This window comes from Crocodylus siamensis, chromosome 6 (assembly GCF_052110815.1).
Source record: "Crocodylus siamensis isolate JL-2025a chromosome 6, ASM5211081v1, whole genome shotgun sequence".
Lineage (NCBI taxonomy): Eukaryota > Metazoa > Chordata > Crocodylia > Crocodylidae > Crocodylus > Crocodylus siamensis.
In genome coordinates this window covers 60,238,631-60,310,100 of record NC_143400.1, presented here as the reverse complement: position 1 = coordinate 60,310,100, position 71,470 = coordinate 60,238,631, and the positions used below count along the sequence as shown (strand labels likewise).

Here is a 71,470-nt window from a genome sequence, read left to right as displayed (position 1 = left end):
GTTCTTACAACATACCACAAATTAATCTTCAGTAGACAGGAAATAAAGACAAAAAAACCACAATTTAGCTTGAAGCAATTAGAAAGCTTTCTGAAAGAAATGGATTTGCATCATAAGTTATGTAGTATGTTTATGCTGCAATCCAAGGGATTCAAAAGCAGCCCAGATTCCAGGCCTGATAATAAAATCCTTTCCTTGTTTTTTTTAAAATGAAAGCAATATATCTACCACTTGCTTGACTCTTAAAGGGGAGAACACTAAGAACCAATTATCTATATCATTCCAGCTGCTGCAGCACAAAGTGGCACAAGGATATGTCAAGATTAAACTAGAGGCAAAAAAGATCAAACAGTTCTATGAGGCAGGAAAAAACACATTCCACTCCTCCAAGAAAGTGAATAGTAGAATGCAGAGAATGGAAGCCTGTACTGGTACATGGAACACTCACATCAGACCATATGGAGATAGCTGAAGGAAAAATATATCAGTACAACAACAACAAAAAGAAAACAAATTCTGTCAAATTCAAGAAGGGTCATGCAGAACATGAGAGAATTGATGGGGGCAGAAGCGGCTTGGCAGATTGCTCCCATAATAGAAGTCCATTTAAAAGAAAGCAAAGACATGTATTGAACCTTAAAAACAGGTTAGATAAGGCACCTACTTGCATGCTTATTTTAAAAGACAGAATGGTCAAAACAGATGTTAAAATATGGATATGAAAATAAAAGTACTGGAAAGAAAATAAAAGAGATCCTTGAAAGAAATAAGAAAGACTGAAAGGCAGTCAGTTTAAAAAATGTGAAGTTTTCTACAGTGAATAAAGATACGAAAAAGAGTAAAAGGGTTTTCAGAGAAAGAGCCAAGTTAGCTGCTAATTAGTTGGCAGAGAAGAACTATTTTATGTGAACAGTGGAAAAGGTTTTTCTCGTGAGAAATATATGATCTACCCATGTCCTGCATCATGATGGCAAAGTAAGGAACCAAATGGATTTTGTTGTCACATCACAGAGAACATGGACAGCCAATGGGCACAGATTCTTGGTAGCAACACCAGTCCAGAATGAAGTTGAACTGAGTTATTAAAATCCTTTCTAGTAAAGGGTTAAGTAAAGATTAACTAAACTGTATGACTACCACTAGGTCCTATCAATTTCAAAATTGTATGGGAACAAGTATAAAGCCAGTGAAGCCATTTTCTATGCTGGCTACTGCTTCCTGCCTGGATTAATGTGGGAAGGGAGCCTTGGAGGAAGGCTGGGCCATGTCAGGGCAAAAGGAGTGAGGATGGAGTAGAAAACCATTTCAGTAGAGCTTATTAGCATAACACCAGTAGTACAACACCAGTAATGTCAGTGGAAGTAAGAATAGCCCACTACTGCTCTAACTTATATCAGACCAGAAGAGCAGGTGATCACCTCCTGCCACCATTGGCCAGTACTTCAGACAGTGGTATGGATTGTGAATAATAAGAGCCCCATAGCATTTACTGGGATATTCACATTATTGATTTTTGTCCTTCAGAAACATTTGCTACTAACTGAATAAAATGTACTACTTGGGAAAATATTAGGGGCCTATTTGAGCCAATAGAAAGCTCTTCTAGCAACCTCTGTGGGTTGAAATCAAAACATTGAGGTTTGGTACTCTGTGCATACCTCCAAAAAGGCATATTCGTTTTACTGGATTTGATTTTCTTGGAGTGAGTATTATTTTGTCTTTAGATCTTGCCCTTACAGGAAAAATAGTTCTTAATAGCTTCAAAAGTCATTCTTTAGTATAATGGGGAAAAAATTTCTAGTAGATAAATATCTGGGGCCTTAGCAATCAAAATCTCAGAGGAGAACCTTAACTTTTATTACTATTTTTGCCAGTAAAAGGCAGAAAATACTACATATTGTCACATTTATACAACTAGGTAGAAAACACAAGTACAGTACACTCATTTATGTACAAAACAGGTAAATGCATAATTTCCTTAACAGTATAACCCAATGTCTGTCCCAATTTATTACTTACTGCAATATCATATTGTTTAAGCAAATACACTAAACAACTTAAGTGCATAACATATTTTAGCCTCATTGCCTATTTTGTAAGCTAATATTATGCTATTTAATTTAATAATTGGTGAAATTGATTAGAAGTCGTCATTTCTGAAGTTTCTAAAGCAAGCCCAAAATTACTACCAGTAGGTCCTTATCAATTTTAAAATTGCTATTAGTGAGATAAAAGGATCTCCAAAATAAGGTAATACACCTTAATGAGGTATTAAATGTTTAGGCCAGCCTGTTTCTATACTTCATGAGTTCTATTTACATAGATTTCAGGTAAGAATATATTCTGGGTCAGTATGTAGGAGCATATGGCTGGATGGGGATCCCCTAGGCCACCCTGCTTTTTCAGTCCTGAGGCTATGCACTCAAATAGGCTACAGTGTATATCATGACAGTCAGAAGTGTATGTTCAGAATCTAGTCTCTTGTGATCATTACAATTTCACTCAATGGAATTAGCAGTATATGAGAATCAAAACTCAAAACCCAAAGCACTGTACTATGCAATTTTTCTGTCACTTACTAGTAGCTTACTTTATACAATTTAAATCTTAAAGCATATTTTTGTGTGTAAGTTTTTTCCCCAGCAGCCATTATAATCAAGAAGTAAAACATAATGAAGTATCAAAACTGTAGAGTCCCTTTCATGAAGGGACTCCTCCTGGGTTTTTTGTTTTGCTCACTTTACTTTGCTGCTTATTTAAGTTGCTGGGTATTAGAAACAAAATTGCTCTGCCTCCTGTGATTCTAATAACTGATGGGCTTTGCATCAAAACTAAATGATGAAATACAATTTGGCTTATTTATGGCAAACGGCAAAAAATACTTTCCCAAATTTGAAAATATTTCTGAAAAGAATAAAAGCACAACTGGCTTCAGCCAAAATGCCTACCTTGATTTGAATCACATGTAAAAGTGCTTTGTTAAATGGGTTTTTCTGTTCCTTTTCACCAACTACTTTCCTTTACATTCCTTCTCTCTGTTTTGGGAGGAGGGTGGTTTTGTGGGTAAGGCACTGTGCTGGGACTCATAAAACTGACTCCAGCTCTGCCATGAACTCCCAAAGTGACCTTGGGTCAGTCCCTTCATTTCTTCTTACCTAGTTCCTCATGTGTAAAATGGGGATAAGACTGCCTTCCTTCACAAGGAGGTCTTATCCCCACTTGTATTGTCACTAGACTTTCTAGCTGGGATAGCTTTACTTCATGCCATGCTCTAGATCGCTTAGAATTACTCTTTCAGCGTGAAGGTTCGTACATTATACAGTTCAGCTCCAGAGTAGATGTCACCACCTGTAAATTCACCAGAGTCCATCCCTTTTTCTTTAACCACAGTCTTGTTGTGTGTTCCTTTTCTCATTTAGGCTGGCTTGTTGCAATTTACTCCACATTCAGTTTCCATGGAAATGATCAAGAAGGGTGGAACAGTTATAGAGTGTGTTTGCCTGTATGTTTGTTAGCATGGCAGTGCGGGAATTGTACACACATTTTCTGTGACTTATGCTAACCACCAGTAAATGAAAAGATTCAAATCAAGGATTTGCAGATGTATTAAATTCCTTAATACAACTGAGAACAAAAATACTACAGTGACTATTCTCTCTATAGAATATTTTACCTTCAAAGCAACACAATAAGCATTCACTAATTGAGTTGGGCAATGCCTCTGAAATACAATTAAGTTATCTCCACTGTGCACATGGAGAAAACGGAACATACTGAGACTATGTGGCTTTCTTACGTGACCTGATGCACACAATATATTTTTACCTGTATAGCTATCCATTGATGTTTTCTGGGAAGGTGGTGTAACTAGTCTGACAGAAAAAACCTTATATGCCAGAATATGTCTCAGGGGCCTATGCTGAAATAGCTAAACCAAGATTGATAGAGCTAGGAGTCTCTGCAGTATCAACAAGCCCTTAGAATCATCTAGGACTCTTGTAGCGAGCTGAGAGCACAGGGCAGGAATTCTTAATTGTTCAGACAGTTAGTCTCTTCCCTGCTTTGTTCCCTTTACCTATATAAGACACTTAAGCATGGTTAGAGTTCCTTACATTCTTCCCAGCACCAGGTCTGTCTGAACTGAGCCAGGGACAAAACCTCCATGCTATAGTAACTTGGCCATAGATTTCTGAAGACATTGAGGCTTATGGTCTACTTAGCATTTCAAGTCCTAATTGATTTAGACAGCTAACTCCCATTTTCAGAATGACTTGGGCACTTAGAAGCCTAAATTTCAGTGAAAGCCAGTTAGATTTGGATGCCCAGGTAGAAAATAGATTAATGAAATCTCCTGAGTAAGTATGTCCCTGTGTGTTTCACTTCATGATGAAGTACAAAACTTTTCTGCAGGTCAGAATGACCTTATTTTGGTTTCTTTAATCTTTACTTTTATATTTGAATTTGTTCTGCCCACTTCAATTGATTGAGTATAATTTAAAACTGAATAAAAGATTATGATAGTTTAAGCAACCCACACAGTGAGAATAGGGTGTGACCCCAGTGTAATCATCTGCCTGCATTTTTCTAGAGCTAAATTACAGGCAACCTAAAGTGAATTTCAAGTCACCTGGATGATATGCATTTAAAAGGAGTTAAGAGTAAATAGCACATTCTTGGGTGTGTCTACATGAGATGCTTTACTGTGCAGTAGCATAGTTTACTGCACCGTGTGTGCAGCTACACGTGCGCATGTGTACTGCACAGTAAGCTTGGCTAATCATGATAAATTTGCTACCTGCAAATACAAGTAGCAAATTTACTTGTGATTAGTTACTGCACAGTAGTGCTTGTGTAGACACCTGACCAGGAGCAAATCTGCTCTACACTGTGCTACTGCACAGTAACTAATCCAAATCTGCTCCCAGTCAGCCGGCCACCAGGGGGAAGAGATTGCTCCCTGCCCTCGAGAGCTGTTTTCTGCTGGGACAGGCTCTGCCACCAGATCCCCCTGCTCTGAAATCATGATCAGGAAGTGGGGGCTGGGAGATTCTTATCTTCCAGCACCAGCTCTGCAGTCACGGGGCTAGCACTGGAAGATCCTTCTAAGGCGCTGGTGCTGGGAACTCCCTGCTGGCAGAGTTTGGGGAGCCTGTTCCCTGTCCAGCTCCACAATCATGTAGCTGAGCAAGAAACAGGCTCTCCAGCCCCTGCCCCATGATCACAGAGCAGGTGGTGAGAACTGTTCTGGTCAAGAGGAGGTCCCAGCCCTGTGCCTCAATCAGGTGATTGAAGTGCAGGGCTTGAAAAGAGCTGTAGAGGTGGGGCAGGTCCCAGACCCCTTTCCCATCCCCACTGGGACAGCTAGTAGTAAGCCCCCAGCTGGGCAAGGAATCCTCACCCAGCCAGGGGCTCACTGCTAGCTGCCCCACCAGTGGATCATGGCAGGGGACTAGGACCTGCCCATCCCCTGCAGCAATTTCCAAGACCCCTGTCCCAATTGGGGAGCTGGGGCCAGGAGCTCCTTGGTGCTGGGGCAGGGGGACATTGTCTCCACCTTGGCAGCAGGCAGCCCCCCAGGGACAGAGAGCAATGTCTCAGCCCTGGCCAGGAGATGTTGCAGGGACTAGTTCCCTGTCAGCTCCTGGGCTAGCAGCAGGAGCCCATTGCAGGGCCCAAGAAATGGGAGCAGTTTGCCACCATTAGCAGCAAATTTGCTCCCACTTCCCTGCCTGTGTGGGGGAGTTCACTCACAAGTAAACTACCCATGAGCAAACACCTGCCAGGGAGTACTTGTGAGTAAACTGCTCCCGGATCTAATGCATGTGAAGACACACCTCTTGAGTGGGAAACTGTAATATTGCAATGAGGCAGCAGAAATGAGTTTGCATGGAACTACGTCTGATTTCAAACAAGATCATAGTCCTGAGTCCTAAGAAGACCCATGTTTTGAACTAGGATATTGACATAAGCAAATTCTCCCATTCCCAGCTGTAAGTCGCAGAACAATTTCTGCCAATAAAATTGGTAATTTATTCACATAATCCCCTCTGTTGACTTCTTTGTTAGACTCAGCCTTTGTCAACCTTGGGAACCAGCCCACTTCTTGGCTTATGGCTTGGATCTGCCACATAAAGGCAATGGCCAGCCTCAACACTGCCATTCTCCTTGTTTATGCTTAAGGCTGGCTCCACTCACTCTCTTTCACAGAGGCCAGCTTGCTTGCCTATTATTTTTTCCTGATGCCAAGTCTGCTCTTTTTCTTCTTTCAAGCCTGGAGCTGCTCCGCTGCCTGCTCTTTTCCCAGCACTCCAGATGGGCACCACTTACTAAGAAGAGTGCTACTTCCAGCTAGAGAGGCATCATATGTGGTCCAAAACCATTTGGCTTTAAGAAAACAGCTGTAAAACTGTAATCAGCAGGATCCATTTACAGGGATGGAGCCCCTTCAGCTACATATGGACTTTGGGGCTTGTACAAATCTGTAACTTCACAATTATCTTGTGTGAAAGAGCACCCTGGGAGAGTTCCAGTTCCTTTTCTCCTTCTTTCTTAGTACTGTAGTATTTATAAGATCTAAATGAGACTAGGCCCCCAGTGTGCTTGGTATTGTACATATGCATTCAGTCTATATACTGAATGTGTTGCATTAAAATGATGAGGAAGTATTATGGTCCTGCTTTCATGGAGAACAGAAGAGAGAAGCCCAGATCCAAAATGTAACTGAGATGCTGCAATGCTAAGCACAGCAATGCCTGACTTTTAGTATCTATATCCCTGAATTTGGCATTGAGGCCCCATGATAATGCACAAAAAGAATTAAATATGTCAAAATGGGATCCACAAGTCAGTGCACTGCCTCAGGTAGATAATAGGAAATGCGGAGAACAGGGCTCCGCCTTAAAGCCGGTTCCTGCTCTAGTCCTGTAAAAGGACTTTTAGTGCATTTTATTGTGTGGCTGTTTAAGGTAAGAAATTGAAACAATTCTTGAAGCACAGACTGGAGTCATGGTCTCTCTCCCCTGCAGGTGAATTTCCTAATCACTAGGCTACAGAATCATGCTCATGCTTGCTTGCTTTCTGGCTCGATTAATCTTTAATACTTTTATGCAAAATAGAGCTTCACCTGGAGGAAATGAAACTTGCGCAGCCCATAGTTAGAGGGGAGATGTTGTTTTAATGTTGGAATTGAAACCACAGCCTGGGTAAGTACTCTTACTACTGACTTACTGGATAAAAGCAAGGCTTCTCCTTCCATGTTCTGGATGAAAGTGGGAGCTGCTGCTGCATTTGTCAAGAGCCTATTCTGTAAGGCATGCTCTGAGAACACCTCTTGAGTTAATCCCCATAGGTGAGATAAGAAGAGAAATACCTGATTGATGGAATCCAATTAGATTTACCCATGAGCCAGGGGCTAGGCCCTGAGCAGCTTGATTCTATGAAGACTGAGGTGCTTTTGGGCAAGAAGTGAAAGTTTAATGTAGGAGTTTGAGCCACCTATCAAGTTGAGGTATCTCTGTAGTTAGATGACAGCTGACCAAGGAGATTGAGGAACATTATTTTGGACTGAGACACTTAAATCCTGTGCAGATCCTTTGTTGGCTCTGAGCCTGAGTGACTTGCTTAAGGCCATACAGGAAGTCTGCCCTAGGACTAGAAATTGAATTTGAATCTCCTGAGTTCTCCATTGTTTCATCAGTCTTTCTTATTCCCAATTTAAATTGCACCCCACTCACCTTCATCTTCATGATTTGGATGTGGGGGTCTTGTGGGGATGAAGAGCTCACTGAGTTCATGGGTGACACCAAGTTATGGGGGAGTGTGGTGGTCATACTTGAAGATAGGCTACAGATACAGGTGGACTAGACAGGCAAGCAAGTTGGACGGATCAGAACCAGATGAAGTTCAATGTCAAGAAATGTAAAATGCTGCACCTGGGGATGAAGAGCCCCTTGCACACCTACCAAGTTGGCAGTGTCAAACTGACCAGGACCATGAATGAAAGGGAACCGGGGATTATAATAGATAACAGTATGGATATGAGCCAGCAGTGTGATGCTGTAGCCAGCAGAGCAAATTATACACTGGCATCAATAGTTGCATCTCCAGCAAAACCAAGGAAGTGATTCTTCCACTATACTCAGCACTGGTGAGACCGCAGCTGAAGTACTGTGTCCAGTTCTGGGTGCAAAGAGGCAGAGCTGCCCCTTTAGAACCTGGGGCTATGGAAACCCGAAGCACCAGGAGGGTAGGGGTTAATAGCCCAACCACCCAGACCAGTCAGCTGACTGGAAGAAGGCAGGACCCTGGGTATATATAAATCCCAGGGCTGGGGCTAGGGGTTTAGTTCTCTGGCAGTAGCCAAGAGGGAAGGAGCTTTCCTAGAGAAAGCTGACTAGAGCTGCCTGTTCTGCTTCTGGTATGTAAAGGGGATATAGGAGCTCACAGGTACCGGTGCCAGGAGGAGGCCCAGTAAATTGACAGAGAAGCTTGTCTTCTAAAAGGGGTTAGGGTGTGGCTTATAGGATTGCTATTATGTTATAGCCCAGGGGCTCATATTTATGTTATTGTCTGTCTGGTGGAATGGGCTGAAGCTATTTGGTGAGGAGCAAGGTTCCCTCTAAGGGGGTGCGTGTATGTGTGTGTGTGCGCGCGCGCGCACGAGTAAAAGCTTGGCTGCACACAAACACTTTCAGGCCATGCACCCACCAGCTGGGTTGTGGTGTGAGACACTTGGTAAAGGTAAGCTCTTCCCCTAGGTGGAGGCAGAGGCTGGTGCGAGCTTTGCCAGCACTGGAAAACTGCTCTGCTTCCCTGCATCGCCCAGGGGAGTGAGGACACATGGAGTCAGGGTTGGGGAATGTAGCATTTCCCGGAGCCTGTGGAACAGTTCCCTGGAGCTGGAGGAGCCTCACTCAGGGCAGGCAGCAGCTGCTCACTGAGGTGAGGCAAAGCAGGGATGGAGGCTGGGGTGGGGGTTGGTGCAGGCTCCACTGACCCCGAGGAACTGTGGGCTTCAGGAAGTGCTCCACTCCCTGGCCCTGATGCCATGTGCCTCCTCACTCCCCAAGGCAATGCAGGGGAGCAGAGCAGTTTCTGGGAGCCCATGGAGGCCGTGCCAGCCCCCAGCAGAGCCTCACTTGGGGGGGGGGGCCAGGCTTCAGCCCTCCAGCCCCTGCCCCCCAACCTTCGCTGCCTGCCCTGGTGAATAGTGAGGGGTTTACCTTTTTTGTAAGTGTCCCACGCTGCACCAAAAGGAGGCAGGACCAAAGTGGCATGCTCACAGACAGCTACTCCTTAGAAGGAACACTGGTGAGGAGGAGGCCTCAGTGGGACACACTACTGTGCAAAGCCCCAGCACCAGGGGGTGATTGGACCCCAGCATTGGGGAGGGGGCGAGGGGGCAGAGTCAGGTGGCATGGAGACAGGGGGCAGACCCCAGTGCCAAGAGCCACAGCAACAGTGAGCCAGCCCAATGCCCTAGGGCACAAATCAACATTTATATCATCTGCAAGGTGTGGGTCACCATGTATAGGAGGTTTCGAGCAGTGGATAGTGACCCCTAGTGTTGAGGGTATTAAATGGGCAGCCTCCCACCTGAATAACATCATAATTATTGTTCTATCAAGGCATGGCAGGAAAGATAGGTGGGCGGGTAGCCTGGAGACAGAGGGTCAGGCCTCTGTTAGACAAGTGCAGGGATGGACTCCTGTTTCAGTGCTGTACTTTAACAAGGACATGGACAAGCTTGAGAGAGTTGGAGAAGAGCCACCTGTATGATCAGACTTGCATGGCAAGCCATACAAGGAAAGGCTGAGGGACCTGGGACTCTTCAGCCTGAAAAAGAGAAGGCTGAAAGGGGACTTAGTAGCAGCTTACCACTACACTAGGGGAGTACATCAAAGTCTACTGGTGAACAGCTGTTCACCAGGACACCCTGGGGGAGGAAACCAGGAGTAATGGCCACAAGCTCCTGGAAGACCGTTCCAGAATCAACATTGTGAAAAACTTCTTCACAATTGGAGTGTCCAAACTGTAAAGTAAGCTCTCTTCAGAGGTGGTGCAATCACTACTCTGGATACTTTTCAAGAGGATACTAGACAGTTACCTTGCTGGGGTCACTTGTCCCCAGTTGTCTTTCCTTCTTGGTGCAGGGGGCTGGACTTGATGATCTTCTGAGGTCCCTTCCCACCCTATAATCTATGACAATGTTTCCCAACCTCTTTCACCCCACTACACACTTACCTAAATAAAAAAGCACCACAGCACACTGGATGCAAGGGGTGGGGGTGTCTCCAGCCCAACATGCCATGGCACACCTGGTTGGAAAACACTGATTTATAAACCTGCATCTGCTTCAGGGGTGGGCAAAATGGTAAATCTGGCCAGCAGCCAGACTACATTTCCCAGAAGCCCCTGCCCACATGTTTGGGCTGGTCTCCATGGAAACCCAGCTGCACCTGTGCTGTGAATAGTGCAAGGCTGGGGTTGCCATGGAGACCAGCCCCAGTCATGCTGGCAGGGCAGGGGGCTGCTCTGGAGCTGCTGGGATCTTGCAGCAGGGACAGCTTGGTCTTGGTGCTGGGCAGAGCCACTATCTGTAGCCTGCACGCTCCAGACAGACAGGGGCATGAAGGCAGAGAATAGCAGCTCTGCTCTAGCTCCGTTCAGTGGTGACAGCCTGGTCCCAAGCTGGGGTAGAGCTGCAATCTGCTGCCTGCGCACCCCTGCCTGGAGTGTGCATGCTGCAGATCACAGCTCTGCCCTGGCCCCGGACCAGGCTGCCCCTGCTGCAAGATCCCAGTGGCTCCGGAGCAGCCCCCTGCTCTGCCATATGACCTGCCAGTGCAGCTGGGGCCAGTCTCCATGGCAACTCCAGCCTTGCCCCATCACAGTGCAGCTGCAGTTGAGGTGTCTGGAGACTAGCCCCAGCCATGCAGGCAGGGGCTACTGGGAAATGGAATCCATTGCCAGCCAGATCTGGCCCATGGGCCAGACTTTACCTGCTCCAATCTACTTCTTCTCTAGAACAGAAACTCTTAAAGTAGCAGGCCACTGTACAGTCATTAAAATAAACAACAAGGGGGAATGAAGATCCCAGTGCATTATGCCAGTGCATTATACATGGCAGTGAAAAAACAGCCTTATGCCTCCATTAAAATGTATCTTATTCCTTTGTCTGTCTGTCTCTCTCTGCAATCTTTAGTGTGTGCTGGGTGGAGAGTTTCTTCCCTTTGCCTCTTCACTAGGAACAGATGATTATGGATGATAATTATGATGCCTCCTACTGTTTTGTTTTGTGTTTTTTTTTTTACAACGTAAGTATTAGAAAGGCATGCTTATTAACTAAAAAAAGCTTTCATAAATCATATGGTATAGATATACAATGGAGATGTTTCTGTACAGCAATATTCCATTGAAAAGTTAAACACTTACCTGCTGTGTTGCAACATGATAAACATTGACTGTAACATTGATTTTCATTTTCCAAAATGAAAGAAATGCAAAATGTATTTAAGCATCATAAATAGCCTGAACAGCTTCTGTAGACATTATAATGTTCTAATAGGCCATTGATAGAATAGTCTGTTAATTACCCAAAAATTGTCCTCAGAACAGTTTGGAATGGATCTGATTCCATTAGTTTCCAGGGACGGATCAATATGGTACCTGCTTCAGAAATTTATTGTAGAGACCAAGATGGATTTGGTTCATGATCCACAAACAGATGATGTTTAAGTAGGTCATGGTTCGACTTTTGTACAAACTTTTTAAGTTAAAACCTTACATCACCACCAAAGAAGCATGCCCAGAGTAGTGTCATGCACAGAATAGTGTTGTGTGATATACTGACATGGGGCTGCAAGCACAACCTGGATTTAAGACCTGAGAGCGAGCACACAGATGAGGGTGACTGGACAGAGTGAAGAAAGAGAGTGGGTCTGTGCCCTGGTGGTGCATTAAATAGTTATTTGGAGAATGAGGGACAGGATTGGGATAGACTTGGTGCATATGTGTCGACCAATTGATCACTGGTGTGGAACATGAAGTTTCAACCTGGTCACTGTGGACAGAGACATCTCTCATATTGAGATACTTCACTGGGATAGCAAGGGTTGGCTCCTCAGCACTTCCCTGTTGAGTGTATGTGCATTTTAGCAGCGATCCTCTATCTCATAAGGTAAGTATCAGCATTGTTATTCCTACCCTTAATGTGAGGTGTCCTTGAGGTCTGGTGGTACAGGTGAAGTGAGAGAGAGCAGTTAAATAAATATCCCTTTTTTTGTTAGTAAATTGACTCCCTGTTCCCAAGGTTACTGACTTGTATATCGTTAAGGATAAGTGTTTACCTGTTTAACCACAGAACAACTACTTTATTATTTTTTCTATTGTCAAGAAATAAGTGAAAGAGCTGAGGAGTGTCTTGAGCTAAAAGAGTCTGAGTACCACTGGGTGTGTCTACACAAGATGCTATGTTGCCGTAGCTCATTGCTACAGTGACATGGCGTTGGCAGACATGAACCATGATGCCAACACTACTACGTGGTAGCAATGAGCTATTTTTAGCAGCTACTGTGCAGTAGCAATGAGCTATTTTTAGCAGCTACTGTGCAGTAGCAATGAGCTGCTAAAAAGTAGCTGCTAAAAATAGCTATATGGCATCAGGACTGTACTGTAATGCTGTTTACTGTGCTGTCATTTGGTACTTGCTGAAGCAAGTCCCTTAAGCAAGTACAAAAATGACTGTGCATAGTCCGGTGCACATATAGATGTGCTCACTGATATGGATACTACTGCATTTTCTGCTGACTGTTGCAGTTCCCTCAGAAGACCACTTGAGTGCAAGGAGGAGAAAAGGGAATGTCTCAAGATGGTAATATAGTATGAGTTTGTTTAAACTATTCTGCAGTCTTTATTTTTAACCTGATGGTTGTATGTCACAGCAGACTGTGACAAGGGGAAAATCTTTTTTTTCCTTTTCTTTAACAGCAGTAGCAGTCCCAAGCTTAAACCAAGACCTAGAGTGGCCAGCTGGAAAGCATCCAATAAAGTCTCATGGATTTTGTAGTAGCCCTGAAACTACAAATCACCACTTAAGTGATTCCTATGTCCTTTGAAAGCAATTAAGGAAGGAAGCCTAATGACTTCAAAAAGTGACTTAAGAAAAAACTATCAGTACAGGGATGTATGCTGAAGTACAGCTGGGTAACCTATAACCAATCCCAATCTACCTCTGCCCTGGGACTTGCACACTAAATGGGTCCCAACAGGCTTTTTTCTGAAGCTACTTATATCTACAGTAGGCAAATAAAATCCCCAAACAAAGAACTGCATTGTATTTAAGTGTGTCCCAATCACTCACTCATGTATACCTCATGACTTATTAGTAAACTTCAACCTCTTTTAGGACACCTTGTCCAGGAATAAATTGCCCAAACAGAATTCCAAAGCACTTAGAATATATTGCTCATTTCTGGTTTGTACGCAGTACAGGGACTCTGAAAACAGATTCTTATTTCTGCCGGTATCATTCTTATTGTTGTGCTGAGGTGCTTGACATTGGTGATTTTTCATTTATGGGCTTGAAATGACCCATGTTACTAATACTTTCCAGTTAAACTGCCTCAAATAAATGCATCAAAAGCCAACAAATAAATAAGAACTTGGCTGATAAATGAAGTTATAGACTCCCATCACTGAGCAGAAGTACAGCCACCAGCAATACACTGAATTTGGAGGGAAACGAAACCAAAAACTTTAAAATCTAATTTTCAATCCAAAACCCAACTAAAAGAGATATGGCATATTGTGCTTTTACTTACACCAGTATATTCAGAGAAATTTCACCTGAATTAATATAAAATAAGTGATGGTGTTGGCTTTAGATCAATTGCATGCTCTTGGATTTTTATTTATACTTAGTAAATGGCTGTTATTGGTGGCAATGGGGGGTGTATGTATACCCATGCACATTTTTGTTGACAATCTGAAGGGAGCAGGTTATATAAATAAGGGGTTTTTAGCCACTGGCTTGTGATGCCCATGGGGTCATAAAAGGAACTTAAGTGATTGTGAGGTACTGAAAATTTTATTACAATCTAAATCAAAGAAAATCTCATTTTTCCCCAATGCTTATACACTGGTGCTATTTTCCGTCAGCTTCTCAAAACATGTATGTTCCTAAATAAATGATTTAGGCTCCTTGTTGATACATAATTAACTCTTACTTTAATAGGGGGTGTGAAAGTGTTTTTACTTTGAATAGGGGGCTGCCAACACAAAAAGCATCCTCCAAATCTATAGTGATATGCTGAATATGAAAAGAACAACAAAGATGTCAGGCTTTAGACTTAACTGCAGTTGAGTTGGTTTTCCTTTTTTTTTACTTTTTTTCTTTCTGAATTTCCTTTTTAAAACTGAACCATACAAGAAAGCACACCAAAAGTTTGTATTTGCATCCAGAGATTTTTAGCTCTGATATTGCTGATATTTTCTGTATCCTCACTGGTGGCTGTCTATAACGTTAAACCTGTCCTTTCAGGATGAAGAGGCCCCTTCTAAAATAACTGTCTGGTTCCAAGTACAGCTTCTGAGCACATTCAAATTGTAGTCGACATTTTCTATTATCCATACTGGATGTGTCTACATGTACAATTAATGAGAGACAATAAACTCTGGTGCTTATCACGCCAGAGTTTATTGCTCTCAGATGCCACATTTACATGTACACCCAGGACCACAGCACATCAAACCCAGTCAGAGCAGCCCCAGATGGCATGGGGTCTGCGGGGTGGAGCGGCAGGCAGCCTGCCAGCCCAGGGCTGCTCTGACTCAGCTCAACATGCTGCGGAGGCTGGCTGGGGCACAAGTGTGCTCCAGTGAAGGGCTAGTCAACAGGCAGCTGCCACGCTGAAACACCCTCACATCCCAGCCAGCTATGTCAGTGTCTACACATGCACTGCTTTGCTTTAAAGAACACTGCTGCAGGATGGTACTTGTATATACATATACTAACTTATGGCACAGTTAATTAATTTTACTGTGGCCTAATAGGGCCACACATGTAGATGCAGTGACTTTACTGTGGAGCTAATTAGGCAATTCCGTAGTAAATGTCTCATGTAGATGTGCCCATTATTATTTTCTTTTAGCTACTTTTCCCACAAATAAATTCAAATAGTAACAAGGCACATCTAATGCAGTTAGAGCCAAACCATGTAATGCAGTTAGAGCCAAACCTTGTGGTCCTTCCTTACAAAGACAAAACTCCTGCTGAATCCAGTGGGAGTTAGGATCTCTGCATTTGTCTCATTAATTTTAACCTGTCTACAAGTCAGTAAGTATCAATATAAAATAAATAACAGGAGTGATATCTGGGTCTTTCCTGAGTGATATTAATCATTAGCTTTATAATGGATACATGTACAGTGATATTGGACCATTAAAAGTATTGGGAAATAATTGCTTACCTAGGCCAGAGGTGGCTGCCCTCAATTATTTGAGCTTATACTGACTGGGAGCCATGGCAACGTAAATGTTGAAGAAAGAATGCTGCTTCATGGCAGCATAACTCTGAGGCTTAATTTACACTGGGCTGGGAACTGTGCTACCTAAAACTAGTTAAAATAAAATTGGAAATCATTTCAGGATAATTTGAGTGAAACACTGTTCCCCTGGTCAGTGTTTCAGTATTTATATCAGAGAGTGATCTAGCACCTAGCAGTTGGAATCAGATCTGCACATTGGCAAAAATGGCATTTTGCTTTCATGGTTCTTACTTGTGGTTAATACAGAACTGGCTCATCACAAGGTTCTGACTCTTCTACCTCATTCTCAACAGCTGAATTGCATGGTCAAGGCTACTTAAAGTATGCTCCTAATAGTGGTGTTCCATAGAGATCCTAAAATAGTCATGAATAGAAGCTGAAGAGGTTTACATAACAAATTTGGAAGGGTAGAGTAACATCCATGTGATGGTCTATACTGAAATTAATTTGAGAACCAGCATTTATGACTGGAGAGAGTTTTTGTATTTTGTCAGCCTGAGAAATGGATCCTTGTTTTCAGAGGATGCCACTTCTTCATACTGGTTGCTATTGCTAATAAAAGAAAATATCTGTTCCCTAATTCTAGGACCTCATATGAACTTTGTGGTGGAAGCAGCTCTATCCTGCCACCATAAGCAGCTCTATCCTGCAACACTGTCTTGTCTTGGGAGTGAGGGCATTTGCAGAGATGGCAAGAAGAGTCTGTAGCATGCTGCTGCAGGGGTTCTATGTAGCTCTCGGCTGAGGTAAAGCCCACAGGCAGCCTGGCTGGTATTTGGGGTCTTCAGAGCAGTGCAGAATCCTGAGGGCAGAAATGTGGTTTAACGCACCTGGGTCTGACTCCTCAGTGGGTTGTCCCTTCTGTGCTGTGCCTGTAAAACCCCTGCCCAAAAAAAGAACAAAAGCTGTCACTTAAATAGTACTAATATGTAACCAGAGCTGCTGCATTTTGCCAGGCCCACAGGATGTCTGTGTGTACCCAAAAGATGCTTGCTAGCTGGGAGTCCCTCTAGCAGGGCTTCATCAACTTACAAGACACCCCTGAGCTGTCAGTCTGTTAAAATTCATATGCATTTATCCTGTATATGTCCCCCCTTCTCACAGTGCTACAGTTTTAGGAGCAATGTTAAGTGACTACCAGGGAATGGCAAGTCCTCTTCCATCAGAAAATCAGGCAGCTCCAACAGTGCCTGGGACAGGGCACTCCTTGAAGTGACAAACACACCCTGGGTGAGTGCTGTAACTACAACATCTTGATGTGCTTCATCCTACCTTGCTGAACCAAACTGAGAGGAAATGACCAGAGGGGCTGGTTAAGGCAAGATAAGAAATTCCTTCTTGGTGGGAGAGGAGTCCGTGACAAGCTGGTGTCCACTAGGGAAAAGGAGTTTGTTACTGGCGAGCAGATGCAATGGAATTTAAGACAGAGGTGAGTGGCTCCTTACACAGGCAGGAAGTTGAAAAATTGGAACAGGGTTTCCTTAGCAATGAGAGAGGTGTTGGCAAAGGGCGGACAGATGCTCCCTGTCTTCTAAGGGACTGGGGTACCACCGTGTCACGGATGGGGAGAAGAATACAAACCGGTTTAAGGTTCTACCTCCTCACCTCCCTTATTTCGTTACAGATTACTTCCGTAGTTTTCTCACAAGTCTGTGGAGAGGTACTCTGGCAGGACCTTTGGCATAACCCATCCGCTTCCGTCCCTTTGCTCGCTGTGGCTTTGCTTCGGGACTCTGGAGGAAGGCCGTGAGCCGGGCGGCTGGGAGGGAAGCCAGGACTTGGGCTCCGAAGGCTGCGGCTCGGGTGCCCGGAGAAGCCCAGCCTGAAGCCTTCCTCCCGGAAGGAGCCCGCCCAGGGCTGCACGGCTGGCACAAGACCGCTTTCGACTGGCCCGGGCGCGTAGGACGGTCGGGTCGGCTCGCGGGCGCGGAAAGCCCCTTCTGGCGGCGCCGCGGACGGCCCCAGCGACAGACTTGGGCGCGGGGCGGGGCAGAGCGAGGTGGGGCTCCGCGGGGGCGGGGCTTGCCGGAGAAGCGGGGGCGGGGCGGGGCGCTGGCCGTGGCTATAAAGGGCGGGCGGCGGCCGCGGCGCGGTTCTTCTGGGCTGAGGGTTTAAACGCGGCGGAGGCGGCCCGGAGCTGAGGTGAGCGCGGGAGTGGGGACGGGCGCTAGGGAGGCCCCGTGCCGGGGCGCGGGGGAGCGCGGCCGCCCCGCTCTGAGTTCCCCGGCGGGGCGGGGGCAGCCCTAGTGTCGACGCGGAACCCGCGGTGCCGGGAGCCGAGTCGCTGGGCGCTATCCCGCTGCCGCCGGGAGGGCGGGGCGGCCTCTCCTTTGCGCCCGGCCTCGTCCTGCCCTGCCCTGCCCTGCTCTGCTCTCCGCGGACTGGGCGGCATGCTTGGGGCGAGCTCGGTCCCCGCGGCTCCCGGCGCTGCCACAAGCGGAGGTCCCTACGCCCCCGCGCCTTGGGGGTCCCGCACTTGCTCTGGGTGCTGCTTCCTGCGGGTCCCGTGGGCGCCCTGGGCGGCTCTAGGGCGGCTTTTCTCTCCTGCTGTTACTGGCACGGGTCCAGCCTCGCATCACCTCGGCCCCGGACCGCCTGAGGCGCCCGTGCCTCGCCTCGGCCGCGGCTTTGAAAAAGAAAGAAAACTTGATCAGTCCTGGTGCCTTAGTGGCTGCGAGCAGCCCGTGGGTTGCTGGTGCCCTGCTGACAGGCTTGGTGGGATAAGGGCCCCGGCCATCTGCAAGGTGGGTGCAGCCCTGCCTAACACGTGTGTTTTCCCAACCTCGGTGGACTCCAAAGGCTGGAGTTAGGTGTCTGGGCACCTCTGATGCATGGGGACAGTTGGGTGCTTCAGAAGGGCAAAGGTGCCTCCCAAAACCTTCACCTGCTTAGAATGAACCAACAAGAAATGTGAAATGCTGGGGCGTGCCCAAAATCCCACCTTCTCCCTCGAATGTAAGCATCTGAGTGGGGGCTTCAGGCTGGTGCTGCTTTTGTCCACTTACCACCCACTCACTGCCTGAAACTCTCCTAAAGAGGCTTGAGCACCTTCTATCTTTCTTTGAAAGAACTGACCCATGAGGAGTTAGTGTAGTGGTTTTCAACCTTTTGTCATTTGCAGACCCCTAAAAAATTTTGAATGGAAGTGCAGACCCCTTTGAATTGTAAGTGTGGGTGTTCATATATTTGGGATCATAGTCATCTTTTGCAGATCCCTTAAACATCATTTGCAGCCCCCCAGGCATCCATGGATCACAGGTTGAAAACCACTGGCCTAGCGTTTTTAGCATTCACCCAGGGAGAGAAGATGTTCCACAGCTTCCTCAGCCTGAGAGGGTTGAAACTGACATCTCCCTCCCTTCGCAGGCATGCTCTTTTGAAAAGTGAGATGTGCAGTGCCTGCTAAATAATTTGATGGTTTACAGTAAAAGGACTGCCTGGCTGCAGGGGGGGGCGGGGGCTGGAAGTGCTTTCTTCCAGGATCCCATCTTTATCCAATGTTCATTTGATGTAAAACTCATGACAAGTGTTTGGAACAATGACCGTAACATAGCTTTGGCCTTCCCAGATGACTTTCTGAACCACTGGATTACAGTCATGCTCGTTGCCCCATCGATCTTGCATTGTTTTCTGTAATTTTATTAATATTGTGTCATTTAACTGAATTGACATACTGAATCCATGAGAGCCCAATCCTAAATTCTGAACTCTAAAGAACTTGGTCATGTGTTTACTACCATCCAGTTGCACAAATTGTTATGCAAAAAATAGGACCATAAATAAGCTGTAGTATGATTAGAATTTTTGGAATAGGTTACATCCCCCTCAGTTTTGCTTTGAATTTCCAGGAATCTGATGTCCCAAAGCTAAATCTCCAAGCCTAGTACTCTGTGCTCTTATGTGGGTTTTAGTGCCGATATTTAACTGCTTGACTGAGCAGAGGCTAATGGTCCAGTCCAGTGATGGCTGAAATGCTTTGATTTCTTAAGAGCAGTGCTGTGATCCAATTAAGAAAGAGTATCTACAAGCACTGAAGGTGACCCTTTTAATGCAAGATACCACATTACAAGGTTAGGCCTAAAGCTTCATCCTAAACTGGGTGAATTCTTACCTCTGTAAGGTTCAGAGGTGTGTGGGATCTCTACCCTATGACAGTTCAGTTAAACATTCTTCCTTTAGTTTTAACTTCTGGAGCAGTCATTCAGTCATTGTCTCTCTGTCTTCTACTCTGAGAAATGAAACATGAGTGGGAGAAAATGTAAGTTTCGCTTTCCATGTTGGACCTTCTCTAAATGAACTTTTCTTTTCCAAAAATGCATTTATAGGTGACAGCTGCATTTAATTGACTTAAGATAACTGGTAATAAGAGAAAAGGCAAGGGTTAAAATTGGGCAAAGGTGATGTTTTAAATAGTGCAAGAGTGATTATGTAGTTGTGATGGTCCAGAAAATATGCAAGGCAAGGATTCTAGTGAAGAATGTCTTGCATTTGAAAGCTTGTGTAACTATCCCGATTCTGCAGTTGGTCCAATAAAATATATTAATCTAATTCTTGCTTCTCACACATTTTAAAGGAAGTAACGGAAGACCAGTACAGGGCTACAAAAAGATGAGATGGCATCTTACAAAAAAACTACACAAACAACAAAAAACCCTTTTAGTTGATTAAAACCCTTTCTAGTCTTAATTTGAGAGTGTCTCAATTATAGTACTACCAGTGGTTTCATTTGGTGGGGGGCAGTATATAACAGTTACCTTTCAGACTAGGCCTCCTGCTGAAATAGTAGTAATGGTCCTAGGATCGAATTCCTGTTGAAACAAATATGTGCATTAGTGTTGTTACTTTTCTCAATGCATGGATTTGGAAATAATTCAGTGTGATGCTTCTAGCTTGTTAAAATGGGCTACTTTCAAGTTGGAGATCTCAAAACTGTAAATTCTCTGTAACTGTTTATTGCTCTACTGTCCTGACACTTTAAAAAGACTTGCATTATGTTTCTAAAAATGTTCATGAAGAATCCCAAGCAATTAATTCTCTCCATGGTTCTGGGATTTTTTTCCCTTTTGTCAGCCCTCTGTGTTCTTGTAAGTTGTCACTGGCTCCTCCAAAAGTGTGCATTTTAGTGTAGTGACTACTCCCAAGAGGTAAGTTGCTATACGCAGCAGTGGAGTGTTGCATTTGGGGGAGGGTGGAAAAATCTGGAGGCATATGTTGCTGATCCAGAACATAGTTGCATACTTTTTTTTTGAACTAACAAGTGAATCTTTTAAGCACAGAAAATAAGAAACAATATAAAATAGGAGCGCAAGGTGACTGAATAAATGAATTCAGTGCATGGAAAATTTGAAAATTAAAGGTCAAGACTTTTTGGTATTGATGAAAGAGTGAGAAATGGGGAGCAACAACAGTTATTTGTAGAAGTTAGCTGTGGTTGTTAATTTTAAGCAAAGCTTACAAGTCAAAACTGAGTAGGTGGCTAGGCAACCTTGATGATAATCTTTTAAGATGCTGTAAAAGGGGATTGTCAATATCTGTTGGGGTCTTCTGGTGCTTGGATATTTGTTATCAAGGTATGTAAGCACTATTAAAAAGAATTCTCTTCATTGAAATTGGAGACCTTAGTAGTCAGTACAGATAGCTGCTGAGTTGTTTCCTGTACTCATCAGGGATGGGGGAAAAGGAGCATGGGGGCAAAGTCCCTCCCATGTCTCCCTCCACCTGCAGTGGCTGCTCTTCTGCTTTGTTCCTGGTCTCGGGGAGCAGCAGGACAAACCCTTGCCTGCTTCTCACTCCAAGGACTGTGGTATGAGAAGGAGAAAGGGGACATCAACAGCACTGTTCCCTTTGCTTGGCTGTTGGTGCAGGGAGCCAAGGGGACAGTGCGGTGGGGAAAAGCCCCCACATGCTCAATATATTTGGGATTCTAGTGGGAGGAGCAGATAGGGTCTTTGCCCTGATACCCCAGGGAGAGCCCGCTTAAGCTTGGCTCTGTGCTGGGTGGCTTCCCCATGCCCCCAGTTCAGTCAAGTGGTGCGGTGGCTTTTCCTAGCCCAGTCTCCCCTCCTTGCCCCTCCCCCATCTGGCCCCTGCCACTCGGGCAGAGCATGGATGAGGCAGAGTGGGACTTGCAGTGAACAGGTCTGTTCCTAGTATTTGGAAACCAAGGAGGGGAAGCTATAGCTATTCTCTCAGTTGAAACTAAGCCTCTGTACATAGTAATTGTTAGAGGTCATGTAAACATAACTTAGAAAGTGAAAAGGTAAGTATTTGCTGAGTTCATTCTATCCTTAACCAGTTTATTAATACAAGTCAGATCCAGTTGTGTGTACTTTGTGATTGGACTGAAGGTACATGTTCATTTTGAAGTTTATCACTGAAAGAACAGTTTGTAGAGGGTGCAGGCTTGATTGGAACAAATTTTGCTACAGGTAAAACATGCAGTATCTTGTTTAGAGGTATCTAGTCACAAACTTGAAATTAGTATACTTCAACAGATTTAAAAAGCTTGTCTCATTGGAGGCTTTCTTCTTGGAGTATAGTCTAGACAATCTTAATGGTCTGATTACAAGCATGCATAAACATTCTTTATTATACAAGTTTGCAGTTTATTAAGGGAACATTCAAATGCAACCAGAAAGGATTTATTTTGTTAATAGACTACTATACTGGACTAGGCACTGGCAGAATTCAGTGTCCAAGACTTACTTGATGAGGAAAAAGGTGAAATAGATTCATCCTCTCTGTAGTCTTTAAAGTGCTGTAGACGGTTCTTTTCACAAACTATAAATCCATGAATAAGTCCACAGCAAATATTATCAGACTAATTTAAAATTATATCTAACAATAATCTAGTTTGGCCAACTTATATGCACCATCAACCAATTTTAAACAAACAAGTTGAAAATTGTGCTATTAGGAATTATGCATAGAATGCATTTTCTTTTGGCTTTGAGGGGGAAAGTCATTTGGAAGAACCTACCATTCTTAAATACTAGCATACCAAATGTTTTAATACTGCAAGGTGGGGAGAGAATTTTGTTATAGAAATAAGTTTACAGAAATAATTCTCTTATTTCCAGAATAGTGTGAATTTGTTCCAGGCGTGAAATATATGTGGACAAGTAGAAGTCCCCTTATATGTTCAAGCACACCCTCTACTGGTTGAAACTGTTATATACTAGGAAAGAAAAAAAGACAATTGATTACAAACTAGGTGTAAATTTCTACCTTTAAAAATTGGTAAATAAATTCTTATCTTCATGAAAAAGTACATAGGCTTAGACCTTTTAAAATTATTGTCAAGTGGGGAGTGTGTAGTAATTTCTGGGAGACAAGTGCTTTTTGCAATCCACATTGCAAAATAGTGCGTCTGCAAGTCAGTCACACTAGCGTTGCAAAAGTTGATTGTCTGGGGCAAGTTAGTTGCTCATCAGAAATAAGATGTTAAATGAGAATACCACTCATTTTCTTTTTGTATCTAGACTGGTAATTGTTTTGTACTGATTTCACAAGGCTGAAGTATAGAATTCAGTAGTGTGGAAGGTGAAGTAGAAGATGAAAGACTGAGTGGATGTATTTAGTTTATTAGCTTTTTATTATTAAAACAAAATAAGCAGGACTGAATAAGAAGGATCAGGAGAACTACAGACCTGTCAGCTTCACTTCAGTCCAAGGAATCAATTTCTAAGCACTTGAAGGAAAAGGTGATGAGGAACAGGCAGCGTGGATTCACCAAGGGCAAGTCATGCCTAACCAACCTGATTGCCTTCTGTGATGAGATGACTGGCTCTAACTAGTGGATGTGGTGTACCTTGATTTTAGCAATCATAGATTCATAGATTCATAGATTCATAGATGCTAGGGTCGGAAGGGACCTCAATAGATCATCGAGTCCGACCCCCTGCATAAGCAGGAAAGAGTGCTGGGCCTACATTACCCCAGCTAGATACACATCCAACCTTCTCTTGAATACCCCCAGGGTAGGGGAGAGCACCACCTCCCTTGGGAGCCCGTTCCAGAGCTTGGCCACTCGAACTGTGAAGAAGTTCCTCCTAATATCTAATCTAAATCTGCTCTCCTCCAGCTTGTGGCCATTATTTCTTGTAACCCCCGGGGGCGCCTTGGTGAATAAATACTCACCAATTCCCTTCTGTGCCCCCCTGACGAACTTATAGGCAGCCACCAGGTCGCCTCTCAACCTTTTGCTATGGTCTCCCACAACACTCTCATAAGCAAGCTAAGGAAGTGTGGTTTGGATTAATTGACTGAACAGTTGATTGAACATGATGATCCAGCCAGTTTTCTAAGAGGAGTAATCAATGGCTCATTGTCTAGTTGGCAGCCTGTATCAAGTGAAGTGCCCCAGGGGTAGGTTCTGTGCTTTTTGTTCAGTATCTTCATCAGTCACCTGCAGGATGGGATGGAGTGCACCCTCAGCACGTTTGTGGATGACACCAAGCTGGGGCGAGTAGTAGATATGGTGGAGGGTAGGACTAGGATTCGGAGATCTCAACAAATTGAAGGTTTGTACCAAAAGAAATATCATGAGGTTCAATAAGGCCAAGTGCAAATTCCTGAACTGAGGATGGAACAATTCCATGCACCAGTACAGACTGAGGACTGACTGACTACACAGCAACAATGCAGAAAAGGACCTGAAGGTTACAGTGGACAGACAATAAGCTGAACATGAACCTACAGCATGACCTTATTGCAAAGAAGGTTAACAGCATGTTGGGCTGCCTTAGTAGGGGTATTGCCAGAAGATCAAGGGAAGTGATTATTCCCCTCTATTTGGCGCTGGGGTGGCAATGTCTGAAGTACTACGTCCAATTTTGGGGGGGCCCCACCACAAAAAGGCTAGGGACAAATTGGAGTGAGTCCAGCGGAAGGCAGTGAATATGGTCAGAAGGCTGTGGCACATTTCTTATGAGTAGGCTTGGCAGAACGCTATTTTTATTTTTTTATCATTCTGGCCACCGAAATAAATGCTTAAAAATAAACATCAATTTCAGTTTTTATTGGTTTAAGTTTTCAGGACTGTGCAAAATTAGGGTTGTGGGGAATAGACAACTTATTATTGACAGTATACTGTGTTTATAAAAATCATATGCCAAAATATAAAAAGTATATATTCATAAATCATCCCTGCTTTAAATCACTCTTTTCATTCATCAGGAAGGAGCTTGGTGGGCAGGGACTAAAATAGGCTCTGCGGTCCCAGAGCTCTGGGAACATGGGGAGAGATGGGACCCCTGAGAACTAGAGCCTGAAAGGCCTCCCCCCCGCCCCGGTCTTTGGGTAGGGGTTTATTTAAGTATCTGGTTATCTTCCTCCAGCCTGCTTCCTGCACCCAGAGCAGCTAATTGCTTAATTTATGAGTCATGCCAGAAGTGCATCTAATTGCTAAACTGACCAGTCAGTGATTAGGCCACCCATTGTTTTCCTGTAGCTCCTCTAGCTCTTTCTCCACTGTCCTGTAAGGCAGTGGTTCTCAACTTTTTTGGTACTAGGGCTGTTTTGTAAACATTGATGGCCAGTCTTGACCCTGTGCCCCTCACATGTGGCTCACTATGCTCCTCCCCTCCCAGCCTCCCTGGTGTGGGGGGCTGGAACTATGCCAGCCTGCCAGGGAAGAGCCACGGTCTGCCACATTTTTCTCCTTTAAAAAAGAATCCATTTTTAAAGTTTGTTCATAACCTTTTTATATACTGTTGCTACCCACTTTTGGGTCATGACCCATGGGTTGAGAAATGTTGCTGTAAGAGATGAGGGATCATTGTTAGAGTCTCCCTTCTGTAAATTTTGATCATTACTGATGGAAATATTTTTTCTTGTCTGTCTGAGTGTGAGGTAAACTGGCTGCTTATCAGTGTTTATTAGTACAAACAGAATCCTGCCAGAGTTACTTCTGAGGAGAAGCTGAAGGAACTGGTTTTATATAGTATGGAGAAGAGAGGACTGAGTGGGGATTTAATAGCAATCTTCAGCTACCTGATGAGGGGGTTACAAAGAGGAGGAAGCCTAGACTGTTCTCAGTGGTGGCAGATGACAGAACAAGGAGCAATGGTCTCAAGTTGCAACAAGGGAAGTTTTGATTAGATATTAGAAAAAAACTTCCTTACTAGGAAGGTTGTGAGGCACTGAAACAAGCTACGCAGAGAAGTTGTGGAATCTCCATCCTTAGAGATTTTTAAGACCTGGGTAGACAAAGCTTTGGCTGGGATGATCTAACTCTAACTTTCTATGATTCTGACACTGGTGCAATGAAGTGAAGAGAGTCTACAAAAGGATAGTCTAAGTGATTCTTTAGTTGGATTTAGAAGACGATTTTTCCTTTATAAGCCTGGGCCTTGATGTAAATATTCTGCAAAAGCTCTTCTCTGTTTTGAAGATCCTTTGTTTAGCTCTCTGAAAAGTAGAGCACAGAATGATCTTATAAATTGATTTGCAGCAGTATTTATTTATTAGAAACTATCTGTGCTTCTCATCTGCTGTCCATGGTCTGAAAGTTTACAACCATCTCTTAGCCTGTGCTTTTGTGGAATATAAGGAGCAAGCTGTCCTGTGTCCTGGCTTAAATCTGTTCCCTGGTAGTGCCAAGGGAGAGGTCAGGGGTGCATCTTATCTGCACAGGGATGTGGAGTGAAAGGATGTTAGGGAAAGTTTATGTAGGATGATGTGCTAACATTTTGTCATATAAAAATGTGACTTTCCATATTTAAATCTTGATGAGTCTGAAACGCCAAGCTACTGCCACTTGTTCTCAACATGTCGTTTTTGGAATGCCATCAGGGACAACAGACCTGATTAGGTTCTGAAGGGGAAATCTATCATTACCTCCCCCCTCTTCCTCCCCTCTCCTCTTCTTCTCCCCTCCCTCTCCACACCAAAAAAGTGCTGTTGTATGTTGTGCTCAGGACGGACTAGATGAAATAACAAAAATCTTCACTTTGCATAGCAAAAACCTCCCTTCTTAGGTGATAGCACTAACAAATGATGTACCAATATTCAGGGGAAACTCGGGGAAATTTATGGTTTTGTGTATTCGCTGTGGCAAGCTGCATACCTGAACTAGGTTACTGTGCTTCAGAAATTTGTTGAACATATAACATTGACCTTGGCAGCCAGGCTCTTCCCCTTGAGACTTTTTGGTCCATTAATTACACTTGGTCCTCACTTATGAGCATATACAAAATCAGGGTTCATGTAACCTAGTTCAAAATCCATGTATAACAAATTGTAAATATGTCCTAATGAATGTTTATTCAGCCTTGTCCACAGAAGGCTAAGCGGAAACCTCACCTGACTTTGTCTTCACTAGCCTGGCTGCATCTGGAAGGGGGTGGAAGGCTCTGGATAGGTTCTCAATGCTGTAACACTGGTGTCTGTAAAAACTGATCTGCACAATGAAAAGAAGAGAGGAGATTTATGCAGTTTCATCTTTTTATGACAGATGAAGTAGATGTGCAAGATGTTGGGTGGATTTGCTTTTATAGTGGGAATTCAGGTCTTGCCCTTCTGAAATATGGGGAACTGAATTGATTAAAAGGAAAATTAAATTTATTCACATTTTTAAAAGAAAGTGATCAGTTTGTGTGTAGTGCTTTTAACTACCAAAGCTTGGAAACTTTGTCAGAAAGCATCTTTAAATATCCAAGAAAGGACTCTTGATTTCATGCCTCTGATTCCTCACTGAGGACAAGCTGGAGTTTTGACAGTTAACCACAGTTTGCTTGGTTTGGTTTTTAAAAGCAAGGGAGCGAGTACGTTTCAGACAGGTTCTGCAGACTAACAAGACAAAGCGTGCATATACAATTTTCTGTTTTCCTTTACAGGTCATCTTAAAACCTTGAGTGCTCTAAAAGTAAGTTAGCTAGCTAATCTCTATTCCTATCATGCCAGTAGTATTTGTGACAGCTGTACAATCTTTTGGGACTCTGCTGTTGGAACGTATTGCTTTAGTGAAGCTTGAAATACAGTTCAGAAACTGCCATAGTCTCTCTAGAGACAAATGTTTGAGGCTTCTTTTGAATGTAAAAGAGTGCCTACCAGTGAAGTTATTCTGGCTGTAAACTAGTGGTATTGAGAGCAGAATTTGACTCTTATTATGTCTGTCAACTTGCTATTATGGAGAGTTTTACAGAATGGTAATTTGCCAGACTTTTTCATATCAGAATTGAACATCTGAATTGTTTACATTGTACACAAAATATTGTATTCTTGGCCTAATAGCTAAGCTTCAGGACTTTTAAAAATTTACTAATGATTAGGATCCTTCGTAGTGAATGACTGTAAAGGGTATATATGCAAAGCACTCTTAATTTGTTTCTAATCAGATCTATTTTAACAAGTAGATGAAAGCTGACTTAAAACTCTTGCTGGCATACCTTTATGGCCACAGGTGTCACTTGATAAAAACTTGATAAAGATCATATTGCAGTTACAAATGCTGTCTTTATCTTGTGTTTCATGTGTCCTAGTCCTGGACACTGATAAGTTTGTACAAAGGTGAACTCTGCTTCTGTACAGAATATAACAGAATTGTTCCAGGTGCTGTTTGACTTGGAAGCCAACTGCACCCTGTCCTGCAGCCAACCGTACCCTGTCCTGCATCAACAGGGGCATCACTAACAGGTCCAGAGAGGTCTTGCTCCCCATCTATGCGGCGCTGGTCAGGCCGCAGCTGGAGTACTGTGTCCTGTTCTGGGCACTGCACTTCAAGAGGGACGTGAAGAACCTGGAGAGGGTCCAGAGGAGGGCCACTCATATGGTTGAGGGCCTCTGTGGCCAGCCCTATGAGAAGAGGCTGAGGGACCTGAATCTCTTCAGTCTCTGCAAGAGGGGACTGGGGTGGGATCTTGTGGCTGCCTACAACTTTATCAGGGACGAGCACCAGGGACTTGGGGAAAGTCTGTTCACCAGGGCCCCCCTTGGAGTCACCAGGAACAATGGCCACAAGGTGAGGGAGGATAGGTTTAGGTTAGATATTAGGAAGAACTATTTTACTGTAAGGGTGGCCAGAGCCTGGAACAGGCTTCCCAGAGGTGGTGCTCTCACCTTCCCTGGAAATCTTCAAGAGGAGACTGGATAGGCACCTGGCTGGGGTCTTATGACCCCCCCACCTCCAGTGTTCCTTCCTGCCCATGGCAGGGGGTTGGACTAGATGATCTGTCTAGGTCCCTTCTGACTCATTGATTCTATGATTCGATGAAGTTATTTTTGTAGAATAAAACTCTCTCTTAGTTTTTCAAAACTGTATGAAGCTAGTTCTGTAAGTATGGTCTGAATCCTTAAAGATAATAAGATGTTGATGGAATATAATATGAAGTATGGGATAGCTTGCAGCATCTTAAGTAGGAAAAATTATGTACTCTATAATTTAAATTTCCTCTTAGATCAGTCAAGCCTTGGTCTGGTACCAGGTCCAGACTTCTCATTCACAGCAGTAGTCTTTTGAACTCACAGCATCTTCCAGCCAGTTTAACTAATTTGGCTTTGCAGCTTGTCAAAGAAATGGACACCTCCCCCTCCTATAAAATGTGGAAACTAAAAACTTGAAAGACATCACAGTGGGAAGCCTATAGCAGAGGTCAGATTAGGACGCAAGTTTTCTTCTCTCTGAGATCAAAATATCTCTCTTAACCCTAAGATGTAGAATTGTGGCAAAAAAATCTTGTAGGCTTAGTACCCCAATGTCTGCAATTAAATGTAATTTCATAATTTAAATTATTTATATAAAAATATGGATAACTTCATACTTTCTGGCATATAATGGTCAAATCTAGCACTGTTGGATTATTCACTCAATGTCTTTAACTTGTATAATATTTGGTGTTCAGTGGAAAAATACTTTCTCCAGAAGATTTTTTTCTTAATCCTAACTGGTTTTTTGTTTGGTGGAGGGCATTACAGAGGAAGAAGGGTGTTAAAAAATCAGAATAGATGGAGAGATTAGAAATTATATTCTTTTCCTTTCATGGCCAGTTAGGTATATTGAATCCAGAGTGATACAATACCTACTTGTCTGAACTTCCTCCCCAGGTTATTCCCATTCCTTTTATGTTTTAATCTATCCGTATTCTAATCAGTTTATGGTGCCATGTAAATACCTTAGTTGTAGAAGTTCTCAATCTTTAATGTAACATTACAAAAATGTCTTACTTCAGGCCACACAAGAAATCTGATGGATCAATGTTCTGAACCAGTTTGCCAGATTCCAGGTATCTGGATTCTTGTTCTACTAGGATGATCCCAAATCACGTGCTGTAGCTTTGCTGTAGAGCCCAGGAACGTTACTGCATGGTGACTGTTTATATTATTTTAAAAATCTGCAACTTCAAATTATTACAGACAGGCTGACTACTTCATGTTTTCTTTATGCCCCCAAACTATTCATAGTGTTATAGAAATGCTTGTGAATAACAAACATGGTTTGTTTAAAGGGACCATATTATGTTTAAAAATACAACTTAAGTGTGTGTTTCTATTTACATTATTGAAAACCGTGGGTAGCATAAATGAAAAAAATGTGAAATACTACTTCCCCATTTCTATTTTTAATGTACAATTAATTTTATTTGGGTTGGGTCTCCCTGTTGAATGGGACTCCCATGAGGACACCTTCCCTCCACCAGTTTAAAGATGCATTTTAAACACGGCAATACATGATGGTCTTATACTACTAGTGGGGGGGGATGGAAGAATTCAAGGGCATGCATACTAATAGAAATTACTTTTTTTTTTTTTTTTTTTTTAAATGATATAAATTCAAGTTGGCAGTATTTACACGTAAATGAAGAAGCCAGATGTGGTATGTAATATATCTTTGTGTGTTTGTATAGCTGACACTTGCTATATTCAGTTTCACTTGCGGAGTTATCTCTGAAATACTTGTTCTCTGGGTAGTCATGCAGCGTAAGAAAAAAAAAATTAAAGTATAGTTTATGTATAACTTATTAATTGTTTGATATTGGGGAGTTCTGTGTCTGTCAGACTGCAAGTTTATTTTCATTTTGGGAGCTTTTTTCTCGTCTTTCTACCTCTGTGCTGAACTGAAAGTACATGGGGTAATGATGATCCTGAGTAAAAATGGAGAGAAGTTAAAAATGGATGGTTTCAATTGGCATGCAACAGTTATCCTAGTCCAGGACAAACCACTTTTTCAAGAGAGACCTGCAGGTGGGAGATATCTGAGCAATAGTTCACCTGTTGGGCGTCTGAGGAGGGTGTGTGGTGTGGGTGTGTATAGGGAGGGGTATGTGGCAGGATGTGAGGGTGTGTGTGCGGGGGGTTGTGTGTATGTGGGATGTTGTGGGAGGAAGGTGTGGGTGTGGGGGGGGGAGGTGGCCCTTCATGGTACAGCAGCAGGCGGGGTACTTGGGTCATAGGTGTCAGGACATGGCTGCAGCCAATACTGCACATCGCAGCAAGGTGCGCAGCCTCCCCCAGGCTGCCTGTATTGCTGGTGCAGTCCCTGCACTCGCACAGCAGGGAGGGAAGCCCCATGTTCTGGAGCCAGGTGCCTTCTCTTCTGGGGCTGCGCAGCATAGGACAGAAGCCCTGCAGGTGAAGCCCATTGCCTTTCCTACCGGGGCTGTACTGTAGGGGAGGGAAGTCCCAGGTGCACTCCCCAGGAGGGGGGGAGAGGGTGGAAGGCAGGCAGCTCCAGCCTGTGGGGCTTTTCTCCGGTGCTGTGCAGCCTCAGCAGGGAAGGCACCTGGCTCCAGCATGTGCCTCCCTGCTGTGCTAGTGCATGGGCTGCACGGGAGTGACAGGGAGCACTAGCAATAGACAGCTGGGGGGAGGCTACACACCTTGCCCTGATGTGCAACACTGGCCAGAGCTCTGCTTTGTTGGGACCCTGCTCCCTGAGAGGCCTGCTTGCTGCTGCTACTACCTGTCAGGGCTGTGCGCTATAGGAGAAGCATAGGGGAGGGTCCTTACACTCCCCCATCCTCCCTCACACCCACATGCTGCCCAACCCAGCACAATTTGTTGGGGGGTCCCGTGGGCCGGACAGAAGTGCTTGGTGGGCTGTATTTTGTCTGCCCTTGCCATAGAGCCAGACAGTGTCATATGTAGCAGTGAGGTCTGCCAGGACAGCATCAACCTTTTCCCTAGCCTCAAAGCTCTCTTCAGTGTCTTGAGTAAGGAGAGTTACGTGCTCCAATGTTGTCCTGTGTCTGAAACCAGCCTGCTTCTTACACAGCTGTGGATCAATTATGTGGTAGATTTGGGCATGAATGAGGGATTCCAGTAGCTTGTATAGAATGCACAGAAGGGAGATTGGTTTATAGCTCTTTCCATCCAATGGGCTTATTAAGGATGGAATCAGGAAGGCCAAAATGCAACTGGAGTTGCAGATAGCAAGGGACTTGAAGGGTGACAGGAAGAGTTTCTACAAGTATGTCAGCAACAAGAGAAAGGTCAGAGGAAGTGTGCAGAAAAGGCTGAAGTACTCAATGCCATTTTCACCTCAGTCTTCACAGGTAAGGTCAGCTCCCAAACTACTACACCTGACAGCATGGTTTGGGGAGCAGGTGAGCAGTCACCTGTGGCAAAAGAGCAGGTTAGGGACTATTTAGAAGCTAGACGTGTACAAGTCAATGGGGCCTGATGGGAAGCACCTGAAGGTGTTGGCTGATGTGCTTGCAGAACCAGTGGCCATCATCTTTGAAAATTCATGGCAACTGGGAGGGGTCCTGTACAGTTGAAAAAGGGCAAATATAATGCACATTTTTAAGAAAAAAGGAAGGAGGAGGATCCAGGGAACTACAGACCAGTTGGCCTCACCTTAGTCCCTGCAAAAATCATGGAGAAGGTCCTCAAGGAATCCATTTCTAAGTGTTTGGAGAAGGTGATGAGGAACAGTCAGCATGGATTCACCAGGGATAAGTTGTGCCTGACCAACCTGATTGCCTTCTATGATGAGATGACTGGCTCTGTGGATGCGGGGAAACCAATGGTCATGATATTACTCGACTTTAGCAAGGCTTTTGATGTGGTCTCCCACAACTGTCTTGCAAGCAAGCTAAGGAAGTGCAGGTTGGATGAATGGGACTGTAAGGTAGATAGAAAACTGGCTGGAGCATTGGGTGGGGAGGATAGTAGTCCATAGCTTGAAATCTAGGTGGCAGCCAGTATCAAGTGGAGTGCCCCAGGGGTTGGTCCTGGGACCAGTTTTGTTCAATATCAACAACATGGAAGATAGCATAGAGTGCACCCTCAGCAAGTTTGCGGATGACCCCAGGCTGGGGGAAATAGTAGATACGCTGGAGGGTAGGGCTAGGATTCAGACGGTTCTCAACAGATTGGGGTTTTGTACCAAAAGAAATGTCATGAGGTGTTCAGTAAGGACAAGTGCAAAGTCTTGAACTGTGGAAAGAACAATCCTATGCACCAGGACTCTCTAATAAGCCTCAAACAAGCAGCAAAGCTGCCTCATGCTGTGTTGTCCCTTTCTCCCCCGACGCTCCTTCCAGAAACAGAAGTGGATGAGAGGGTGATGGTTGGGGACTTGACAAGAAGGGCTACACAACAACTATGCTGCCTGCTTGAGACTAATTTGAGAGCCGTAATGAAGAGGAGCATGTTCATGGGGCCCAGCCCTTCCTAGGCTGGCTGTTCAGCAGGCATGCGGAAGAGTTTCATGAGGCAGCAGAACCTGGTTGAGAAGCACTAAGGTAAGCTGAAGCAGTATCAACAGTGGTTCTGAGCCAGGGATGAAAAAAGTGGTAGTGGGGTTCTCTGACCCTGAAAACACTGAGAACCATTAGAGTAGAGACTGGTCTTTCTACTCTGTAGGAACAACCATGGTCTGCAGTGCATCCAGCCTTTCAGACAAATATTTGTGCATGTTAAATCTTGCAGGAAAGATCATCAGTTATACAAAAAAATAAAACTGGTTCTTTACTTTCAGCACTATAAGCTTTTATAAAAATATTTAATTGGAAGTAAAGTATTTGGTATGCCGATGCAGCCTGTATTACAACTAAAATGAATTCTAAAGGGTAAGGTGCTAGCACAGATGTCACTGCATGAGCTTTGCTATTCCAGAAGGGTTCTAATTAACTGTGATATAGACTGAGCACCCAAGACTGCCATGTCAAGTCCCCGTCTGCTAGGCCATGTGCTCTATCATTTCCTGGTTCTCAGTAGGATGCAGCAGGATGGCTTTCTTTTTTCTCCTTTGATACCTCTGGTATAATCCCTGGTCACCAGTTCTCGTATCATGTTCCCCTCAAAAAGGGAGCCAGATGATCCAAATACTTTAGGCCTTCAAGGCTGACCTCAAAATGCCCTTATAGTTTAAGTGTGCTCAGAATTCACAATTGGAGGCAAAAGCCTTCTGTTTTATAATTACCCAGACATCAGGTTCCCTTGAAGAGAATCTTGGTGCCCAAGGACCTTGCATAATGTTCTGAAATAGGTTCCTTTTTCGAGAGAGATTTTGAGAAAGAATAAAAAATCTTAAATGCATTTCTCTGTCACTGAAGCATTCTTTTATGATGGTTGTCTAGGATGAATCCTTTCCCTGTAGCTTATGGATTTTCTTTGACCGGGGGGGGGCTGCTTTTCAGCTCAGCTTGCTTTCTCTGACCGGGATTAATTCTACAACTAAACTGCTTTTTCCTGAACTACAAAAGTCTATTACTTCCATCTCCTTTCCCAAACAGCCTCCATGGTTGTGGGGGAGTCCTGTGTAAGATGTGTGGAGGTTTTGTTTTTGTTTGTTTATCTTTTCATTTTGGGGGTTGTTTGTATTTTTGTTTGTTTTTAACACTCCTTTTGTTGCCTATGTCCCTTAAACCCATTCCCTGCCAGGTATGTAAAGGTGGGAAGCTTCTGTCTCTCACAGCTCAGAAATGTTCTGGGGCTAAAGGGCTTTAAGCTGGTGATGAGAGAGAGAGAGAGGCATCAGTCCCAGATTCCCATATACAGGGGTAGGGCATGTGAAATGCTGGCTGCAGTCTGTAATTGGTAGTCTGAAACCATTCCTTTGACCTCCATGGCTAGGGACAGACATTACACACAAGCTGACTTAAGTGATCAGAATATGGTTTAAACCTGTAACAGAACATAAGTTCAGTACACATAAGCCTGTTTCAAAATAGCTGAAACTGGTTTAAGATAAATTGGTTGAATGTAGTATCATACTTAATTGATTTGGGTCAAATAGGTTTATGTAACTTCTGTCCTAGACCTTTTCCTGCTTTAAGTTAAATCTGAGTCTGCCTGCATCCCAGATGTTTTGCAGCCCTGGGATGGGCTGTCTGCTCCAGAGAGGAAGGCTGACCCTGCCCCTCTCCTCCATAGTCACAAAGAGTTGGGAGACTGCAGGCATAGCAGTGTCTGCCTGGCTTCCCCCTGCTCCTTCCCCTTCTCACTACTTGCTGCTGAAGCAGGGATCCCCTACTTCTTCCCTTCCCTCTCCCACAGCACAGACCCCAGCGGTATGGACTCTAGCAGGCATGTGGTATGCTAGCTAATGCTGAGAGGTGTCTGTGTAAAGTGGACAGGACAGTGTCTGCTTATGGCCTTTTGGAGCTAATCAACAGGTCCGTTGGTAATGTCCCTCCATTCCTTCCTTGGAAAAAGCTGTTTAAGAAGAGGTTGAACTAATGGGAGAGGCTTTTGTTTCCTCAATGGGCTGCTAAGTGCTGTGTTATCAGCTCCCTGCAGGCTCCCTTGTCTGTCAGGTTTGCTGCAGACGGTATGAAGAAGCACAGAGAGGGAGATTGAAAAGCTCAGTAACATCAACAGATGCATGCACTGCACTGTTTCCCCTCCCCCCTTTGCCCCAGTCATAGCTAGGGGCTGGGGTCTAGCAACACTCCTGCCCCTTGAGGAGTGAGTGGGGAAAAGCCTGGCATGGTGCAGGCAGGGTGGGGGTTTACACCCCTCCCTAATCAGAGGTCCTGCCAGGGCCTGGCCACACACCCCTCCCTCAGCTCAGCATTGTAGAAGGGAAGGGAGGGCTGCTCTAGCACCCTCGGCTTCTAGACTGAGCCACTGCAGGCATGTGCCTTCATTTCTTCAGTTCAGAGAGGTTGCCTTAACAGTTGCAACTGGTTCAGCCTAGCTAGGTTATGCTAGCCTGCAGAGATTGAGTCAATTCAGGCTTTTTGAATGTCTATCCCTAGCCCATGTATATAAGCATGAAGCAGAAGAAGGAGAATATTTTAGAACAGAGACTGAAGTTGATTTAATCCACTGAAAAGTTTCAAGGAAAGTCCTGTTTCCTTTTAATTGGCTGAAGAGAAATCTCAGACTTTTGCATGTGTTAGTCTTTAAATGTATTGTATCTTAATAAATGACTGGAGTTGTGTGGTATTGTGAACTTGCACTGTTTGACTACTTACTAAATTATCGTGGAGCAGAGAGTTCTGTATTATGTTGGTCAGTAAGGCAATGGGATGATATTCTCATCTATTGTCTGTGAACGGATGCATCCCTCAGAGTAAATATGGCATTACAAAGTGCTTCCTTGTTGGGAGCCTTAGCAGAGATAGGCATTGGATTTGTGTGGAAAATAACTTCTTTCCATAGTAAATGTGCTTTTCTCTAGATGAGAATTGATTAATGCTGGCAGGATGTTTGGAGGGAGTCTGTATTGCGGGAGGTTGTGTTCCTTGTGAAGTTCTCTGTGAGAACTTCAACTGAAGGAGGCATCTGAATTGCCTAATCCATTTTTTTTTTAGATCATTACTAGAATGGCCTAAAAACAAAGTAATCAGATATTTTAACTCTGCAACTCATATATTTATACAGATATTGAAATAATTTTTGCATTCAGTACAAGTGTAAAAGGCACAAAACTAATGTTATCTGCTCATTTGTTTAATGGTATCGTTTGGGTGCTTAAGCTTCATAATTGGATTTCTTGCTTCTTATTCACTTTTTGTCATCTTTCACGTCATAGAAAATCCTACTAATCCTATTTAGACCCCTGTTTTTCTTTTTAAAGAATGTGGAACCCTGTTTTTGTCCCTGAACATGGCTAAAAATGTGAACATACTGAAATCCAAGGCAAAAGCGTTTGTAGAGTAGGAATGCTATTTCTGTTATGCACTGAGACAAACTCAAAGCCTAAATTAGCTACTCTGAACAATCAGCTGTTCTGCAGTAGGCTAGGCATAGCGGGGTCAAGTACTGAATGTTATGTAATTAAGTTTGCAAAGTGGTTTTAATTCTAACCTGTTATGAGCATGTGAAAAAAACATTTATAGACACTTTCATTTTCAGCTCTTGGATAAGCACCTGCTGTGACAAACCCTCTAAAATTACAGCACATGTTCTCCTTGTCTCCCTTGAGGAGGGAGTTTGGGCAGGAATAGTATCACCCCAGGGAAGTTTATGTAAGGGAGACAAAGTTGTTCAGCAAAACACAAAAGCAGAAAACAACCCAAGCTTTCCCCTGAGGATAGTGAAAGACATGCCAACTGCTACAGCCTAGGTTTGCAGTGCTGTTTGTGCTGCACTTGTGTAAGAGGTATAATTCCTATTAGGAATACTGACTGTTAATGTCAGCAGCCAGTTATTCCTACTCTAGTACCTTAACTGGTGACATGCTTCTGCTGAAGGAGAACATTTGAGAATAGCAACAAATTAGCATTAATGCTGCTAATGCTAAATACTTTCTGGCACCAGTGCAGGCTGGGTGTATGATAAAATATTTTACATTTATAATATGATAACCTTTTTTTTTGTCAGATTTTTGTAACTTGCATATTTCATAGGAGTGAATTATACAGTACGGCTGTGTAATTAATTAAAATGCCTTCTGGTGATTTTAAAAACATGGTGGCAGCCCCTGCTTTCCTGTATTGAGAAACTGTTGTCTGAAAAGCAAAATAAAAAAATACTGCATAGAACAAATTTTGCATAGAAAAATGTATAAATGTATTTGAGCTGTGAGGTTCATGTGAACTATCAACTTCCCCCCCTCTCTTCTCCTCCCCCCCCCCCCCCCCCAAGAACACTGTTGACTAATTCTAGGATCATAATTGCATGTCAGTGATATTCCTCATCCCAGCCATTTAGATTGAAACCACAGCTTTCTCTGGCTTATTTGAGTCTGATTTGATTTGAGTATTGTCAGATGCCCTGTTTAAATGTCTTACGGCAAGGCTTTTGATTGCAGTTTTGGCACTACTCTGCCAGAGATACTATATTTGTATAAATATTCAGATTTATTTCATGCATGGCAGCATTGCATATGCCAAGTGTATTATTGGTGTCCAGTTTTCTGGTATCTGGCTATTCAGCACACTCTACATTACATTACAATCCACACTCCGTGTTACTAGGGGGGTTTACACCTTGGGCAAACTGAGGGGTGTCACTGAGTGCCAAAGGGGAGGGCTGCCAAGCAAGGGGGTAGGAGGAGTGTTGGCAGCAAGAGTCTTACCTGCTTTGGGGACTCAAAAAATACCCTGGCTGATGCTGTCGGTGTATAGTCTGTTTGCCTTGGTTATTGCTGCTACAGCAGTGTGGTGTCTCTGCATCTGGCTGCTGCTGCAACAGCAGTGGTGCAGGGTTGCTGATCTTGCCACTGCATGGACTCCCCCAGTGGAGTGGAGAAGCTATCATTCTGGCACCCCTACTAAGTTGGCAGCTGGGGCTAGCGTCAGTCTCAGTCATCCCAAGTTAAGCATCTGGTTACAGTGCAAATGTATGTACAGTGTATGTGTGTGCTCTTAGTTTGGAATCTCTACAGTAGCCTTTCATGGCTTTTGGAAATGGTTCAGTAAGTCTGTCTTTGTGTAGTAAGCATTGGCCTGTTTTGCTTTTTGACTTCCTCTTCCATCTTGCATGAATGAGAGGTACCCAGAAAGGCATAGTTTGGAGAGGGGATAACTTTCATGTGTTGGCATTCCCAGTACAGTATCATTATCGTACCCTGGCTTGCTTGCAAGTAGTAGACCATGCTAACTCTTTTGCAAAAAAAACTGACCTACTGTCTTTGCCGCTAATTATCATCCATGCGTGCTTCAGATTGAGAAAATTATCTGACCCCAGACAAAGCTTCAGGTTGTCTGTAAGTGTATTAGTTTTAGGAACTCTAGGAAGAATGGTTATAAACAAAATTAAGCAAGTGATCAGGATGGATAGAAATCTATTTTCCTAGTCACCAAACTGTGAGTCTTTCTTCCCATAATAGCTTCTGATCTAGCTGATAGTATCATTCTTAGGATTTGCTTGATGCTTCTCCCCACTATCTAGTCAGAAAAACAGTGTTAGTACCTTGTTAGCAAGTGGCATTGCTAACATTGAGTGTCAGTGTAAATAGGATATTTTCTCTGTTCTTTCTCCTTAACCTCTATCAATGACTGTTCAAATCCACCCTAGTTTAGTTTGCAGTATGCCAGCTCATCTCTTTTGTAAGCTAACTGCTTATGAAGTAATCATGAAGGATAAGTTAACAGTTCTCCAAAGTAAGGGGACTGAATTCCTCTTCTAGTTAACAAATCAGAGCCACACATCACTCTTGGGATACATCTATACTAGGAAAACTATGTTGGAGGATGAAGTTACATCATGGGTACATAAATTTCTTCTCTACTACAAGAGGAGAAACAGGACTAAATTCTACCCTTTGAACCATGTTATAGGCTTGACTTGTCCAGCTTCCTACCTGTCTGTATAAAATCATAAAAAGGTAAGGCTAGAAGGGACTGCAGGAGGTCATCCAGTTCAACTTCTTGCTCGAGGCAGGATCTTCCTGTTATTCTTAAACTTTGGGGGCAAGTCCTCTTGTACGATTACCAGACAGAATGACTGAAATATCAAAAACGCCCTCTAATTTGCCACAGGTAAAGCAAGGGAATGAGGGAACAAGATGTCCTGCATAGTTTTTAAGTTGGCTATATAGCTAGCAGCTGTTGGGCCACATGCAGCCTGCAAGTGGTTAATGTGCAGCCCTTGGGCTCTTACCTGACTGCTGCTCCCCAGTTGCTCCATCTGCAGTATCAGCTGGAGCTTCCAGGCTCCTCCCTCCTCCTGCTGCCACTTTCTGCCTTTGCCCTAGGGCAATTTTTTTCAGTTGGAGGGCCACTTAATGACTTTTGGTAACCTGTCAAGGGCCACGAAGGTAGCCCTGCCCCTTGACAGGTGTCCTGCCCCCTGGTTGCCATCTTGGGGCTGGAAGTCCTCCCCCTAAACCTTGACCTTTGCCATCAGAAGTCTCTCCCCTTGCTCCTTAGAAGTATTCTTTGGAGGGGAGGGTGGGGCAGAAGGGGGAATGCCATTTTGGAACCAGAAAAAAAAACAAATCATCCAGTAAAAGTCAAACACCTACTATAACATATTTTAATTTTATTATAAAAACTATTTTTGTCATGATTTGTATTTGTGTAGCGTATGTAGAGGTGGTTTCATAATAACTCAAAAATAGTCTTACTTTTGTACATTGTGTGTTGTGGGTGGGTGTGTGGGTATGGTGGAGTGTGGGGGGGTTGTGAGGGGGAGTGGCTGTGTGTGTGGGGGCAACAAGGTATGTTGGTGGTTGTGGGGGCAGGTGTGTGGCATATGGGGGATGGTGGGGGCATGTGGGGACTCCCCACACTTTCCCCCTGCCCCCCATGGCACACTGTCACTGGCAGCAGCAGCAGCAGGCCCTCGGGGTGCTTATGGCCCCATATAGGTGCTGTCTGGCAGCCCACTGCTCCAGCCAGTGCTACAAGTGGTGGCATGGAGGCAGCCAGGCTAGCCCACCTCTATCGCGTGGGGCTTCCCCTGGCATTGTGCAAATGCTTGGACCTTCACATGTCATGGGAAGTCCCACGTGATAGAGGTGGGCTGGCCTGGCTGCTTCCTTGCTGCCACTTGCATGGCTCTGACCAGTGCTACATCACGAGGCAGTAGTGCCTGCACGGGCCACGAGCATCCCTACCTGCTGCTGCCACTATCGGTGGGGGCTGCGTGCCATGAAGGGAAGTGTGTGGGCGGAGTCCACCCCACCCCCACCCTCCATCATACCCATGCCCTGCCCACCCAGGTTCTGTACTCCATGCCCTCTGGGCACAAGCTCCATGCTGCCGTCAGCCCCAGCCCCACACTGCATGCTCCTGTCCAGCTGCAGCTCCCCCTTGCCCCTCCCCTGCCACTTCCCTACCTGAGCAAACAGGACATCCCCAGAGCAAGCGGGACTCCAGGGAAGCTGAGCAGGTCCCCCAGTACCTGCAGCAATGGCAGCAGCCCCACCCAGAATCTGTGTGCTGGCCTTGTGGGTGGGAGCGATGCACACAGGTTACAGTTAGTTGGTGGGTGCCCATGGGCCAGATGAAATTGTCTGGCAGGCCAGATCCAATCCACAGACTGTATTTTGCCCACCCCTGCACTAGGGGCCTGGCCAGTGAGCAAATCTGGGGCTGTGGTACGGGAGGGGTGGAAATGTAGATTGCAGCAGTGCCTGTACAGTGCAGTGATGGGTGGGAGGAAGCATCTGTGGCCCCCATGGGCTTAAAAGTTTAGACAACTCTGGTATAAGTATACTAGTAAAAGATGGTTCCATTCCATTTATAAAACAACCTTTTTGGGTTTTTGTAGTGTCCCAAGATGCTTAGTTCATAGCATAAACAGGCTTTGCAGTTGCAGTGCTTTTGCGTGTATATCACACCACTTCTCTCTTTTTTGAGCAAACGGAGTGCTGAAATATGAGAATATTTCAAACTTTTTTTTTAATGTTTTAATAATGTGCTTCCTTTGCCCTGCATTTTTACATAGAAGAATGCTTGTCAGACAAACCAGGTCCCCTTGTGAGTTTGAATTTTACTTTATATAAGCTCATGATGTCTTCATGAATTAACTGTTTCTGAAGAGTACTTGGTTCGAGTAACTAATTTACTGTGCATGTTACTGTTTGTTGCATTCCAAGAAAAAGTCATTCTGTAAATTCGTGAGTAATGTTATACAACTTTCTTTAGGTACATTTTAAAGTATGACTTGCATTCAGGAATATGTCAGCTGAATTAATAATTTTATGATGTTTTACTTAAGTTGATAACACATAATATTACGTGTAGGAGAGTTATATTGGCACTGATTATGGGTCACACTCTCAAGACCCACTTCCTCACAAAAATGTCTATTCCATTAAGTTTAAGGACTGTAAATGGGTTGTGCTCTCCCTCTCATGCTCACTTGTGTGTTTTCTTACCCTTTCCCCAGTATTTACTTGGTTTTCCATGGCAGTGGCATTTCTTTGGGGGGAAGGAACTCCAAGAGAGACATTAGCCTTAAATCTAATTTGGGGGGTGCTACTCTCTAGTTCAATAGACAGCTAGTTACTTGTTCTGGAGACAGTATGCCGATCTGTTTTTGTTCCGTTTTCTATTTGGATTTTTTTCCCCTTTCTCTTGAAGCGCAAGATGAGCTCACCTGTGGCTAGCTGGTTATACTTGGAAATATATGTGTGTGTGTGTATCAGTTGAACACAATGTTTTTATTGATATATACAATTTTAAAACCTACTAGTGCCTAGATCATTATAATAATAAATAAATTTTGCCCTGCAGGTGAGGCAGTGCTCAGGGGCAACCAACATGGGTTCACTGAGGGCAGGTCCTGCCTGACTAATCTGGTTTCTTTTTATGATCAGGTCACAAAGTCCCTGGGCAAGGGTTTCGGGGTGGATGTCATATTCCTGGACTTTAGGAAGGCCTTTGACATGGTTTCCCACCACATTTTCTTAAGAAAACCTAGGTGACCGCGGCATTGATGCCTGCACAGTCAGATGGGTGGCAAATTGGCTAGATGGTTGCACCCAGAGAGTGGTAGTGGACAAGTCGTTTTTGACCTGGAGGGATGTGGGCAGTGGAGTCCCCCAGGGCTTGGTCCTGGGGCCTATGCTGTTCAACATATTTATCAACAATCTGGATGTGGGTGTGGAATGCACACTGTCCAAGTTCACCGATAACACCAAGTTGTGGTGCAAGGTGGGCATGCTGGAGGGAAAGGACAGAATACAGCTACATCTAGACAGGTTACAGAGGTGGACAGATGAGAATAGGATGGAATTCAATGCAGATACTTGCAAGGTACTGCATCTAGGGAGAAGGAACCAGCAACACACCCATAGGCTGGGGAACACCCTTGTCAACATGGCAGTGGAAAGGGATCTTGGAGTCATTGTTGACTCCAGGATGAGCATAAGCCGCCAATGCAAGGAAGCGGTCAGTAAGGCTAACTGCACCTTGTTGTGCATCAGAAGCAGGTCCAGGGAGGTGATCCTTCCCCTCCATGCAGCATTGGTCAAGCTGCGGTTGGAGTACTGCGTCCAGTTCTGGGTGCCGCACTTCAAGAGGGATGTGGCTAGAATTGAGAGGGTCCAGAGGAAGACCACTTGCATGGGCATGGGACAGCGAGTCTGGCTCTACGAGGAGAGGCTAAAGCACCTGAATCTATTCAGCCTTCACAAGAGAAGGCTAAGAGGGGATCTGGTGGCCATTTACAAACTCACTGGGGGGACCAGCGGGAATTGGGGGGGAGGCTCTGTTGTCCCAGGCACCACCCAGGGTTACTAGGAATAACAGCCACAAATTGTTAGAGAGAAGGTTCAGGCTCGACATCAGGAGACATTACTTTACAGTTAGGGCTGCCAGGCTCTGGAATGGGCTCCCAAGTGAAGCAGTACTCTCTTCTACCTTGGGGGTCTTCAAGAGGAGGCTGGACGGATATTTGGCTGGGGTGATATGACCACTGCACCCATTCTTGCCTGGGACAGGGGGTCAGAGATGAAGATCTGTTTAGGTCCCTTCCAACCCTAAGCACTATGAAACTAAATACCTATATATTTTGGCATTTGAGTTCGGGTTTTTTATCATGGAAAATCAGAGCTCCCCCTGCCCCTGTTGATCCTCCTGGATCATGGTGTATGTATGAGGACCACCCAGACCTATGATGCATATGCCTGGGTGGGAAGTTTTTTTGGAAGAGTGGAGGCTGCTCTGTAGCACTAAGCAGCCCTGTTATGCCTGTGCCGTGCTCATGCTGTTGCCCTTCGCTCCCAACCAACCCACAGCCCCCCCATCCCTGCTGGTGCCCCTCATTCCTGACCCCCAGGCCCCTGGCCCTGCTGGTGCCCCTCACTCCAGACCCATAGTACCCTGACCCCCCCCCAGCCCTGCCAAAGTGGGGCCCCTAGCTGCCCCTGACCCCATGCAGACTCACTGGACTGAAGCGGGGGAAGGGGGCAGGGCGCTCCTTTGGGGGTGGCTGGGAGCTTTGTGGCCAGGCTACTAGGGACCAATGCCCATGCTCCTAGGCGCATGTGGTTGGGAGATGCTGCAGGGGAGCGATGTGGCCAGGCTGCCTGACATGGAGCAAGAGCCCCAGCCTGGGGCTGAGTGTACCACAGGCCTCTCCTGGACTCCAGTGGGGGAAGAGGTTGTGGGGTCATCTGGGGGCAGTAGGGAGCTGTGTGACCATGCCACTGGGGACCAGTGTCTCTTCTCTTTGGCAGTGGGGTGGCTGCATGTGGCCAGGACATGGTGGGGTGGTAGGGAGGCATGGCTAGGCCACCTGGTGTGGCATGGGAACCTCAGCCAGGGGCAGAGGATGCCACAGCCCGCCTCTCCTCCTCTCTAGCCCACGCTGGGGCTGGACTCGCTCCGTCACTGCCTGCATGAGCAGGAGCCACCGCGTGTGGGATGGAGACTGCTTGGAGCCCCTTACCCTCCTCCAGCTGACCACAGCATGGCCCAGGCCCTCACTTAGCTTCATGCTGCTGCACTGGTTCTACCTACCCCGCTGTAGCCCAGCCACAGCTGGTGGTGCGGGGCAATGTGTGGTGCTCCAGACACTGCCTGTGCCACAAAGCTCCCCACTGCCCCCTTGCCTTGCTGTGGAGCTGTGCTCACTGGTGGCACCCAGTGGCTGGGTGCCTTCCTACCCTGCATCGGCCCCGCTACCCTGCCCATAGGTCTGGTGCCCAGACTCCTTCCCCCACTGCTGGTAGGTACCTGCCCCCCCCACCTCTCCACACATACTGCCCCCCATTCCCTCCACACACAGACACTTGAACAGTTCCCAAGCCCTAGTCCTACAACTGCCAAGGGGAAAATCTGCAGTTTTCTCCTTTAAGGGGGAAAACCTGCGTTTTTGTCAGCGTACTAGAGTAGGAGTTTCAAGCCATGGGTAGCAGGGAGACTGAGGGCTATATTACATAGCCTTCACTTGTCCTTGTGCTGCCTCTGGCCATGTCCAGTGAACCCTGAATTCTGTGGCAGGCCATGCCCACAACTTCCAGTAGCCCAGCAGTGTGGCTTAGAGCAGTTACAGCATGCAGGCCAAATCCAGCCTATGGATGTTTAACACCCTTGTGCTAGAGCTGACAAAATTTACATCAGCAAAGAGGATGACAAACTTCAAATATATTAGGTGGGAAAGTAACTTAACCCAACATTTTCATGGAGTGTTTGTTTTTTATTATGTATATTCAGACTAGTGATTATAAGTTATATGCTATATATTATCCTTTCTCTGCTCTTACAAACAAATCCTCATATGGAGGCAGCATGTCTTGATGGATAGAGCAATGGACTAGAGTTTAGACGTGGTTCTTTTCCTCACTCTTCCATTGGACTGTGCTGAGAGTCCTTAACCAAATTATTTCTTTTTTCTGAGCTTCAGTTTCCCTGTCTGTAAAATGAGGATAATGGTACTGAAGTCTGTTGCAAAGTGCTCTAAGAACTGTGGATAAGAAGTGCTCTATAAGAATGGAGCAGTGATTGAGACGGAATCAGTTGCATTTCAGTTAGCAAGCTATTTTTAATTTAACTTGTTTAAATAGTTTAAAAAAAACCCAAAAAATCTAAGACACTAAATTCCAGCTTTGAAGTTAGCAAATATTCTTAATCCCTTTCTTAGTGTGGAAAAATGCCACTTATGCTCAAAGTAAATCAGTAAAAATAAAGAATTATCCTGAAACTCCAAAATCCAAGATCCTGCAGGTGTCAATATGTCCATTCTCAATTATCATGGAAAATTTGACCTGGTGTGTACATTTGTAACACCTATTCTTATGAAGATTCAACAGTATTAATAGTACTGAACTGTAAATCCTATTGTGTGGGTGGTGCAATAGTCTTATGACTTTAAACTACATGTGAAGTCAATCACGACTTCCCCAGGGTCTGGATTGTCCCATTATAACATAGCAATATGACGTACGCATATGACATGAGCCATGGTATCCTTGCTTCCAGACATACCTGGTTTTGGAATGGTGAAATCCAGATATGAGCCTTATTGGCAGAACTCTATGAAACTTACGTAGTACATGCACTGCATGTGCCTGATTTTTAAATTAGTGTTAAGACATAATTTTTGTTTACCAGTTAACTGTTATGCTAATAAGCTAGTATTTAATAGTACTTTTTGTTTTCTTTAGGTTATTTCTGATTTAGAAATCATGAACTGGCACTTCCTGCTCCTGTGTGCTGCTGTGACTCTAACATCTGTATGCTCCCAATTTAATTTTCCTCTTGAGGAACTTGGCTCTGACGTTGGAATCCAAGTTTTCAATCAAATAGTCAAGGCAAGGCCTCAGGAGAACATTGTGGTCTCTCCACATGGGATTGCATCAGTCCTGGGGGTGCTTCAGCTGGGTGCTGATGGCAAGACAAAGAAGCAGCTAACAACTGTGATGAGATACAGCCTAAATGGTCAGTTCCTCTCTCTTATTGCACAGATTTTTTTCTATTGTAGTGATTCACATTTTTTTTCTTGTTTTAAAGTTTGAAACATTTATGGGAAGAATTTTGGCATCGTTAGCTTGGATGACAAACCAGTCATAGTAAAGAGAGAAAGGTCTGCTATAAGAAAAGGCCATGATGGGAGAAACACTTGGTGACCCCAACATAGTTCATATTGACTAGATAGTCATGATTTGCAGTGAGCCCTAGTAAGTCCCTTGTTTGCAGCTTCAGCGGTGAAGTCAAGGTCTGAATCAGAAATCTCTGTTCTCTGATACCTTGCAAATGGTTTCTCCAGAACAGAATTGCAGTCTGTTCCCAACATATAGTGTTTGAAACATTGCCTCCCTCCATCTATACTGTACCAAACAACCCTTAATCCATGTTTCTGAAATTGTTGGGCAATAGACTGCTTGAACTGAGTCAACGGAATCAGATGGATCTCTGCTTTTTGTTCAGATCTAGTGCTGTAGCCATTCTGCTTTGTGTACAGCAAGGATGCTGGGACTGTTGGACTACTCAGCCTTCTCAAGAGCAGGGCCATACACCTTATTAGGCCCTTCAGGCTAGATCTAGACTGCAGTGCTTCTCATGGGCTGATTGACCCGCCTCCAGTGGCAAGGTGCTTGTAACTGCAAGCAGTGGAGCTACTTCATTGACATGGCTCCTGAACATAGGTGGTGAATGCTGCCACCATTCAGTCCCTTCCCTTTTCCCTTGCTACTAACTTGGGTCACACTGGAGAACCTAAATTTGGTGACAGGCAAGGTTTTTTTTGGGAGGAAGGGGATGAGCACTGGCAGCTGCTTTCACTGGGTGGGTTTCAGAGCTGCACCAGTGCAGTGGCTCCAGCAGCCATACCACAGAGCCCCATGAGCTGCAGTTTAACCACTTGTGGGTTGCATGCTATCTACAAGCTTCCAGTTATGCAGCCCTGCTCCAGAGGGTAGGGTGAAAGGTACTTGCCATTTTTGTGAGCATGCTGAGCATCTTTTAAGTCTTAGCCAAGGTATAACAATATATTAGCGCTACTGATCCACTCAGGAGCTTTTATCCTACAATGTGAAACCAACTAAAAGGTGGGTGCATTTTCAAACCTGTGAAGTATGAGAGATTTCCTGGAATTCAGTGTTTTGTCTTTTTACTTGTTTTTATTTTGATTTGGTATTTAGAGAATACACCTACATGTTGCTTATAAAAATCCAAATATTAAATGTTTTAAAACCTCTTATGGAGTGGCACTGAACATAAAGGTATTTGGGTGTTCTAAATATAAATACGTACAAGAAGTTTGGAAGTACGAAAACTACCTGGATTTATTTGGCTGAATATCTCGTGATAAAAATCTTGGCTATGAAATGGAGGCTCTCAAACTTTTATTTTGCATGAGCTTTTTACCTTTTAAGAAGGGAGGTCTGATGGACCACAGCCTTCTTACACTTGCACAAGACCTTCTTTGCTGCTGTTAACAATTGTGTAACAATTCTATGGCAACTACAACAATTGCTTATTCAAAAAGATAATGTTAGGAAAGTATTTTAATATATTTTAGCTGTCTTTTAATGCACTTTAGCAGTTGAAAGCAAGGAGGAGAGCCAGCGCCATGTGACCAGCCAGCTCTCCCCAGACATCCAGCAGCAAGTGCTTCCTGGACCACCAGTGGTCCACAGACTACTGTTTGAGAACCTTTGTTATGGTATGTCACCAAAAGAACATGCTCATAATACTGAAGGCAGTGAACACAACTTGTGAACTACAAGTAAAGCATTCACAGCAATACATATAGTAGGTTCATTGTATGGGACTTTATCTTGTATTCAGCTGAGAATCTTTAAAGGCCTTTTTCCATTTACATCTTCTATATTTTAAGGCAGGGGGCTATCTTGGAATGGCTATTGCATAATGGCTGTTCTACATTTAGTCTCCATGTGGAACTCTTTTATTCTGTGTGGAATGTCTATAGAGTGTGAAATAACTATTATGTTCTTAGTAGGGTGACCATATTTCCCGTTTTAACTGGGAGAGTCCCAGGCTTCAGAAGCTGATCCCAGCTGGCTGTTGGGAATTATAAGGGGCCTCCTGGTAATGCAGGAATGTGAGAGGCGCTGCCCCCACAAAGTTGAGTGAAGGAGAGGCAGGACGGGACAGTGTCCTGATTGGGTCCCAGATTTCTGAAATTTCTTTACGGTCAGCCTAGCTCTCAGTTCATACACTAGGTTACTAGGAATTAACGTCCCAGTGCAGATAAGCCCTGATTTACAAGCAGTGATGCCTCTTTTACTATAGCAGTTCTCCTGTGGTGTTGTGTGGATATTTTGGTGTGCAGGTAAACAGCCAGTGCATAGTCAGAACACTTTCTTTGGGAGGCCACTTTTTCATACCCTGAAGACTATTATGGAGGAAATGAACAATTTAATATGGCTGATAATCAAGCATAGGACTCTGACATCTAATTTTTAGGCGGGTATTCAGATTTAATTTTTGGTTCTGCAAACTTTTCTACATATTTTAAAATTACTTCTTTATGTCCCAGCCCATTCCTTGTGAAATAAAACAAGGGGTCAAAAATGACAACTGTAGTTTTGCAGATTTCAGTTTTAGAACTCTGCCATGTATTCTGGATCTTAGAACCTTCTTTCTTCCCTGTGTCAGTGATCCTTCATTTCAAGTGACCCAGTGGAACACCACTTTTTGCAGCAGTCATAAGTAAAGGGGGAATTGCCTTTGGCCCAACATCCTAATAATGTAACGTCATCAAGATAAGTTGCTGTTCTGCAGGTTAGTCAATGTAGGTAGGTGGGGATTTCCTGAAATTTATTTTCTGACTCTCCAGTCTGCTTGAAAATAGCTTGTATATATAGTTTGTTCCACCTGCAGAAGAAGGCATACAGAATGTAACAGTATTTTTCATGCTAGAAAGTCCTTGCCTACTGTACTAGTCCAGGACTTGAATTCATCCCTGATGTTTACCTTAACATGCTGCTCAAGGATTAGGCAGGGGAACAAATTATTCAGTAAAGAGGAGTGCATTTCAGATGAGATGTCAGAGATCCTGTTATCCAGATGGGTGTTCAAGAATGTCTGTCAGAGGGGATAATGTGTGCCTTGGCCTTCTTTCTCTATTCTAACACTCTTACTGTCTGATTCTGCATGTCAGTAACTGCTTATACAAGTTATCTTTGTTTAACATTTATTTTCATCTTCTTAATTAAGCTTACTTTTATTTTCAACAAGGAGTTGGAAAAGCTTTAAAGAAGATAAACAAGCTCATAGTCTCAAAGAAGAATAAAGACATTGTGACAATTGCTAATGCAGTATTTGCGAAGAGCGGCTTTAAAATGGAAGTGCCTTTTGTTACAAGAAACAAAGAAGTGTTTCAGTGCAATGTCAAGAGTGTGGACTTTGAGGACCCCAATGTGGCATGTGATTCCATTAACCAGTGGGTTAAAAATGAAACAAGGGGTGAGTATTGTCGAGTGTGTTTTTTATGTGCGACAACCTAAAGATTACCTTACAGATACTTGAAAGAATGGTAAAAAAAAAAAAAAATGTGGGAACAATACTGCTTGCCTTCTAAAAAAGCTAGAAGGTACAACAAGCTGAATAGCAGGATTCCTGTTTTGTAGAGGCTGTTGTTTTTTTTCAGTCTAGTCTTCAGACCTTAGGGCTAGAACCCTGCAGGGGGCTCCAATCCATCTGCTCTCCCCCCCCACAGCAGCCTGGGTAAACCCCAGACTGGAGATCCCTCCCATTCTCCATTCCCCTTCTGATCCTAAAGGCAGTACTGGTAGTGGGGCTTGACTGTATCAGCCCAGCCCTGCTCCCGCTTGTGGACAAGCAGAAGTTAACAAAGGCACTGCTTTTGAAGCGCCTTCATCTGAACCCTCATTAAAATGATGATTAGCTTGTTACATAATCAGGCACTTTTAAAGCACTCTGCAGCTGCGCACTTCTGTCAGGGCACAGCTGTAGAGTACTTTCAAGGGGCCAAGCAAGAAGTCCTTCTGTTGGTTCCCCAGGACTCGAATGTTCTAGGGCTTGCTGCCCTGAGGCAGTGTGTGAGTAATCAAGACAGGGCTCCATCAAAAACCATGCCTTGGATTTGGGGAAAGTTCATGATCCTAAGATGTCATTTGAAACGCTTTTGGGTCAGTTAATTTTTTTTCAACACAACAGTTTTGTCAGATATTTTTCTGATAAGCCCTAGTACAAGGGCTACATTAATCTGGCTGTTCCTCGCTAGCTAATTTCTTGGTATCCATTGCTAAATGTCCTGTACAGTTATCCACTCTCTCTCTCTCCCCCTTCCGCTGCTGATTTTTTCCTTTATTTTTCATTTCTAGCCTTTTTTTAAAGGTTATGGTCAGTGGATCATGCCCCAATTCAATCTTAACTGTGCAATACCAACCTTAACTCTGCCAGAAAGCTAATTTAATAAGGTGGTGCATCTGCACACATGCTAATGCATAAGTCCCTATCTAGGTGCATGTCTTAGTAGATGAATACAAAGGTGTTGCCCTCTAGCCTAGAATAAGGGTCTGATTGGAGAATAATAGTCTCCATTTGTAGTAGTCGAAATAATTTTATATTTCAAATGACCCTGAAATAAACAGAGTGCTACCTAGTAAAGAGCAAAGCAAGTTTTACTATTTTGGTCTCTTACTGGAAAAGAAATGTTTAATTTCTCCCCTTGAATTTTTTTCTAGGTATGATTGATAAGATATTATCTCCAGATGATATTGATGCTGCTTTGACCAGACTGGTACTGGTAAATGCAGTATACTTTAAAGGTTTATGGAAATCACGTTTTCGACCTGAAAATACAAGGAAACGGCCATTTTATGGAGCTGATGGGAAGACTTACCAAGTACCTATGCTATCCCAGTTGTCTGTTTTCCGCTGTGGTAAGCTCTGAATTTGTGTGTGCATACGTGCATGCTTTGATTCTTTAAGATCCTTTGTCTAGGTTTTAAGTATTGTGGCTATAGCATTTCTTTTTTTTTTTTTTTTTTTTTTTGTGCGTCTAGATTTTCTGTTTCAGGCTGCTGCATTTTAGGGAGTTTGATATTTTTTCCCCATCTTTGGCAACTTTGAAAATTAGGTAACCTTATTTAGATGCTGTGCTTCAGATGTCCAAGTTCAAAATATTTGGGGTGATCACTTGTGTGTTCTAGTTCTCTGGTCGAATAATTTGAAACACATTATGATAAGAGATGGTTTTAAAGAGTCAATGCAAGTTAAAATACAGCTCTTTATTTGGCAGCAGAAATAATTGAGCCTATCCAAAGTATGCTTAATTTTTTTTTCTAGATTCTGTGGTAGAAGAGCATTAGAAATGGTTATTGTCTGCAAAACTATGGGAATGTGAACTGAAGTTTAGACCTTGTACAGATGTTATGTTTTTCACCAAGAGAATTGCCACTTTTCTGGTAGAAACCAGGAGGTTAAGTGATCATACACTTTCTCCTGTGGGAAATGTAAAAGGTCTAGAAGGTCTCCCATGTGAGTGTGTCTCACAAAGATGAGCACCCAGTAGGCTACTCCCACTCCTGTTGCAGTCTGGTCAGGGAAGGGAGTGGAGTAGCTGCTTCTTACTCCCCACCTCTTCCCCAGACTAGGAAACTACCACTGGAGTGGGATGGATGGTGATTTCAGAGCCAACAGGAGCAGAAGCTGGGCTTGGAAAGAGCCTCCCTGCACACTGTAGGGCTGGGAACTGGGGCCAAAGAGGATCTCTCTGTCTTAATTCTTGGCTCCAGGGGCTTTAAATGCTGTGTGCACCACCAAGCTGGGTGATGCACAAAGTGATTTTTTTTTTTTGAAAGCTGGAGGGGCTGGTGGTACATTTTTTAAAAGCCAGTGAAACGCTCGCTGGTCCCATTTACCATGCTTCTGGCTTTAAATCACCCCATTTGCAGCGCAGCCCATCTGAGTTATGCACACAGTGATTTTTGTTTTTTTTTTCCTTTTTTTATAAAAGCCATGGGCTGCCTATTAACAACTTGTCCCCTTCCCAGGCAGGGGAGAAGGCAAGTTGTCATTGTTCTCCCCTAAGGGGCCCAGGGAGAAGCCCCCTAGTGCTTCCTGGCTCAAGAGCTCACCTGTGCTAAAGTGAATGTGTATCTGTGGCCTTTGTACTCTAGTTGTCTCCCAAGGTAAAACTTCATTTAAATTTTAAATTTGGTCACAACTATAAAGGAATTAAATGAGTTCAGCCTGCTTGTCACTTGCATATCAAATTCCATGTCAGATTTGTGATGCATGATTGGCAGTTTCAGCTCAGCTCTAGACCCACAAGGGTTTTGCTAGTCAGGCTTAAGGTACAATGGCAGCATTTTTGTAAGAAATTATATAGTAGTTCAGTGTGCTCTCCCAAGAGCAAGCCATTGCTTTTTGTAATTTGCTTGTATATGCACTGAAGACTTTTTTTGACAGGGATCAATTTAGCACCATTTCTGAAAAAGTTACTAGAAAACACTGTCGTTAGATGATCACCAGTAGAGGTTTCTCGGGCCGATACTGATACGTGATTTTTAAGGAGGCATATCGGCCGATACCAATCCAATTTCTGATGCAGCATGGAGAGCTGCCTGTAGCTGGTAAGTTCATTGTGGTGGAAGTGGAGAGGGGAGAGAAGGGAAGGGAAGGGGTGTGAGGGAGCAGATCAGTGCCTGTGAAGAGGGAGAGGTAGGGGCAGGCACTGCCCGGCTGAGGCTGGGCTAGTCAGGGATGTGGGGGGTGGCTCCCACTGCTGCTTGTACCCCAGCAGAGCATGGGGTTGGTGGGTATGTGCCCCTGGATCTGTGTGGGGTGAGGCAGGCAGCTGCGGGCTGGAGCTGGGGCTGCGCCAGGCTCTTCTTGCTGGGGGCTGGGTTAAGGGTAGGGGCTATGGATGGGGCTGCAGCTTGCCCCTGCTCCTGCCTCCTCCCTCACTGTGGGGGGAGGGGTTAATCTACTCCCCATGACTCCCTTCCCCTTCCACCACAATGGACTTACCAACTGGAGGCAGCTCTCCACACTGCCAGGCTCTGCTCCTCGCTGTCTGAGTGCTGTGCTGTGGCTGAGCGCACGCACTGGCACTTATTGGCCAAGTTATAAGCCGCATCAGGCCGACTTCTGATGCAGCCAATTTTCTTTATGTTGACCAATCTGATATAAGACCAATATATCAGTGTACCTCTAACTGTCATATATCCAAGAGGGCAAGCATATACATTTTATTGCTAGCACTTTTTTTTTTCTGGTTTAAATGTGCTTGCTTTGCCTAAAGTGGGGTTTAACAAAGAAACTGTTCTTATGTGTTTTTTAAAGAATTTTCTGTCTCTAGAATTTGTCCCCAAATTTTTAAAAATCTTAAACTGTTTGCTTTCAGGTATTGAGGGACAAAACAATCTGCCTTAATGAAAGAGCTGTACTTAAATATTTAACTCTACACATCACTAAAAGGTTACATAAGAGAATATTTTAGCAAGACTTGTCTATAGTAAATTACCTAAAAATATAAGGCCTGATTCTGATCTTGCTGATGCTACAATAAATGGAAAGTAACTCCTTTATTACATAGCAGCCGCAATCCTAATTCAGTTATTCATGTCGCTGAATGCAAACTCACATTTCAAATTAGAGATTTTGGTATAGGCTATTTAAAAAGTTCTTTTTTAGATGACCAAAAAAAGTGCCTTGGGAATAAAGCATCGGACTACTCCTTTGCTGTTTGTAATTTTGAAAATTACTTTCCCTTCCATGTGTTGCCGTGGCAACTGAAGTAATAATTTGCATGGAAAAAGTGTTAGTAAACTTGTGATGTAAGTTGCACTGCCTAATGCAAGGGCCAAAGACCAATATGCAGGTCATGAGTCTGATCCAGCATGGAGTAGTGTCAGCTGGTTCATGCGGCTCTCTATGGGTCCAGGTATTTGGTGATCAGGGAGTAGTGGCAGTGTTATGGAGCATGTACGCTGGATCAGGTCTGTAGACTGATCCCATGACTGAATCAAGATGTGTTTGGCACCCCTACATAAGAGCAGTGGTGTGCAACTCATCCAGGCCCCTGGATTGGATGAAGGTCATTCGGTTGCTCTGCAGAAACCACAGGGGGGTTAGTCCAGGGCTCTGTATATAGCCTGTACCATTGTAGTGCTGAGTCCAGCCAGTGTGCCATGGGCAGTGCATGTCCACTGCTGGCCCCCCATGCACAGTGATCCCTGGGGCAAGCGCATGCTACATGTCACATGGGGCTGGACTGGTTGCACATCCTGCATGCAGGATGGTGCTGGTACAAAGCACATGCTGCATGTAGAGCCCTGTCAGACTGGTCTTCATACTAGCTCTGTCTTGGCCTGATCTGGACCAGAGCCAATGTGCAGGGCTGGTTGGGGGTAAGGGGGTGCTGTATGGTACATCCTGAACTAATCCTTTGTGCTGCATGCTGAGTGCACAGTGCTGTGTCCAGCCCACGTGTCACATACAGCATATGGTTCATGGACCACAGTTTCAGCTATTAACATAAAGGAGAATTAAGATATCAAAGCAAACTTTGTTGTCTTGATTTGTCTCGATTTACACAACACACTATATTTATTTGATTCTGAGATGAGGCTTTCTCCCCCTTCACACATACACTTATTTAAGGTAGGAAGTAGGGGAAGCCCCCTTCTCTTTAAAATCAAGTATTGTGGGGAGGGAGGCAGGTAGCTGCTGTATCTGAGGCTTCAGCCCTTACCTGCTGCCTGCCCAACCATCTTCCTCTGCTGCTTCTGTAGCCTGCCCTCTCTGTGTATCCTCTTCCCCCATCTTTTTCACCTCCCCCCATGCACCCTCTGCTTCCCACACTTCCCCTCTCCTTTCCTCCCTGCCTTACCCTTGCTTTGTGCCAGCAGCTCCATCCATACAGCAGCCTGGGGCATGCAGTAGGGCCCCAGCTCAGTCCCACTGCAGCACCTTGCAGCCCACACAGTTGCTATGGGGGCTGGGCTCAGGCCATGCACTGTGCCCCAGGCTTGAATGAGAACGGAGTCTGCTGGCACAGAGGGAGGAGCAGAGGCTGCAGGGGGACAGTTGCTTCACCTCCTCCAACCACCTGCCTCCCACTGCTTGCCTCCCTGCAGCAATGGGGGAGATGGATTCTACACATGGAAAACTATAACACACGTATAAATTTTGCATGTATAGAAACTAACTGTCTTAAATTCAGGGTTAACTTAGAACTGAGTAAATATGATACAGAGCAGGGGTGGGCAATTAGTTTGGCTGGAGGGCTGCTTAATGAGTTTTGATGAGCTGTCAAGGACTGTAAGGGTAGCCCCACCCCTTGACTGATGCCTCACACTATGCTCACTATCATGGGACTTTTAAGTTCTGCCCCTAACTCCTGACCTTTGCTACTGGAAGTCCCTCCCCTTGCCCCTGGAAGTACTTGTTTTAGGAGGGGGATTTGCTATATTGGAACGGGGGGAAAAAAGTCTATACTAAAAATCAAACATCTACTAAAACATATTTCAGTTTTGTTTCAAAAATATTTTTGTCCTGATTTGTTTGTGTAGTGTATATAAAAGCAATTGCATAATAGCTCAGGCTTGTATATTGTGTGGGTATGGGGTTTGTGGGGGAATGGATGCGGGGTGTGCAGAGGGGGTGGATTTATGGGGGGGTATGGGTTTGTGAGGGGCTGTATGGGGTATGGGTGGGTATGGGGTATGTTGGGGGGTTGTGGCTGTTGGGTTGTGCATGGGGGGTTTGGGTGCATGTGTATGGTGGGGTGTGCATGTGGGGCCCCTTCTACAAGTATACCTCCCTCACACATGACCCCCTATTGCACACAGCCCACGGCAGGCAGAATCCCCTGGTGACGCACCATCCCAGCAAGCCCAGTGACTGGATGTGACTGGGCTGCTGGCTCCATCATGTGGGGCTCGCATGCAGTTCCTGGGTTCTCCAAGAACACCACCAAGGGGAGCCTTGTGCGATGAAGCTGGCAGTGCAGGTTGTGGGGCTTGGCTGGGGCAACAGGGAGAGGGAGCTGGCCCAGCTCCATAGTGCATAGCTCCCTGCCGTTCCCCATGACCTGCATGTGGCAGTAAGTGGGGCCAGACTGCCAGCTTTATCATGCAGGACTCCCCCCAGAATCATGCGGCTTGGGCAGAGAACCCGGGAATTGCATGTCAGCCCTGGGGAGCCTCATGCAGTGGAGCTAGGCAGCCCCCCACACTTGCTGGCCTGGGATCTACAATTCTGCCTCCTCACCCTGGGCCCCCACTGGCATGGGTCCCATGCTCCTGCCCAGCTGCCACATTGCTCCTGGCTACCACTGCTTTCCTCCTGTTCACCTGCTTGCCTGCCTGCTCACCAATGCCACTGCTTGCCAGTGCCTCTCCTGCCCACTTTTGCCACTTCCAGCCTCTCCACCCACATGCCACTGCTGCTTCCTTACCTGTGGGGCCAAGGTCAAGGCCATTCCATGGGTAAGGATGGGAGCACAGAGAGCACTGCCTCTGAAAATGAGCAAGGCTTGGCCCCTTGCAAGCACAGCAGGGGCAGCCTGGGGTTGGGCTGGATACAGTGAATTAATAAGCACCTGCCCGTGAGCCAGATGAAATTGTCTGGTGGGCCAGATTCTGCCTGTAGGTTGTATTTTGCCTTCCCCTGGTATAAAGTGATCCAGGGAGGAAGAAAAGCTAACTGCTCCCTCTTCTTACTATAGTGATCTGAGTTCTGCCTTGTCTTAAGGCTTCAGGACACTGCCAGCAGAGTTTAACTCTCATGAAGAAAATCAGTCAATAGTCAGTTTGCTTGACAGGTGCGGATTTGAGTGTAGAACTGTAGGTGCAGTGTTCCACCCATCCAACGTATAGCACATTGTAATCGGTTGTGATTTTTAAGCTAGTTGTTCTTACTTGGAAAACTCCTGTTAAGTCTTTTCAAATGTCACTTGGACTTATGACCTATATCTAAAAATCTGATAACTCTGAAGAAGGGAAATCTACTGAGCTGGGGAAAGTTAATTTAACATCTTGACTTGTAGTCATTGTAATTCTTTTATGTGATTGTGTGGGTGTGATTGTGATGCTTTTACGTATAACTGAGGAAAGTGTCAATTAGGAAGCTGACTTTTAATGGGATTATAATCTTCGGTGGTGTCATCAGAAAATACAGCCTGTTTTCCAAATCTAACAGCTGTAATTAGTGGTACAAAAGACGTTTTGATTGCTAATGGACATTCTAGGTCCTTATGCTATCCTCTGAGACAGGACATAACTAGATAAATTGCTAGTTGCATGCCTCTGTAATCCCCATCCACAGCTCCCTCACACTTGGTTGCTTAAAGCACTTTGCCTTGGTTGCTTAAAGCACCATTTAGTTGCTTGACAACTGAAGGGCATTCTTTCTTTGGAACTGTAGCATGATTTGAAGAAGATGGAGGCATGTATGTTATGCTTTAACAGCAGTGGGATCTGCTTATGTAAATCTAGTAAACTTCAGGGTGCATTTCTTATTTCTTCCTTTTTGTGAGCCAGTCTTTATTTTCAAGTAAGCATATGTGTAACTTCACTTTTTATCACCTCCACCCCACTACTAATTAAAATAAGGACAATTTTACTCCCTTTCCAAGAGAAATTCTCAAACCATACGCTTGGCTTCAGTGTTAGACTTCCTGTAAAAAAAAAATATATATATATATATAGAGTAATATTACTATAAGTATCTAGATTTTTGTTCTCTGCTTGTTTTTTTTTTCAAACTGGAAGAAAGTTTGTCTATCATGCCTTCCAGTTGCCTAACTACAGTAATTGTGGTCTCTGGTTGATTATGAAAAGATGGGGAAATGCTGACATAATCTCAAAGAGGATGTTGCTAGCAAGCCTGACCAGCATCTATCACCTGACATCTATTGTGCAGGATTTATTGTTGTTGTAACAGATTTCACTGCTGGATTATTTCTAGCCCAAACAAGCTGCTAATTGTGGTAGCAGCGTATTACAAGTTCAAGTGATTCTTTAAAATACTGTGTTTAAAACAATGAATCAAAGTTTAAAAAAAAAAAAGTCTTTTCCAGTCTAATATTGTTTTTCAAATGTTAGAAACTTAGAGACTTAGAGAATTTAGATATAATGTTCTAACTCCAATCAAAGCTCTGCCCTGAATCCCGGTCTAATCTCCACTGGGAGCAGGGGAAGGCAGAGTTTACTCTGCCAGCTGGAATTGGGCTGGCAGCAGACTCCATTTCCGGGCAAATCCTGCCTGTGTTGCTACAACTGGTTTCCATGGAGACCCCAGCAGCAGCAATGCTGTGATAGCAAGATCAGCCCCAGCAGTGCTGGCAGGGCACATGGCTGGGCAGGGCCAGACCTGGGATCTTGCAGCAGTGACTTTGTAGTCTGGAGTCGGGGCAGAACCCTGATCTGGGGTGTATAGGCAGCAGGTCACAGCTCTGCCCTACCCTGGGACCACACTGTCACTGCCACAAGATCCCAGTCCCAGAACAGCTCCTTGCCCCGCTGCATACCCTGCCAGTGCTGCTGGGGCCAGTCTCCATGGAAACCCTGGCCCCTTGCTGTCATGCCCCTGGTGCTCCTGGGGTCTGTATGTAAACTGGCCACAGCAATGCAGGCAAGGGCTGCTGGGAAATGGAGTCCACTACAGTCCTAATCCAGCCCACAGGCTGAACTTTACCTGCCTCTGCTCTACATGGAGGTTGGACTGGGATTTGGAAGAGAGCTTTGATTGGACTTAGACTTGGAGATTTCATATATAATGTTCCAAGTTTCTAGCATGTGAAAAACAAAGGATGGCCCATGGTTGGATCGGGCCTGTGGTGGACTCCATTTCCTAGCTACCCCTGTCCATGTTGCTGAAGCCAGTTTCTGTGGAGACCCCAGGAGCAGCAGGGCTGTGACAATGAAGGGCCAGTGTTTCCATGGAGACTGGCCCCAGCAGTGCTGGCAGGGTACGTGGCTGGTCTGGGGCTGGAATCTTGTGGCAGTTACATTGTGGTCCCGAGCTGAGGTAGAGCTGTAACCCGCTGCCCGCACACCCCTGGGGAGGGGTGTGCGGGGCAGCAGATCATGGCTCTGCCCCATTTCCAGATCATGTGGTTTCTGCTGCAAGATCCTAACCCTGGCCCATGAGTAGTTCCCTGTCTAGACATGTGTCCTGCCAGGGCTGCTTGGGCCAGTTTCCATAGAAACCCTGGTCCTGCGCTGTCATGGCTGCTGCTGCTGCTGCTGTGGTCTCCATGAAAACCAGCAGCAGTGATGCAGGCAGGGGCTTCTGGGAAATGGAGTCCGGCCACTGGCCGGATCCATCATTTTGCCCACCCCTGATGTAGAGGGTAGAAAACCTTTTTAATTCTTCCAGAGATATGAGTGTCCCACCAATTTATGGCACTATGTTGTGTGTCTCCTGTTGTTGTTATAATGGAATCCAAACTGCACTGAAATAAAATAATATGTGCCCAGGCCCTGAGGTATCCTGGGATAAGCTGCTCATTTGTCCTTTGCATACCCTAGTGGAATTTCCATTGGTGTTGCATACCACAGTATGTCTGTCTTGTTCTCTTAAAAGCATGTTTTTGTTTTTGCCTTTTGTTCTCAAACACCCATCACTTCTCCAATTCCTTATTTGCTGCAATAGATATTGCTGAGTTCTATACCTTTTGTTGATTTATCCTTTCAAATGACCTCCAACAGTACACTATGCATGGAACAAGAAAAAATGAATGTGAATATTACGAAGCAGATTTTTTTTCCTGTTCTGCATTTTTATCAAACCATAATAATCCATATGGACCCCATGCTGCTTATAAAAGGAAGCTGTACTGAAAGGTAATAATTGCCTCTGACATCTAAGCTTTCTAGTTTCATGACAGTGCCAAAGCTCTCTTGACATGTTTGAAATTATTATCTAGAGCTGTATCTGAATAGCTAATAGAGGTTGAAGACTAAGAATTGTAACTTATTATCTTTCTCTGTCTTTAGGTACAACAAGTACCCCAAATGACTTGTGGTACAACATAATTGAGTTGCCTTACCATGGTGAAATGATCAGCATGTTGATTGCTGTGCCTTCAGAAAGTACTACCCCGCTGTCTTCTGTTATTCCCCACATTAGCACAAAAACGATAGAGAGCTGGCGGACAATCATGGTACCAAAAAGAGTGCAGGTGACTTTGCCCAAGTGAGTACCAGCTTCTTCCAGTGCCCCCTCTCCTTTTCCATACTCTTTAAACCTGGAAGAAAATAAAAACCCTCACATAATAGCCCTATGGAAGTAGTAATTCCTCTGTTTCTTGTCTGATTCATTAAGGTTCACAGCAGAAGCAGAAACAGATTTAAAGGAGCCTTTGAAGTCTCTTGGCATCACAGATATGTTTGAGCAGGCGAAGGCCAATTTTGGAAAAATAACAAGTAGGTGGTCTTGTTTTGGTTTTCATTCCTGTTTTCTTGCCATTGCAGTTTAATGCAATCTGTTTCACAGATTATCCGTTAAAGGACACATTTCTAAATTGCTACCGAGAAAGAAACGATATTAAAAGTCTTGTACATGCCAGTATTTTCCCTTTTGGTTATAAAGAAAATGCCTGCATCTTGGCAACAAATAATATTGATTAAGTGCTTGTAAGTTGTTGTTTGCTATTACTAATTAAAGGTCTCTTGCAGTGGCTGAAATGTGGAAAGTCTTCACTGACACCATTGGAGCAGATCATTAACAGAATATATAATTAGGACACTATCTTCTCAAATGTACATGTTTTGGAAATTGTTTAAATGAGCTTGAGACAGGCAGGATGTGCACCAAATTTATTACTCCATTTCTTTTACTTGATGTGACCTTTTTTAAACTGCTTGATTTCATCCATAAATATTAGGGCTGTGAAATTTCACCGGCTGTTTTGATTCAACACTGTTTCAGCTCATTTCGAGTTTGAAACAGCAAAACCGAATCAAAATGAAGGGCTTCAACACAGCTTTGAAACAAAATGAGGCCAGCTGAAATGTTTTGAAAGTTTCAAAGCAGCCAGGTGGTAGGAGACGAGAGAGAACCAGGGCTGCACTCCTAGTGGCTCTGCAGCCCCATGTGGTTCAGCCAGGAGTGCAGCCCTGGCTCTCCCTGCCTCCCATGGCCGATCACAGTGTAGGTGAAGTTCCCATCCCCAGTTCCAGGCGGGAGCACCCAGCTTCCCTCCCTCACCTGGCAGGCTGATCGGGGGCCCACAGCCCTGGGAGGACTGGCAGAGCCCCCACAGCCCTTCCAGGGTTGCAGGCCTGCTGAATGAGAGAGGCTGTTTCAAGCTTCCCCATTATAGCATGTGGGTGAAACATTGAAACAGCATCACTGTTTTAATGGAACAGCGGTTTTGAATCAAAATGAAATTTGAAATTAAATGTTGTTCCGTCGAAACGGAATGGTGCTGTTTCGCATAGCTCTAATAAATATCTATAAAAATGGAATATTGAGTTCTTAAAAACACTGGTATGAAAATAGGTGTCTTATGAGTTTTGCCTGTTGAACTTTGATTCATTTTCAATAGAAGCAGAAGAGCTTGTTTGTTAACTAGTGTCTAATGTGCGCTTCTGCCTCTGAAATAAAGGAAAAAATATTTTATTATTGGAAGCAAAATGCTCTTTTCATATAATTCAGAGCATAATTTTAAATTCATACTGAATCTCATTGCATCATTTCATTACTGAAAATTAAACACTTGTGACTTCAAACTATCAAGCACAGTCTAAGGCTGTATTGGTCTCAAAGATTTTTATAGCATTATTTTGGTGTCACGTTTATCTAATTTCAGGTATGATGTCTATTTCCATGTGCATATATGCACATGCTTTATATACACATCACAGTGGGCATGTATACACAAATGCTGTAGCTGACTTAACTATAAAACACATAACATGCTATTGCTAATGCAGATGGTGAATAAGAAGAGTATCGAAGACTTCAGGATTGTGCCTGTGTAACATGCATCAATCGCTTAACCCCAGGACAGGCAAAATGTTATACAAGAAATAATTAAGCAAAAGCTGCATGAGTCCAGTCCATTCCATTCATTTTGTACATGTAGCATGTTTATGATCTTGGTATGTGCCGTCTTTATGGTAGTCAGATCAAGCACTGCATTTGAAGAACAGTGGCAGTAAAGTCCTTTTGCACTGAGCAGGATTTCAGTCTTTGCAAGCATTGTAGTGACTTTCAGTATCTCTGCTCTCTGCTTTACAGTTGCTGAGCTATAAGAAACTAGCTATTTTGAGTGGTTGTGCACAGTGTAACAAATATGTAACTGTCTGTCTTTGTTTGCTCAGGAACAGAAAGTCTTCATGTATCTCAGATTTTGCAAAAAACAAAAATTGAAGTTAGTGAAGATGGAACCAAAGCTGCTGCAGCAACAAGTAAGCAAATGTTACTGTAATTGTTCACCTTAAACCTTAATTAAGAGCAATTTCACATAAACAAATTGGTTTTGACATTAAATAAGCACCTTTCCTGAACTGATAGAGTAAAACCGTTTCAATAAAAGTAGCACGACGTGAAAGGACTAGACAAATTCAAGTTAATATTATCATTTGTTCTGTAGCATTCAGGCTTTTAAAAATAAAAAGACTGAATGTTTGGCCTTGGCACCTTTTACTATTTTGCATGTGCAAAAAGATGCAAGGTCCCTTTTTAGATTCCCATGACCATACCTGCAGGAAAAAAATCTCATGAATGTTAATTGAAAATCTAGAACAGTGGTCACCAACCAGTGGATCTCAATCCACCAGTAGATCTTGGAGCCTCTTGCAATACATCTTGGAGTTGATCTGAGGCTGGGGTGGAGGGGGGCGAGTGCCGCATGCAAGCACATGCGCACCCTAGCCCGGCAGCTCAGTCAATGGGGGAGGGAAGGGGCAAGGGCTAGATCGAGGCCTCCACGGTGAGGGACAGTGCTGCAGAGGCAAGAGCAGGGGTAAGCTGAGTGGGGCCCTGGCTGGGTGGGACTTACTTGCTGGGGAGGCGTACCCCCAAATAATATTTTCTCTATCTACTCCCCTTCCCTCCCCACAGACTTACCTGCTGGATGGGGGCAGCGGTGCATGGTAGATTTTGGGTTGCTTTTAAATGCCAAAGGTGATCTACTTAAAAAGGTTGGAGGCTACTGATCTAGAAGAATAACATAGCTTTTATTGAAGATGTCAAAAGTCTCAATAGATAAGTGATAGGAGTTTGTTGCTATTTAATCCAGTGCTGACCATTGGTACTATAAACTTCATAAAATGGTATCTTATAGAGAATTTGAATGTCTGTCTGTCTAAAAGTCCAGTCATGCATCTAGTAAGCACTATAAAGCTGTCGGCTTCATTTTCACACTGCTTTAAAATGTGAAGTGTTTTGCTTTTTCTAATTATGCATCCTATTTTTCTTGCCAGCTGCAATTTTAATAGCCAGGTCATCCCCTCCTTGGTTTATAGTAGACAGGCCATTTGTATTTTTCATCCGGCATAATCCTACAGGTAAGCAGCAATTTTACTTTTGTTTACAATGCGAGTGAGTATACACACTATGCTGATTTAATGACAAAGTGATTATTTGTCACTGATTGGTGACGAGGCTAATTTATTTCCAGGAAGGAATAAATTAGTTTATTCTACCTAGGAATAAACTTTTTTCCTATGGGTACTTGTAAACTAAGCTAGCACTCATATCTGTGACCTGGATTACCACATCTGTCTTCAATGTATTTTCACATACCCCTCCAAGGTAAGGATATTACTTCCATTTTACAGATGGGTAATGGTGTTGAACAGAGGATTAGTGACTTGCCCACAGTCATGTCAGAAGCCATTGGCAGAACAGGGAACTGAATCTGAGCTATTAATGTTATAAGCTTCATGCCCTAAACTGCCTCAGGTAAAAGTTTGAAGACATAGCCACTAGGTCTGAATTTTTATGATTTTACAAAATGAGTGCTGAGATGGGTCAGCACCAGTTGGCAAACTTCAGGATGTTTACTAGCTCACTGCTTTTTCCTTTTGATATGTGGGAGGTATGTAGCTATTGTGGAATAAGTTGCAGCTGCCAGCCCTGAGGAAAGAGCAAACTTCTGACAGCAGTCTCCAGTCCTGAACTCAGAGCATCAAAAGACCTCCATATAGCTCTGCAATATGACCACTTGGCTGCTTATCAAACTACATACCTCTGCTTTACTTCTTTCTCTAGTTCACTGCTTTCTGATCCTTGCCTTTTACCCTTTCCAGTCAGTAATACAAATGTAATTCTAGTCCTAGTTCCTGAGACACATGTCTTGCTATAAACCAGTAGTTCTCAACCTATTTGCCATAGTGGGCCACACTTGCAACTTTAAATGCGTTATGTGGGCAGCACTCACACAACTTACTTCCTGGGTATCCATTAAAAAAAATGTTTTAACAGGATGTCGCATGGGCCACAGCAGTGTGCTGATTGAGTTGCATGTGGTCTGCGGGCCACAAGTTAAAAACCACTGCTATAAACCATGACACTCGGGTCTCAGATGCTAGTCATGCTCCATATGTGCTGTCTTTGCTCCAGATGGATGTCTTAATGAAACCCTTACATAGCTACAGTCATCAACACCCTCTTTTTTGACCATTCAAATGTACATTTTAGGTTTTCAGTCTTTTTTAAAACTTGTTTTTGATACCAAAAATTATATCAATAAATAAGATTTGTATTTTGTTTGGGTTTCATCTAAATTCTTCCTCTAAAATCTGTGAGGAAGATGCATGCTTTGACCAAAACCAGTCCATATTCACATTTGTAACTGGTGCTGAGGTTTGAGGAGGATAGCTGCTTTACAAGGGCATGTTAGTAACATGTAGATGTCTACGTTAGCTAGTAACCAGAATTATGCTGTAAAAACCGTTTAGCAGTGTAACATGCTCCCAACCTCTCTCCAGTGATTCTGGAGCCTTCTCTACAGTAAGGGTATTTGCTAATGGCAGTTCAGTCCCAGCAGTATTAGCAGCTTTGAGAAGACTGATGCATATAAGATCTGGATGACTAAAAGTGAACGCAGCATTTAAAGGGAGGCCCAGGAAAATACTTAAATGGGCAAAAGTTTAGATGCAGGACATTAATGAAGGGGCTTGAAATGGGGATAAATAAAAAGTCACCCTTAATCTAATTTTATAAATTCCAAACTCTCATATAAGCTAATGTAAAATTCCCTACTACTTGCCTTCCTGTTTTGGTTACGTGAGATGGGCATGGAGAGGGTAAATGTTGGAGGGTGCAGGTACTGAGGAGGGGGGAGTTTGAAGCTGCCTGCTCTCCATGCTGCACTTCTTCTCCCTCCTCCCTCCCTTGCATTCTGCACTGCTTGCTCCCTTCCTGCTGTTCTCCCTCCACAGTGGTGGGGAATGAACAAATTTAAAACAACCCTCTAAATAATTAGATTCAAGACATGAAAGCCTATAACAAATTTAGAATTTTCCATAGCTAGAATCTAATTATTGGGAGATTGTCTTAAAATTGAAGTTATTTTGGATTCAGTTAAATATGGTACCTTGTATTGACCATATGTTGTGGCTATTAAATTATCCAATGAAAGATCAAAGATTTGCAAAATGGATGTGTGTAGTAATTTTAGTTTTTATTTTATCCTTCAGGTGCAGTCTTGTTTATGGGACAAATAAACAAACCTTGAATGTGGAAAAGGCTTTCTTTTAAGAAGCAAAGTAAAGACTCATTTGATACATCCTCGTCTTGTTAAATATTTTTGTACACTATTCTTTGACTTCACACATGAACTAGTTTTTAAGCAATTGACTAGGTTTTGAAAAAGGAGTCATCGTAGTTCTGGTTTTGTGGAAATATACTGCTTGAAAACTACAATGCCTTTTCAAAATGTCTAAAAGATTCTTTAAACTACTGAATGGTTACCTATGCTAACAAACCGTTGGAGCTTTTTCTTTTTTCTCTGAATTTTATGTATGGCTTTTGTGAGAGGGTTTGAACAAGAGTGTGACAAAAAACAATGTCTGTTTAATAATAGTGATTTATTTTTTCTGTGGAAAATGTTTGGTATGTGGATGCCCTTTCAATACTACTTTTGTTCTTGAGTGGCTTGGAAATTGGGCATCTTTTCGGTAGAAATCGATGAAAAATTCTAGTAGTGTTTGTTTTATATAATGCATGTAACAGAGTTTAAGAGGACTAATGTCTTGAAAGTAACGCATCGCATTAATGTCCTGTTTTACTGTAAACTTGTCATAGCTAGTATACACTTTCTATTGGATTCAAATTTTATATTTGTTTTTGTACAAAGGAAAAATAAACTGCATTATGAACAGTCAGATGTCGTTGTATCTCAGTGATGTGCTGGAAGGCATGTGTAGCAGAACCCTAGGGAACCACTTGTTAAAAATTCTAATGCTGAATTGAAAGGAAGAGGCTCATCTGATGAAGCTTAACCTTCTTTGCAGCCTGCCAAATCATTCCTGTCATGGATGACTTATCCCTGGGGATAATGGAGAGATGTCTGAGGAGCTAGCACTTCTGTTTTTTCAGGGCTGCAAGTTGCATCTAATATGTATTTTTAAAAATGCACCTGAGGAGATGACTACAGTGGGCCTTAAGTAGCTCTAAAAGGAAGACAGAGTTGCACCTTATTAGCCAGCTAATTCAGACATGTATAAGCTTTTCTAACTTACAGCTCACAAGCTATAGCATCTAATGAAGCGAGCTGGTGCATTTGAAAGTTTATGCATCTCTGAATTAGTCTGAGGTGCAGCCCTATCCTATCTTCTGCCTGATTTAAGACCAACTTAGCTAATTACCTCTCTTTGCTTATGGATAAAATATGACCACACCCTGAAAATATTGTTCTAGAGCTGTGTGCATTGCCAAACTATTCCAAGACAAACACTTCTCCCTAGGTTGGTTTGTTGCCTACTGATATTTTCTGACTTGCTTGAAAGTATTGAGAATACTAGATCTGCTTTTCTACCTGATTCTCTATACCTCAAAAAATACCCAAAGGATTCCTTTGGCCCTATAGACACTAGGCTGTCTGTGCGGCCCCCCCAGTAGTTAGGTGCAGCTCTGTAGTTGCAAACCTGCCTCCACCCATGCTGTGTGGGGAAATACAATTCTACTTCAGTGTTCTGAAGGAAATTTGTGTACGTATGGATGCTAGTGTCAGGTCTTAATTTACCATCTATTGCTTACTGACACAAAGGAGCTATTTTGCCCAAACAACTCATGTAGTTGAAGCAGTAGAGCACCGGGCTAGGCTCAGGAGATGCGAGTTCTCCTTCCACCTCTTCTACCTTGCTGTGTGACCTTAAACAGATGACCTCCCCTTTGGTACCTCAGGTTCCCCATCTATAAAACACATTATATACTTCCTTTGCAAAGTACTTGGAGACCTACTACTGAGAAAAAAATCAGTTGTAGGGAGGGGAAGCAGAGAGGGAGGAAGCACTGGGATTTTCTAAAGGAAAAGTTGTGATCAGCAATCACCTGGATATGAAAGTTTTATCTCCTTATAAAACATTCAAAGGTGTTTGGGGTAGTGGTGCAAAATAGCTGATTATTTAAACATAGCTTTTTAAAACCGATTTCTGTCTTCATTTAGAAAGAAGTTTTTGTTCATCTGCTGAACACTGTGCAAACTTTTTTTTCCCCCCAACACTTTCAAAAGAGGATTTCTGTTCTTTATGCTTCTCAAATCTTATTTAATTTCTGAAATGTTCAAACATCTTGTAATCTGGACATGCTGTCAGCTGGTCCTGCTTAAATCCAGTTTTAATTCTAACTTCTTAAACTTTACTCTTTTTCAATCGGGGCCAGATTCTTAGTCTGCAGAAATTGATGGCGATATTTGGCATCCATGAAGCCCTTCCTCCCTACCAGCTGGAGAATTTCCAAAGGTTTCTTTCAAAAATGGTGCATCTCATGGCATTATACTATTAGACTCAGTCCAGTAAAGACTGAAAAGAAGAGCTTACAACAAGAATGGGCAAGGACAATGATTAAACAGATGGAATGCAGGTCCCCTTGCTCTCTATCTACTGAGCCTCCTGCTGGTGATTATGGGTATGGAGATTATCAAAACATGGAGCATCCAGATGTTCCTTAGCTGTTGCGCTAGCACTCTACAGCGTGCATAGACCAGTGAGGTTTTCCTATGTGCTAAGTGGAAACAAGCCATGGACTGTGAGTGTAGTATCTTTTAGTTCCTTTTTAGAGTACCAAAAGTACCTCAGTATTTGGTGGTTCCTAAATCTATCTGCCCTTGCAATGGTGAGGTTCTTTGGAAAATCTCATGGGGGCTGGTTCAGTTGTTTAGTGCTATGCCTGATGCTCCCTGCAGTTCTTACAGGCTTGCTGCCTGCTTCCATAATGTTCTGTCTTGGTTCCTTCATGAGTTCCTCCTCCGAGCAACCAGAACAGAGTTTATGTAATAAGATGAGACCATTTGGATGTTTTTGTTATGCGGCTTCCTGTCCTGGGCCATGTAAAATCACTTAATAGTAATGGGCCAGATTCTTTCCTGTGCCAAGATCTGCTTCATTTGCATGCGTGGGTGGGGAGATGACTTAAGGGGCTTATTGCACCTCCTTGATTTCTCTAGTTCCAGCTTAATTTCCCCCTTCAAAAATACAAAGGTGGCTAAAAGAAAAGCCCTCTCTGCTCCTTCTCTGGGATGGAGGGAGGCAACTGGCACTGGACCTAGATCCATTAGCTTCTGGCAGCTGCCCCAGGGGAGTTTTCAGATGAGCAGTTACAGCGTGTGTGCAGGCCCTTTTGTGCAAAGGGGTCAGAGTGGATCTGGCCTTGGGAAATGCAAAAGGGGGTTTGAGATCCTGGGAGCGGAATTGTCACCAAAACTTTCCAAGTGAAATAAGTGAGACCTGTCCTGTTGGACAAACTTGAATACCATCTTCTCCTGCCTGACCCAGGTACTTGGCTCACTCTCCAGCCTTGTATCTCCACCTTGCCAAAATGTCTGCAGTAGTAACAGGGTGTTGCTTCCTTTTGGCATTTTCATTTCAATAATTACTCGTCTCTTTCGGTTTATAAACTTTTTAAATTGTATTTTATTGTCATCGTTGCCAACATATTGGTTCAGTCCAGTTATGTTCCCTGTGACTTGGTTCAACAAAAAACTGAACTTTAAGAATGGGAGTGATCTTGCTGAATGGGATGTCACTACAGCTGACTACTTGATTTACATGGGATTATTCATGTGTAAAATTAAATACCTACCTTAAGGTTTGGTTGGAACCAGGACAGCTGTTGGTAGTGTAAAGTGTGAAACTCTTCTAGAAAACTACCTTTTGTTGGAAAGCCTCCTGAGACCTAAGCATATACAAGGAGCTTATGAAATCTTAATTTTTTTGCTCTGCATTTTTTCAGTTTGTCTGTCAAAATGATGCAATTTAAACAAAAAAAAGTTTTTGAAAGGAAGGTTGAACATGACATTAAAGTTGGTGAATCTTCTGGCTGTTGTGGGCTTTAGATATGGGGCAATATATAAACAGCAATCTTAGTCTAGTCTCTTGGCAATCATCTTTAATAGCTGACATTATTCATGGCCTGTAAAATGTTTTAAGACCCACCCCTTAGAAGAATGTGTTTACCATGAGCAAGATAGGGCTATAGCACCCTCTTGTGCCCAGCATGAACTTCCATTTGTAAGGAAACAAGCTAGTGCAATGATTCTCAACCTTCTTAAACTCAAGACACCCTGTGAAAAATGCCAGCTCTTAGTTTACACTCATCTTTTGACTACAAAAAAAAAAATTAAGTAATTCTTTTCTTGCAAGGAAGTCAGAAAGGTCAAAACAGCACAGGATGTTCTTAACACTCTGGGTTTCTATTTAAAATCTCTGAGTTTATCTTATGAATCATGTTTGCACACCTAATAGTGCTAACATTGGCATCCTTGTAAGGCTCTCAAGGCACCCTGGTTGAGAACCACTGAGTTAGTGTGTTTTACAGAGCCCCAGCCACAAACCAAAACTGCTGTGCCCTGACAAAGGTTAAGAATTACCTAAGAAAAATCAACCATGTATATCTTTGAGATTGGTGCCTACCTGCATAAGGCATTATAAAGAACTAAGGAATCAATACTGGTATTTTTCAAAATATCTTCAAATCCAATCTTTATTAACATAGAGATCACCTGAATGATCCATCAAATCAACTATACTGTCATCTCACCATAAAGGGCAAAACTTTCTGCATGAGAGGAAATGAGGATAGTTGTGGGCTCACTTGCCCCAAGGGAAAGTTGTTTCTGCCTCCAGTCACTAGACACTAAAGCTGTTATCCTAGAACATGAAGGAGGATATTCCTTCCAATGATGTCACAGACTCATGAGTTCAAAGAGCAGCATGGATGTAGATAGTATTACAGTTATTCCCTACCCCTTCCTGAAGGCTCAGAGCAGCTCACAATAAACAAATTAAACTGGACAGATAGTGACACGAGGAGGAAAGTGGTGACTAGAAGAATGGATATCCGGTCATGTTTGTTTGCTTGGCACTACTGCAATAAATGTAAGTTTTGCAGGAGGTGGTGGTTGGTAGCAGGGCAAATAAAGTATGTGGTAGATCACAGCTGCACAGGAGAAGTAAGCATCAGATGAAGTTTTTGTTTCAAGGAGAATCAGAGGGTTATAGGAGGGAGTATGGGAACTGCAGAAATGCAACATTCACTACAACATTAATTTGGGATGATAATGAGTGGTGTGAAAGCAGGAGTCAGAGAAAGCAGGGCTGGAAGGGATTTCAGTGGGTCCCCTATTCCAACTGTCTGTGCAAGCAGGCACATCCCGGGGTAAAAAGTACTACAGGGAAAAGGACTTCAGAGACCATGGCTGAAGGCATCAAGTGCAAGTAGATTGGGCTACAGATGATGGTGGTACTTTATTTTGTGGAGCAGACATTTCAAAAGGCGTAAGAGATGGGGAGGAGGGAAATGGAAAGTACCTGGCTGAGAATGAGACTGGCAAGAGAGACACCAATGAAGGAAGATGAAAAAGATGGGCACGGGCAGGCTAGAATTATGGGTGAGAATATCAAATGAAGTTAAAGTATGAGGGTTACAGAAGAAACCAAAAGGAAGGATTTAGAATTATAGAATTGGAGAAGTAGGGCTGCAAGGGTGATGACTGTGGCTGGGACCATACAAAATAATCCCAATTGATTTCATTTTCTATGCTAGATTATGCCAAATTATCACAGTGTTTGTAATCAC

At 43.9% G+C, this 71,470-nt stretch overlaps 1 protein-coding gene and 1 long non-coding RNA gene across 4 annotated transcripts; one reads left to right on the top strand and one right to left on the bottom strand.

Moving 5' to 3' along the window:
• Positions 1-14,067: 14,067 nt before the first annotated feature.
• Positions 14,068-17,540, bottom strand: LOC149862886 (uncharacterized). Its single transcript, XR_016442994.1, has 2 exons — positions 17,151-17,540; positions 14,068-16,428 (listed from the first exon to the last, which is right to left on the bottom strand). It is a non-coding gene; the product is annotated as an uncharacterized LOC149862886 (long non-coding RNA).
• Positions 17,541-17,597: 57 nt separating this feature from the next.
• SERPINE2 (serpin family E member 2) lies at positions 17,598-66,558 on the top strand. 3 transcript variants are annotated; one of them, XM_090051934.1, is made up of 10 exons: positions 17,598-17,687; positions 45,940-46,213; positions 47,817-47,939; positions 49,457-49,705; positions 50,950-51,147; positions 60,217-60,415; positions 60,545-60,645; positions 62,548-62,634; positions 63,652-63,735; positions 65,872-66,558. In XM_090051934.1, the coding sequence occupies exons 2-10, from the start codon at positions 45,961-45,963 to the stop codon at positions 65,907-65,909; spliced, it is 1,332 nt and encodes a 443-aa protein (XP_089908060.1). In that variant the 5' UTR covers positions 17,598-17,687; positions 45,940-45,960; the 3' UTR covers positions 65,910-66,558. The 3 variants fall into 3 exon arrangements, with proteins under 3 accessions (XP_089908060.1, XP_089908059.1, XP_089908061.1); XM_090051933.1 differs by lacking the exon at positions 17,598-17,687 and having other exon boundaries at positions 49,478-49,705; XM_090051935.1 differs by lacking the exons at positions 17,598-17,687; positions 47,817-47,939 and having other exon boundaries at positions 49,478-49,705.
• The last annotated feature ends 4,912 nt before the right edge of the window (positions 66,559-71,470 follow it).

What these genes read in the sequence shown, in the direction of transcription:
- SERPINE2 (XM_090051934.1), top strand. Translation starts at nt 45,961, where the DNA reads ATGAACTGGCACTTCCTGCTCCTGTGTGCTGCTGTGACTCTAACATCT. An exon ending in GTTGTCTGTTTTCCGCTGTG is followed by an intron (nt 51,148 to 60,216) that starts GTAAGCTCTGAA and finishes CTCTGTCTTTAG; the next exon opens with GTACAACAAGTACCCCAAAT. An exon ending in CAATTTTGGAAAAATAACAA is followed by an intron (nt 60,646 to 62,547) that starts GTAGGTGGTCTT and finishes TTGTTTGCTCAG; the next exon opens with GAACAGAAAGTCTTCATGTA.